Below are 71447 nucleotides of genomic sequence, written 5' to 3'. Positions count from 1 at the left end.
CAGTTTCATTTTGACAGCATGACCTTCAGTTCTCTACAGAACAGAATCAGCCTGATGAGCAGATTCCTCAGAAAATGTTCTGTAAGACATTAAATAATAAACTGAGATCAATAGTTTCCTCAGGGAAGCTTTTAAACTGATCTAATGTAAACTGAATGCTTGTGATAATTAACAGCTCCAGATTGTACTTTAACTGGATTATTAATTTTAACAGAACCCATATGAAACCGATTCCCTTTTTGGTTTATCGTATTATTTCTAGTCCAGTTGTTTTTTTCCTCTCAGTACCTGAATTCATGTTTCTACTCGTTTCTGGTGATCATCCTCCCCAACACTGAAGCCTCTCTGTTTCAGTCAGTCCTTGCCAGATCCTACTGCAGTTCTGTTTGGTAGTTCTGGTGTCATGTCAGGTTTCCAAAGCATCTCTGGCGCTTCCTGTTTCCTTTATGTTTAGTTCTTGTTCCTGTAGGTTTCCTTCAATAAACATAAATCAGCGTTTGGGTTCTCAGAAACAATGAGAACAGCAGCATTTGGTTGGAAAGCCATCATGCTAATTAGGGTAAAAAGTCAGAATGCATAAATAATTCAAAGGTGCTAAATATTAACCATGTATTCTAGTTTATTTATTTTAATGAGAATTATTGCAGCTCCGGTGAAATTCAGTCACAGTAATGAGGCAGGAATCAAACCTTGGAGGTTGTTCCAGGACTACTAGCCTTCATGCATAGGTCGCCTGCTATGCTATGCTAAATATCGGATTTCATTGTTTTTGTTTTTATTTGTGTGAAAAGCGGAGCACAGCGGCAGAGAGGAAGTAATGTGGTTTTCTCTTTTTACTACATTCTTTTTACAACATTTTACTACATTCTCCATGGACCTGGAGTATAACACTGAGATTAAATTACAAACAGGTTTACTCAGTCAAACTGAGTGTGAAAGTATTTTTTTAAATTGAAAAACCATGTTGGTCACATAAAATCCCAATAAAATACTCTGAAGTTTGAGGCTTTAACTTGACAAAATGTCACAAAAGTTCAAAAGGTAAAATAGTTTCTGCAAAGCTCTGAGGAACTTAACTTTTTAAGTAAAAGTTCTTCAACAACTCTATGGCTTCTAGGACAGACAGAAATGTTGTTTTCATTTCAAGAAAGAATCAAATAAAGACCTAATCTTTTGAGTTTTACTTCCTCAAAGAGAAAATAGAAAAATGTAACTTCATAAATCTCTGTCTGTGACTTATCAGTCCCTCCAGTCAGGAGTCAGAAAAATGTGACACGATGTTTTCACTCCAAGTGTTAACGTTAACAGAGCTGTCAGAACATGGCTCCCACGCCTTCTTATCTTTATTAATGGTGTTTGTGGTTTTCTGTTTGACTTTGGGTGACTGATGATGTCACTCTGAAGCAGTTGAAAAATTACAGCTCACCTTCTTGAAAACATTCATTTATTTGGTAGGAGACAGAAGCAGTGCTGTGTCAGTTATCAATGTGCATCTGCGGTTATGGAAGAGCAGATTTTATTTTTCTTTTCTTTAAAAGGTGGAATGATTAACAACTAAACTCAACTTTTTATTTTAAACTTTCTTTGTTTGATCACCCACTTTGAAAAAGTAGCAGCCCTGTCCAACGTGTTCTTCAGAGGGGCGCGACACGAGGACAAATAGAAAACAGAAAACGTAACTGCAAACATTCAGCAACCTGCACCAAGCCTGGGCCGTTTATCAGGTTTATCACCTACAGCTGCAGGAAGGAGATACGTAAAATAAGACCATCACCGCGATTGTTTCAAGTTGGATCTGAAGATGCCAAACTGGCTGTTTGTAAAGTTATGCAGTAAAAAGTTAACAGCAATAATTTGAGTTTGGTCTGTCACAAGAGCAAAAGACTGGGGTTCATATGTTCACTTTGTTATTCATTCATTTATAAAGGTCAATTTCAAACTAAATATTTAGTCAGCAAGTTAAAAAAATTAGCTTCACATTAAATATTTATTTAGCAAGCAAAAGTTTTAGCTTGATGCTAAATACTTAGCAAGCTAAATATTTAGCATCAGCAAAATGTATAATTGGAACATCAAGTTTAGCAACAGCAAAACGTTAACAGAAATAATGGTGATAATGTAGGTGAGCTTGGTGAAACCCTCTGCCTTAAACCATGCAGAGAGGAAGAAGCCATTATTCCACAAGAAGTGCATTTGAATTGTAGTCTACCTGAAGTTGAAGGAAGCCGTTCAGTCCAAACAGCCATCTTGTTCGGCTCCTCACTTCTCTCTTTGCTTGTTTACAGTGTACGCAACTTCCGGTAAGCTTCATGTAGCTTCCTTTACGGCGACCGGGTGCATTAAATAAGTCACGGCCAAACGTTAATGACTGGCTAAGATCAAAAATGATGCTCATTTGGTGACACCAGTTGCTGCACATTTTGGCTCCGCCCATCACACTGGTGTCACATGATCAGAGGAGCGTAACATGATTAGCTAAAAGCTTTTTGACTAAATGAGAAATTTTTGGTGGTAAATTTAAAGTAAAACAAAAATCATAGACATAATAATAATGTCTACAAAAATATATTATGTAGACATAATGTCTACAAAAAGTCTGATTCTAACGAGACTAAAAAATGTGTTTAGATATTTCCATGCAGTAATCCAAGTAATTAACTACAAGTAAAAAACTACAAAATAACACTATAGAATAAGAAATGCATAAAACAACCTTAAAACTTATAAATTTTTAACTTTGTAAGTTTGTAAGAAGCATTTTAAATGAGAAAAGTAAATAATTTAGGTTTTTATAACCTGATATCTTTGATTAATGGCCCTTTCAAAAGGAAATATTTCTAATCTATCAGATATTTGATTGAATTTCATTCTTTTCACAAGGCTGCATTTGTTGTTTAAAAGAACGAACTTGACCCCAAGATTATCCCTGAATATTTCCAGCGTACTAGTTCTAGTTTTTTGTCTTGGATAAAAAAACAAACTAGAAAGTTATGAAAGAAACTTTCTGAAGTTAGAGTCTATAGATAATTCAGAAATGAATTGTATTGTAAAGCTTTCCTTCAAAGATGCAATTAAAACTTAAATGAGTATAAATGAAGGCTAAGGAAATGTAATTATCCCACTAATGGCTTCGGTGATCAGAGAAATAAGCTTTGGCTTCAAAATGTAACACATGGCATATAAAGGGAGGCATCGCTGCTTTATGAGGGGAACTTATTGTCCCAGTCTGACCCTAAAGCTAGAGCTGCGCAGAATGTGGCAGTAAAACATGGACTATCAGACCTGAGGGGGCTGTAAGGGCCAGCAGAACCAGCAGAACCAGCAGAACCAGCAGTCCAGCTCTGCGGTGACAGAACCACATCTCAGTCTGCTGTAACAAAACCGGCTGGATGTGTTTCCCCGTGTCTCTTTCCTCGCTCCATGTTTGTTTTAATCCGTTTTTTCCGTCGCTGTTATCTCCTCAGCAGCTTGTACACTTTGATTCTCTGCAGGCAATCAGCCGCCGGGTCACAGCCGTTCCTCCAGCACACGACCGCCTTTCTCCTCTGTCTTTATACTGGCTTGAGACAGAATTACACCCAGAACCAAACCTGTCTTTTCCTTTCTGAGCTGCGATAGTGTGAGACGTTCCCAGCCTTGTGATTTCCTGACATGAATGCTGATGGCTGCTGTGTGCAGCGACGCTCCTGGTAGGGAAACGACCCAGCATGCACTTCGGCTTTAGTGTTATTAGGACCTCAAACTAAAAAGTGTTGGACACAGGAAAAGCAGCTTTGGCTGGGATACGAGATGGGTTTGGATTCTTCCAGTTTTTATCGTCATGTTACTATAATAACAATGCAAACAAAATGGCTGCTGAAGAAAACAGTTGTTTATTTTGATTTCCTGTTTCCTCCGTTCTGATTTTCAACTGAATCGATTATAAACAGTCAACTTTTGAAATGAGATTGATAGACATCCGTTTCTGCACCACCGTTCCATGTAGGTGTTGTGACACATCACAGTATTCAGCTCATTATTTCTAACTGTGGGCAGAACAAGATAAAGGATCACAAATTTAGTCAGGATTTATCTTCTAGAACCCAGTTTCACAGCAGTCCATCCTCATTAAAAGAGATCAATAAGTTTGGCAGGATTCATCTGCAGAAAAACACAAATAGCCAATAAATTAGGATATTATTGAAAAGTCAGTAATTTATGAAAAAGATTCACTACCTTTAGTTCTGTTAATGTGTTTATTTTCAGCCTGCAGATAATAAAACCAACAATTAAGTTCAGAATATTATTAATTATTCAGTCGATTAATCAAGTAATTGTATAAAAAGATAATAAAAATATAATTTTGCAGATATTTTATTTAATCCCTTAAGATTATTTTATACATTAATAAAAATATAAATGAAATATAAAATTGCAAATAAACAAACAATTTAATTTCTTTTTTAAAAGAGAAAAAAAAACATTTTATTAACAGCATCCCTTTGGTGAACATTTGATCATTTGTATCAAAAGATGCAGTTTTCTAACATCAACATGTGAAAAGCTCGACGTAACACCACTGATGAAAGCTGCTGTTTCAACAAACCCGCCTAAAATATGATTTGATTTGAACTGGAAAATGGTTGATATTTATTGATAACTACACATAAACAAGTCCAATCAACTAAAACCATAACAGTATTTCACATCATGTTGTAAGAACAATAATATCTCACTGTAAGATTTAATTGGTGCTTTTGCACATAAATGACCTTGAAGCAAAAAGAAAGAAGAATCTTGACAAATCAAAGTAAAATAAAAGTTTCTGAACCTATTTTAACAAATAAAAACCATCTTCCTGACTGACTTTATTTTTAACATGGATTGTGAAATGAAATATGACGCGTCTAACATGCAATGCAACTGCATCATAATTTGAAGCTGCAAATATATTATTCTTGGCACTCATGTGCTTATTAGTAGAGAAAGTCTAAGTGTAATGAGGCAAGATGCAAATGAATTTTTTAAAAAGCTATTAACTTCATAATCAACGTTTAATTTAACAAACATGAAACTCAGTGCAGTGAATAAAATCCAGACCTGTGTGTTTTCATTTCTTCTAAAGTTTTGTGCTTTATTTTTTAAGATTACCACTAATGTGGTACATTTGATGGGATCTGCACAGACAGACGTCTTAAAGGTCATTCAGTGAGTTCATCAAACTGAACACAAAATGTGCAGGATTACTACCTAATGAAATGGAAAATTAGTGCATCATTTTGTAACTCTGCTTCATAAGCACTACTTTTGAATTCATAAATTTGTGACTCAGAATAATAGTTGAGTTATTCAACAGAATTTATACTATTTTGAAATATTTTTGTTCCGTGTGACCCATTTCATTTTTTAACCTTCACAGTTTTATTTGAACAACTATCTAAAAATGAAGTGCTGCACTTTTAACTTCAACCATATTGAGACAGGATGAAAAGTTTTATCAGCTAGATCCAGAGCCAGAGTGACTCTTTGGGTCACTTAATGGATTAAAACGATGAAATATTTTCCTGTTTCCATTATATTGTTCTGTTCCTTCATGGAAAAACTTCTGGCTAACCCTGGTAACTCTGGATTAGAACCACCACTGCCCAGTTTGTCTCTAAGGATTGCAGACATAAGCATTGTTTGCAGTTGGGTATCCACAGATGCAGCACTTAGACATTTCCATCCCTGTCTGTACGCACTCAGTAATAATCCATCAAGTTTAATATAAGATAAAATCATACCTCCATATTCTTGACTTTAACTCTGATCTCAGAGGGAAACTGATCTGGCATAATAAGAACTAGATAAAGTTTTATGGAACCATTTAAAAATATATTTAGATGTTTAAAACACAGTGGCCTGACTTTGCCTTCCAATAATTATTTATTGCATTCCTCCTTTTTTATTTGGGCAACCATAATTTAGCATAAAAATCTGGTATTCCAGATTGGAAATCCTTTGCTTCAACCACATTCTGGAAACTCCAAGCAGATGGTTTCAGGTTTCACTGTTTACAGTTTTACATGGTTTCCAACACTCTTTTGTTTCCACAGCAACACTTTGATGAATCAAAACCTTTTAAGTTATCCTCACAGAGCCAGGCGCCAAACAAACAGGAGATAAAACCACATAGAAACCTGCAAAAAACCAAAAATACCACAGAAAATAGATATGTTGGGATGGAAGAGTCGGATGGAAGGAAATGTCCCCATTAAGAATGGAGAGTAATGACTGGTGCATCTTTCTGTTCTTTCCTCTTCTGACACATGGCAGTAACAACAAGAAAGCCAGAGCGCTAAATGAGTGTTTTGTAGCTGCCAGACAGAGAAGTTAAACACTAAATGAGACTTGCAGCAAGGAGAGAGAAAAACTAATAACAGGAGAGACTTAATCGCTGTGTTCCAGGACCAGGTGGTGCTTCAAGCCGAGCAGGGACGGGCAGATGATGGATTTGGTTTTTGCTGTGAGGGATAATAAAACTGAAGCACACATCTCTATCGTCCTATTGGTGTAGAACCGTATCGGCTGTTCAGAACTATTCTTTTCTAAAACCTACAGACTGACCTTCCTTATAATGCTCAACACTTTGTTGTTCCTCCAGCTTTTGAGTTTAACTGGCAGAAGGTGAATCAACAAATTAAAATATTTCTAGAAAGTTTGTTTTTAATTCCTCCATCTGACTTTTAGACTGAAATGGTGCAGTGGACATGAACACAGGAAGAAAAAGTTTAGTTAGTGAAGGTTAAACAGTCAGTTAAAAACATGACTGTTAGGCTCAGTGGTCTCTGACCGCCTGAGGAGTGGGGGCCACAGCTGCTGGTCCAGGTGGAACCCACCTGAGGAGTGGGGGCCACAGCTGGTGGTCCAGGTGGAACCCGCCTGAGGAGTGGGGGCCACAGCTGCTGGTCCAGGTGGAACCCGCCTGAGGTGTGGGGGCCACAGCTGGTGGTCCAGGTGGAACCCGCCTGAGGAGTGGGGGCCACGGCTGCTGGTCCAGGTGGAACCCGCCTGAGGTGTGGGGGCCACAGCTGGTGGTCCAGGTGGAACCCGCCTGAGGTGTGGGGGCCACAGCTGCTGGTCCAGGTGGAACCCGCCTGAGGAGTGGGGGCCACGGCTGCTGGTCCAGGTGGAACCCGCCTGAGGTGTGGGGGCCACAGCTGGTGGTCCAGGTGGAACCCGCCTGAGGTGTGGGGGCCACAGCTGGTGGTCCAGGTGGAACCCGCCTGAGGAGTGGGGGCCACGGCTGGTGGTCCAGGTGGAACCCACCTGAGGAGTGGGGGCCACAGCTGGTGGTCCAGGTGGAACCCGCCTGAGGTGTGGGGGCCACGGCTGGTGGTCCAGGTGGAACCCGCCTGAGGTGTGGGGGCCACGGCTGGTGGTCCAGGTGGAACCCGCCTGAGGTGTGGGGGCCACGGCTGGTGGTCCAGGTGGAACCCGCCTGAGGTGTGGGGGCCACGGCTGGTGGTCCAGGTGGAACCCACCTGAGGTGTGGGGGCCACGGCTGGTGGTCCAGGTGGAACCCGCCTGAGGTGTGGGGGCCACAGCTGGTGGTCCACGTGGAACCCACCTGAGGTGTGGGGGCCACAGCTGGTGGTCCAGGTGGAACCCGCCTCTCTCCTGGTGACAGCTGGAGATCAGTTTTCTGTTTCTGTTTGCATCTCTGCTCCGTCTTCTCAAACCTCCAGTCGGCCGTCACAGATGGCTGCTGATACTGAGCCGGGTTCTGGTTCTGTTGAAGGTTTCGTCCTGTTACAGGGAAGTTTTTCCTCTCCACTGTCCCACATGCATGCTGAGTATGAGGGATTGCTGCAAAGTCAATAACAAATGCAAGCGGTAGAAAGTGTGTGTGGACTCATCTAACAGTGACATGAACAACCTGATGAAGAACAGCAGAAAAACTGACATCAAATCTCCACAGGAAGTCACATCATTATGTGGTAACCTTTGTCACATAGACTCTTTAAATTTAGATTGCATAAAAGTAAGACAGGATTCAGCAACGACAACTGTAGCCTGCCTTTAGCATCTCATTTGTTAACCAACAAACCTTTTACCTTTTATAATATTAACATTTTACATTACCTTTGTTTTATAAACCATGTTTCCTTTTTCTCACAAGTAATGAATAACTTGAGCATCTTACACAGTGGTTGGTGTGTTTTTATCGTGTACTGACCTGAAGACTAGTAAACAGGATCAGAAATGATCCTGCAGGACAGGTGCAGTGACAGTTTTGTACCTACAGAAAAATCAAACTGACCAATAAGATTTAGGCTTTGGCTGCCCTTTGACCCCCACAGACTCACAATGATGTCCTACATACAAGATGTTCTGGCACAAAAGAACTTTTTAATTTCTCCACAATTTTGTTAATAGTAAAGAGGGTTGGATGATAAAAAACACAATAATTTATCTTTTTTTATTTATTATAAGGAAAATCTCACAGCTGTTCAGCTGCAGCTGCAACAATCCAGACTCTCAGTCACTTTGGGGAAATTTAGAATCAGACAGAAAATCTCCAAAAGGGAATCAAACTTAAAACTCTGAACTAAGAACTTCTGATCACATAATAGTAATAAACCATAGCTGCCATGGTAAATTATTATTGATAAATATTGTCAGTTGTCCCTAACATTAATATTATCAGGCAGCATGTAATCATATTTATTATTGTTATAAAGTCTGAGCCAAGAATATTTATCTCTGTATCAAACCAGCAGCCCTTCGTGTTGCTCTGGACCGTGAAGCAGCTCCCAGTCTGAAAAAGGTCGGTGACCCCTGACCTAAAGTTCATACAATATTATCAAAATCAAAACAGAAGAATTTTTCTAAACAAATCTTTGCAGCAGAGTCTGCAAAAAACAAGGTTTAATCAGTCCGACCCAACTTTCAACAAGATTTAGAAATCAATAGTTATAGTTTTTATCTTTTACTTTTTCATGTTGTTGTAAATAAATAACCCCAAAAAATCAACAAATCCCCTCATTTTTTCTGAGTTTATCAAATTTTTTTCTCAAAATTGTCCAAAAACATTTGGTGACCGCTGTCTCAGCCTCACTTGATGTCAAGTTACAGTGCAAGACCGATAGAGTGATTAATAAAAGATCACATTTAACATCATTTATTAGATCAAATATTGTAAAAATTCCTTACAAATATTTCTAAATTAGCATCACAAAATCTGTGATGTTTGCAGAAAACCACAAAAACAATCCTGGACGGACTGATTAGTGTGAAAAGATGTTCAATATTATGTTATTTTAAGAATTATTGAATGCTGAAACACCTATATATTGATATTTTAACAACTGGATTGTTTTTTTATCAATACGATCTGGAGCAACAGGCCCTTTATGAACATTCAGGGTTTTGATCTGGTCAAAATGGAAATGAGTTTGATGCCCTGATATCTGGGATAAAAACGAGTGAATCATGGACTATTTTGAATGTAAACAAGAATAAAAAGTGAGATATTTGGTGGAGGAATGATGTCACACCACCAGTGATGGAAGACTCTGTGATGTCACCATCACAGGCTGTGATGTCATCAACTGCAGAATGTATGCAACACAATTCTGCATATTTTTCATTGCTCGCAGTAACACTGACCAGTTCAGACGTTCGCAAAGCTCTTTAGAGAAGTTTACAGATCAACGATTGTAGTGATTGAATTAGAAAATGTCTCATCAATCACCGAGATTCAACAGTGGGACGATGGGATCCCACTGGAGACGGGGAGGCCAGCAAAACCCCCCAGGCAGGTTCCCTCCTGCACACCCGACTGTCTTCCACGGGGAAATCCAGCGACTCAACTACCTCCTGGAAATGGAGAGAGCTGGAAGGGACCAAAAACTGTCCCACCTGGAGGCCGAACTGGAAGAGACGAAACTCCAGTTAAAGAAACAAAAAGATCTCAAGGAAACTTTCATCAACCAGGCCAAAGAGGCAAAGAGGGAACTTGAGAGATTAGAGAAGTTCAGTGACCCAGCAGTCCTTAACGCTGCGGTCATTGCTTCCAAGGTTCACAGTGACGTGAAGTACATGACGAAAAAGTCCTTGCAGCAAGACTTTGAGGAGTTGAAGGTGGCCCACCTCCTCAGCCGGGAAGCTTTTGTAGCTGAAATTCAGGCTGAGAGAAAGAAAAGTGCGGCGCTGCAAGAACAACTGAACCAACTCCAGACTTCCTTCGAGGAGCTGAGCTCCAAGCATGAAGCCAACGATGCTCTGCTGAGGAAGGAGGCAGAGAGACAAAAGATACATGAAGCGAGGCTTCATGAGGAACAACAACTGCTGGAGAACCTCAAAGCTGAAAAAGACCAAATGTTTCTGGAAATGTCCCTAAAGATCGAGTTCCTGCAAAACAGCGAGCAACTTCTGCAAGAAGAACTGACTCAGCTCAGATATTCATACAGTGAACTGAACTGTCGATATGAAAACGACGTTTCTGAACTGAAGCAAGACGCTGAAAGATATCAGGAGGAGCTGAGACAGGAGAAACACGCCAACATTAAAAGAGAGAAGGAAAATCTGCAGCTCATCAACGATCTGAGAGCAGAGAAGGCGGAGCTCTCCCTAAACATGTCAGAAGAAATCACCATCCGACAGAAGAGGGAGAAACAGATGCTCCAAGAACTGGATCAGGTTCACCTTTCAAACCAGGAGCTAAAATGTAGATATGAAAGAGAGATCATGGACATTCAGCAGGAGGTTGAGACATATGAGCAGAAGTTAAAGGAGGAAAGAAAAGCTCACCTGGAGAAAATGGAGGAGGACAAGGTGAGTCTGGACAAACTGAGAGCAGAGAAGGAGGAGCTCCTCCAGAAAATGTCAGAAGAAATTACAACTCGGCAAACGATGGAGAAGCAGATGGTCCATGAAATGGATCAGATCCACAGTTTCTACCAGGAGCTACAATGCAGATACAAAAAAGACCTTATGGATTTACAGCAGGAGGTCGAAACTTACAAGCAGCAGATCGAGCAGGAAAGAAAAGCTCACCTGGATAAAACAGAGGAGGACAAGATGGTTCTGGATAATCTGACAGCTGAATATACCATCCTCCAGGAAAACAAGACAACAGAAATCAAATTCCTGCAGGACAAAGAAAGGAGCATCCAGGCTGAGCTGGAGGAGGTAAACGGTTTGTACCAAGAGCTGAACTGTCGGTACGAAACCGAATTAACGGCATTAAAACATCAGGCAGATCAATACAAGGAGGAGATCAGATGTGTCAAAAATGACCTGGAAACAGCAAGAAATGATTTACTGCTGGCTGACAGTCTGAGAGCTCAGGAAGAAGATTTCCACCTGAAACATCTCACAGCTTCCCAAGAGATGGAGAAAGACCATCAGAACCAAGAAGAACTGGTCAAAGTGTCGAGTCCAGCGGTTTCTTCTGAGGAGGAACTCTCAGGAGAACATTTATCTGGTTGTTCCACCGATCCAGAAACCTCAGAAGAGACCAAGGTCTCTGGAGAAACTGTCCAGGAGAATTTGGACCAACAAAACCTCCGGGACCAACAAATCTTCCGGGATTTGTTGGTCAAAATCCTGGAGGACCGTAAAAAGAAGAAATCCAAAATTTCATTCTGGAAAAAGGTCCAAAACGCTCTGCGGTGGAAGAAGCCAAAAAACAAACAGAACAGTGAAGAACATCCAGAACAGTGAAGAACATCCAGAAAAAGCCTAAAGTTCTGGATTGTGATATTTAGAGGAGAAAGACGTGCAGGAGTCGAACCGAGGACTGGAATCGAACGTGTGGAGGTTGTAGCCTCCATGAACGGGGCGCCATGACGCTCCATCAAGACCAAATTTAAAAAGTTTTTCCCTGTTGACAAACTAGAAAATAGATCCCTAGAAAATAGATCCTTTCCCTTCCAATTGGAAAAAACGTGGGCAGCACGGTGGTGCAGCGGTTAGCGCTGCGTCTTCACAGAGACCATCTGTGTGGAGTTTGCATGTTCTCCCCGTGTTTGCGTGGGTTTTCTCCGGGTGCTCCGGTTTCCCCCCACATCTCCTAAAACATGTCGGTCAGGTCAGTTGGTCGCTGCAAATCGACCCAAAACACTTTCAGAAACTCCAAACCATAAAGTTCAGTTTTATTGTTAAACTGGTCAGATTAACTGGTCAGTTTTATTGTTAAACTGGTCAGATTAACTGGTCAGTTTTATTGTTAAACTGGTCAGATTAACTGAATTAGCCAAACGTTACGTTTTGCCCTTTTCCCTTCACTGGTTTAGAGCCACAACAACACTGGGCTCAATTTTATAGCAACGTATTGATTTAAGAGTTAAAATTTCTTCTTTTAATAGTAATGATTTCTGTTTATTTTCACTGTACTTTGTGCTTTTAATGGTTTGACCTTTAGTTGACCTTTTCTACACACTTTTTATATTAAATTGCACTGAATTGTAGCTAATTAAACTGTTTAAACCTGTATTTTAAAAAGATTATAAAAAGGATCATGCAGTGGCTGTTTTAGTGTGACTGTGGCTCAGCGGGTAGAGTGGTCGTCTTGTGACCAGAAGGTTGCAAGTTCGATTCCAGCTTCCTCAGCCACATGTTGACCTGCCCCAGGGCGGGGCACTTAGTGACAAGTTGCCCCCGACCTGCATGTGTGTGTAAATGTGTGTGAATGTGACTGTAGTGTGAAGCTCTTTGAGTGTCAACATGACCAGCAAGGATCAACACAAGTTCAGTTCATTCTCCTGTTTTTATTTGATAAATCCTGTTTATGTTTTTATACCAAACATTAAAAGCTGATTTAACAGGTTTGGATTTCTTCAGGTTCCAGGATGTTAATTGAAGATTAGAGTTTAATCTAATCATAATTTAATACTCTGGACCATGAAGAAGCTGAAACTTGTTTTATCTGGTTTGTTTGTTATAAGAAAAAAACGTTTTTATCAGAAATAACAGTTACTGTGAGATCTTTCCGTTAGTCTTTATTTATAAATACAGATTCAAGATAATATAAGAAACTTTAAAAAGTGCAATTTAATATGAAAAACTGTAGAAAAGGTAAAAAGAAGAAGAATCAATGAAAGCATGAAAACAGAGAATTTAATCAGAAATCGATACTTAAATCAATACTTTGTAATAAATATAAAGCTTTTGTGTTGTCAGCTTGTATAAAAGAGAAGGAAAAGGGGCTAAGAAATGCCTAATTCAGTTATTTTTTAACCAGATTTATAGTAAAACTGTAAATGATGTTTTATTTAGGACGTTACTTCTAGGTTTTGTTTGTCAACCTGGTTCAATTCCCAGTCCTGGGGAATCAGCTGCACGTCGTTTCCTTCTCTCTCCTCCCAACTTCCTGTTCAGCCTGTTAAATAACGGCCTAAAAAACTTTATTAGAGCCTAAAAATCTTTTTAAAAAACTAAAAAGATTCATTTCACCTCACAGCTGGACCAAAGGTCAGAATCTGTTTCCTCATCTTAAAAAACAACTTTCTTCCTCTCTCTCATTTTAACAGGTTACTTCATATTTACACACACACACACACACACACACCCACGCACACGCACACGCACACCCACGCACACACACACCCCCTCCATGGGCTGCCACCTTATCGTGGTGGGGGGGTTTGAGTGTCCCAGTGATCCTAGGAGTCTTGCTGTGGGGGCTTCATGCCTCTGGTTGGCCCCCCAGTGCAGACGGGTCCAAGGTGAGGAACCAGACCAAGTGCAGCCCAAAGATCCTGATGATGAAAACGACCATTGGAAACAGTGGTTCTGCTGGCCCCTACATGAGGCCCCACCCTGGAGCCAGGCCTGGGGGGGGTGCACGTTGGGGAGCCCCTGGTGGCCGGGCTTTAACCCACAGAGCCGATGGATTCTGGCTAGAAAGAATCACCTTACAAAAATATCCCATGAAAATCACAAGTGATCACATGTGGTTCACACAAATGTTACATGTGAATGATGTGAATCACATGTGAAAGCACATGAATATGTGTGATTTTGGAACGTTTTGTGGTAAAATCACATGTGATTCACATGTGAATTACATGTGAATCACACATTTCCACCTGTGATCACATGTGATTTTCATGTGGAAATGTGTGATTCACATGTAATTCATGTGAATCACACAAAAGGTGATTCACATGTGATTAAATGTGATTTCCACATTTAATCACATGTGGAAATATGTGATTCACATGTGAATCACATGTGATTTTACCACAAAACGTTCCAAAATCACATGTGATTCACATCATTCACATGTAAAATTTGTGTGAACCACAAGTGATTACATGTGAAAGTCACATGTGATTTTCATGGGATTTTTTTTGTAAGGGCGGACTCACTGCAGTGCATGGTTCTGGTTCTGGAGCCAGTCTCTTTGAAAGGGGTTGGATGTTCTCCCACCCTGGAGTTACCCCTTGTGAGAGGCGCTGGGCAGGAGTGGGCTGACTTGTTGCCCCCCGTCTTGGTGCCTGTATGTTGGGGTGAACAAGAGGAGCCTCTCCCTCTACTGACGGGTTTGGGTCGGGTTCTGACTGTCTACCCAGCCTTTTTACGTCCTTGGAGGGGGTACTGGAGAATCCCCCTCCTGGGAACTGCCTTGTTATACTGGAGGGTTTTTTCTCTGCAAGGTCTCTGGGCTCCTTAGAGAAATCCAGGAGTCATTGATGTTGATACATTTATCCAGGGTTTCCCCAGCGCATTATAATCCCCCTGACCTCCTACATGGTGGCAGGAGTCCAGATTAAACCTCCTACATGGAGGCAGGAGTCCAGATTAAACCTCCTACATGGAGGCAGGAGTCCAGATTAAACCTCCTACATGGAGGCAGGAGTCCAGATTAAACCTCCTACATGGAGGTAGGAGTCCAGATTAAACCCACCATGTTGCTCTGCTGTGCAGCTCCATGTGAACTGCAGGTATAACATGTAGTTGTGCTTGAAGAGGAGCCCTGAGTGAGCGGTGAGAAGGATTTCTCTTTGTGAACCAAGAATTATGTGGCACTTCCCTCTGAACACGCTGCCCAGCGTGGCTCTGTGTCTGCACTGTAAAACAAGGGTCACCAACACGGGGCCCGCGGGCCCCTGGTGGCCCGAGGGGACCTTGTCAGTTGGAGCAAGTTCTAAAAACAGCCATTGTCATTAGGGAGCACTGCCAAAGAAACTATTTAATTTAATCTTTTTACATTGAAGTAGTAACATTTGTTTATATCTAGAGTTTGAAAAAGGGAAATAATAAAAACTTTTAAAATAAATTGTTTTATGTGTAAAACTCTTTCCTACCATTAAAGTTCAGAACTGCGCAGACGCCTGCAGGATTTTATCGGAGGGCAGCAGCGCCTGCAGCTGTACGGCTGCACAGACTCTGTGAACCTCGAGATCTTCCTTTAAGTAAAAAATGAAAAGAATAATTTCTGGAGTTTTTATTATTTAATCTTCTTTACTATTAACAAAATTATGGAGAAAAAAAAATCTTTTGTGCCAAAACATCACAACAGCACAAGATGCGCTACGTACAAGCGTGAGGGTGAGCACCCAGAGCCCAAATCTTATTGGTCACTTTACTTTTGTTTATTTGCTGGCTTGGTGCTTTTTCTGATAAAAATGAATGACAGGAGTTTGAACCTCCCGTAGTTCTCAGAGCGTCGTTTGGATCCTGATGGAGCTTTTTACCGGGTCGGTTCTGGTGGGTTGTTGGTTTAGGAGCTTTTTTGATGTTTCCTGAACTGGAGAGCTGATGGGTCACCTGTCGGCTTACATCTGCTGCTCTTCCTGAGCGTCGCGCTAAGACTGCGGGAGAAACAATTTAATCTAGTTTAATTTAATCTATCCAAAATAGAGTAGAAATTAATCAAACATTGTTGCTTCACCTTCTCGTCCTCTGGACGTCTGACACCACCTGAACCTGCGATCAATACGCTTCTCTTTCCGTGAACCACAAGGGTATATAGGCTCTGCTTCCATGTCTTTATTATTTAGCATCGGCTGAAAAAATAAAACAATGTCCGCTGCTCTTGTGGTTTAGGTTGGTCCTGATTTCTGCGCAGTGGGGAGGTGGCTGTGCTCTTGCAGGTCAGGTGCAGTGACAGTTTTGTGCTACGCTCTGATCAGTTGGACCTTTTTATTATTTTTCGACATCTGCTGGTGTCAGCCAGCGGTGACCCGTCAGCTGTTCAGTTTGTGAAACCACAGAAAGGCTAATAAACCGGCGACCCGCCAGAACCGCGCACTGTAAAAAGCTCAGGTGGGATCTTAGGACTACAGGAGGTTCAAACTCCACTCATTCATGTTTATCTTACAGAAAAACGCCAAAATGTGAAATAAACAAAAGCAAACTGACCAATCAGATTTGGGCTTTGTGCTCCACCTCACCCCTCACAGACTGAGACACATGGAGAGCGTTGCAGTTCACTGGTCCTCCGTTGAACACAGCTCAACACGTGGTGCTGAAGCGGCTAGCTCACTTAGCTTAGGTCAAAACTCGTCAGGACTACTTGCGTCTAGCTCCTCCGGTCCCGTCCCTCCCACGGCGACCAAGCTCCTCCAAGTCTCCCGAATCTCCTCCTTTGTACTTTTGTCCAGTTTTTAACTCATTTGAGTGTTTTTTTCACTTCTTGTCGTCTGACCCTCCATTCTCCACCGTCACGGTTCTGCTGTCCTTCCTCCTCCTCTCTCAACCAAATACGAGTCACACACCGGATGGACTGTCTGAGCTGTTGCTGCTGCTGGCTCCGTTGCTATGGTAATTAATTGTCCGCCATCAAGTGGCAGCAGTGATGACTCATCCAGTCTGTCCCCATACACAACAATGGAGCAGCTGGTGAGGTCCTTAGTGCAAAAATCGTTTTTTGCTTTTTTGTCGCCATGTTAACTCAGAATCCCACCAGAAGTAAAAGCTCCAATGTCGTGATCAAGCCGCACGTTTTGATACCACTTTTGTAGGGGTGCATTCAGCGGTTTGAGCCGCATTAATGGTAATAGGTGCATAACAACAGGTTCCTGCCATTGCATTGGATGGCAGGCCCCAATTATGCAGCTTCAAACCAAGCTGGATGCTATAACAAGAGTAGAAGCCAGAGGATAAAAAAGTTGAAGCCCTTTCCACTCACCACAAACAGGAAACTAGACTTTCTTGGCTACAAATGCAGAGGAAATATAAAAGTTCATCTGATAGCAGCACCATTTTGTTCTGATTTCAGCCCTTTTCAGGAAGAATTCCTCTTAAACAATCGATTCACTTTGTTCGGTGTCTTAGATGGTGATGTGTTCTGCTTGAAGACTCAGTGGAGTTGTAAGTTGAACAGTGTGTTACATTATCCGTTACTAATATGTCTGCAGCATTTGGCTGCCAAGAAATGTGGGTCCATTTCTTGGCCCACTGCAGCCAACCGAGCGGAACCTCCTCTCAGATTAAAACAGGAAATGAGTGGTGAATGTGAATGTCCTGAGTAAAAGCTTCATGTTATTTGTAGATGAACTGATCCTGCCCTGATCACATGTTCATATTAATAAGATGTTTCCACAGCGTCCGGTGAGGTGATACAGTCTGTAACAACAACAACCTGTGCATTTAGATGTGTTTTAGTGATGTTTAGATAAATTGTAAAGAGATAATTAGCATGATAATAATTGAACCTTAACAAAGACTCAGATCTTAGCTGGCTCATTATAATCCATCAGTTATTGCGATCAATATTTAAGATTATCAGAAAACCCAGACTGATCCACTTTAATGCAAATGTCATTAAAGCAGAGTAAGAATGTCAGCTCTTAAACAGAAAACAACTGTGCACCAATAAGAGAAGAAAGGTTAAAGGTCAGTGCTACTGCTAACGCTGGATGATACAGCAGAGAATGAGTACAGAGCTGACATGAAGGAGCCGATCAAACAGAACGAAGAAAAGATAAGAAGAACCAAACTAGAACAGAGACGAAAATGTGATTTAAAGAGCAGAGCAGAGAGGCTGGGGTAAAACACCAAACAACCAGAAGCTGTGAGATCTTTTTAAAATCATCACCTGATGCACAAAATGTAGCAACAACATCGCTGGACATCAGGATGAGGGCTTGCAGACTGAAATATCTTCACAGGATCCAGCGAAGGTTGAGTCCTCAATCGTCAAAATTCACACAAAATCAACAGATGCCTGAATTTCCTTTGTGTCACTGAGTTTATTCCAATTTCTTCCAGTCAATCTTCTGAATCGGCCATTTAGTTCTGGTCAAACTGCAGTAGAGCAGAGATGATAGTCGACCTAAAATGATTTTCACTTGTCCAAACTTTTTGTCCCACTGGCCAGAGGACAGTAAAAAGTATTGACAGCCCGAGAAAAAGAAGAAATAAAATCAATCAAAAAAGTCGCCCAATTTTTGTTGATGCACAAAATGGATGTTATTCATCATGGAGGCAAAACTTAGGAGATTTTTCATGTTTCCTGTTTTGGAAAATGGAAAATGGTTTTTGCTTTCTTTTGGGCTCAACTGAACAAATTTATTTTCAGTTACAGGATTGAGTCACTTTCTTTCAAAACGTTTGTTACATTTAGCCAAGCTTAATAAGTTAAACAAAAACTGATTTAGGTGCAGCGAAGTTGGATTTTAAGTTGAAGTTAAAACAATACAAATACTTTGAACAAATAAAAAGTGCATCAACCACCTGCATCGGGTTTGAACTGTAGTTGAGGGCCACAAAAAGTCAAGCTAAATGGCCCCTGAACTTTGAACACCCTGACCTAAAGCCAATAAATAAAATCCATTGTAGCAAAAGATAATATATTTTTAAAGATGCCTGAAGCCAGGGAGGTATAATTGGTGAAGGATAGATCTCTAAGCCAGATCATGTGTTTTATTATCTTTCACACATTTATTTTATTCAGATTTACTTTTATGATTGTTATGTTTCCAACATTATGTGTCATTTCTTCTTCCTCACCATCTCTTTTTTCACCTGTCCCCTCTTTAGCCTCCCACCCACGTCTCTCTCCCACCATCTCAAATTAATGGAGCATGTAACAGGCGTACTAAAAATAGCCGTGCTACAGTCAGTTCATTTTTTCTTTACGTCTTTTTCTCCTTTCCTCTCCCTAATGTTCCAATTTTTCTCTTTTCTTTCCCTCCCCAAGGAGGGGAATGAGTAACGGCGAGAAGGCTTGTCAGCTCATTTATCAGCCGGGAGCCCATGTGCAGCCCGCTATGCTATCAGGACTAACTGAGGCTCTGAGACCGAGGGCCCGGGACCAGGCCTCTGGCTGTCTGTCATGACTCTTACTTTATGGCCAGTGGGCTTTGGAGGACAGGGAGAAAACAAACAATAAGTTAGTGAATGTGGACGGCTGTAGGCTGCATGCACATCACCTCTTCGTCATGCGAAGGCTGAATTATCAAGGAGACGAGGTTAGAATGACGGAGGGGCACCAGAACCAAAACATTCATCCTGTCTTCTGATAGAAAGAAAGAAAAATATTATTTGGTAGCAAGATGGAGGAAGTGAAAATATTTTAAATTCATCTCTTCTAAAATAGGAAAATAAAAACAAGTTATATGCAGATGAAGCTACTGAAAGATGCTACAATGCTTATTAATCTTCTGAGTCAGGGCTGTCAAACATGAGGCCCCGGGGTCATTTGTGCCCTCCGGATGATCTTCTTTGGCCCTTGACCACAGTTCAGTGGTCAAGGGCCACCAAATAAATTTGGTTTTCAAGTTCAGACTACTGATGATGATGCATGTTGAAAATGTTAGGGTTCAACTTTCATGATTAGTATAATTAACTGACATTCATGAACTCTAAAAGTGATCATAACTGCTGTTCTCACAGGTCAAACACCAAACTGGAAATCAATACCTTCATTCCTGCTGTAACATCACAAGCTTCACTTCACAAGTTTATTCATTTTAATTAAACCATTAATTAAGGTAAGTTATTAAGAACAAATTCTTATTGACAATAATCACCTAACAGAGAGGAAGAACACAAGCAGCACAGTTTATAATAAAACATTAGCAAACTGTTGAAATGATAAAAATGGTGAAAACAATACAGAAACTAGGGCATTAGATAAAATTGACATTGATTTATTAGCTGAAGCTGAAAGTGACAGACCAGCATCACTTCCTGTTGGTCTAGAACATAAAATTCCTACAAAGCATTAAACTTTTAGTTTTGAGGTTTCTCTGCACCACCTCAGATTATTCTTCATGCATAAATAAAAAGCAGCTGTTTTCATATTTTATTTAACCAAACATGCTAATTTGATGTGTTACTGATTAAATATTTTGCTAAAAGGGCTCAGAACCCTGAAGCAGCAACAGCAGCTGAGGTTAATTACTGACGGATGAATCATTACCTCTGTCATCAGCGTGTCTCTGATGCTGCTGCACCGTTTCCATCCACACACAGTGGAGAGCAAACAGTCACACACCAAAGTGTTCGTTTGGCACAGGAATACTTCAGCGCAGCCCAGAATGCTGATCTCCTGTCGCGGTTCAGATGGAGGAAAAGTTTGCGGTTTATTGCTAAAATCTCTGGTGATTGTAACCAAACTGCAAGCAGATACCTATAAACTAGAGAACAAAGCAAACTTTATTTTATTAGTCACATGGTTGCTAGTGGTAATAGGAACACAAACACATTCTAGCTCAGAGTTGATGTCAGTTAGAACAGCAAGGAACCAAACACTTCTGGAAATGGTTTTTACTCAAGATAAAAACCCATTTCCTTTTCCTGTTAACTTCCATTAAAAAGATCTCCTGGCTGCTGATCATAGTCAGTAATGTCACAGATATTTACTCCATTCTGAAGACAAAATAGTCACTTTTCCACTGGGACCTGTGAGCCGCCTCACTGCCTCACCTTCAACATGTTGCCGACATGTTATAACAACACCTACATTTAATAAGACACCATGAATGTTATGATTTGTTTTTCTTCCAGACAGCCAAATTGAAGATCATATTCCATCACCTTGTTGAGCGTCTTTCTTGTATTTTAATGCTCAGATTTGAAAAAATAAGTGACTCAGCATAATTTTTCTAAGGATTTGATGCTGTAATGATATTAATGAAAAGTTCAGATAAAAGTTTTTCTGACTGTAAATCATAAGTATTGTTTCTTAATGATATTTTTTTAATCAACCAAATCCAGTAAATCCAGTTTCTTAGTATTTTTCACAGTAATAAAGTGATTACAGACATTTTTCCAAAGGCTAAAAGTTGATTCTCCAGGCTGTTAGTAATAAAACAGAGTGATGACCTCTAATTTGTAAGATCTCCATTACGTATTTTCTGAGACACAAGCATCTACTCCACAACTGGTGTGAGGTAAAATCTGCTTCACTCGACCGCAGAGCAATTAGAGAATGCAGCTTCGAAGCTTTTCCCCGAGCTTTAATCACGTTACAAAGACCATTATCTGGAGCAGGTAGCAGGGGAAGAGGAAGCACTCAGTCTGAGCGCCTTCACTGAGGAATCAGAAGCCCACAAAGCATCATCTGTTTCCACCCCTGCAATAAGAAACCTGCACATGGTTAGAGAAGACTGGAAAGAAAGACTGGATGAATGAATGAATGAATGAATGGATGAATGGATGAATGGGCGCCACTGATGCACAAAAACAACTGGAACAACTTCTTGTCTGGACAACCTTGAAATTAAAAGTTGTGAAGCAGGTCTTGCAGTGTTGGTGTTCTGAAGTATAGATGGACCTGAAATCAATAAGTAAATCTTTGATTCCAGTATTTTCAATCTAAAAATAAATCAATAGCAAATGAGCTTCCTTTATAAATACACAGCATAAGGTTTTAAAACATGCAGATGGGATTGTGGAGACAATGTGGCGTAGCATTCACCTGAGGAATATATATAAAGTGGTTATGTCCATTAATATCCGGCTTCTGTCACGCAAAATACATTCAGAGTGCAAAATACGAGCAGAATAATCTGGATCATCAGATTCAGTTAGGAGATCAGCTGCTGTTGCTGCAGGGGAGATGAGAGCTGGACTCTTTTTGCTCTGCATCGTTTTCTGTGTTAAAGAACAAGCTAACGGTAGCATGAGCTCCTCTAGTGGCTTCATTTGGGACAGAAGCAGCTGAAGCTCTGAACCAGGAGTACAGCAGTCAGTGAACGCATCACATCCCCCTGCAGTCCGACTGCGGTCACATTTAAACTGTAGGATGATTAAAAAATAAAGAATCTGAATTGATCATGTGACCCACTGAGTCACATGTGTTAAACTCAAGGGCCGGGGGCCAAATCTGGTCCGCCATAAGTTTTCATGTGGCCCTTCAGACTCTGGAGGGCCACATCAACAGAACTCTTAAGATTACAGTTGTGTGCTTAAATATTTAATCAATCAAATAAAAACAGGTTTTACCTTTTATATTATGTGAAAAAAGTTTGATATTTAATTTGTTAAAGTCCCCTTCGAATGCAGAGAAAGGTATTTATTAATATTTTTGCCATTTGTTAATGAATAGTTTTATCAATACATTCTGCCACAGAAGGTCCTTCGGGGATATTTGTGATTTTGATATGAACCAAAAGGAATTTGACACCATGAGGATTGAAACTATTCCTCGAACGATTCGAGTTCCTCAACTATTAAAATTCCTCAAGGAAACTTTATCTGCCTTCATTAAATGATGTTTTATTATGTAGCGCTCCGTGTTTTCTGCCCAGATCATTATCTGTGGTGGGCAGCGCTCTTCCTTTCACCTATGAGTTGTTGTGAAATGCTAACAGCATTGAGGAGAGAGAGAGATCTGATTAATCGTAAAAATATTCTATAGAGTACTACTAAATATTTAGTACTACTTACTAAAATATTTTTTTACAATATGAGGACACAACCTTAAACACAGATACGTAATAAAAATTGACAACCCAAACTCAAAGTCCTTCAGATCATGACTGTAATCCTGGATCAAACGTTCCAGTCTCTTTGTATCTTCTGGTCGTGTGAAGGAGAAACACCTTCATCAGCAGGAGTTTTATTCAGGTCATCCTCTCCTGTGGAGCTGGAATCGTTTCACATCAAATTGACAAAGCCGTTCTCAATTAAAAGTCCAGCCTTATCTGATGTTTTCCTTTCACTGAAAACAGAAACAGTACGGTGTCAAGCTGCAAGTCGGAGAGCTTGGTGATGAACCCAATGAAGAAGTTCATCTGTCTGACTAGAGAAAAAGTTCAGGTTCTTATCATTTCGACCTTCAATTTCCCCTCTAAACACACCTCACTGTGAGGAACAGAGAGGCCCTTAAACTGTCACGAATGGAGGAAATATCAGATTATTTTTAGCCTTTTATGGTCAGGTGTCCCTCAGTGCTATTGTTATGGATTCACAGGGGCTCCTGACTTTTATGAGAGCCGTTATGTGGACGATGTGGCCTTTATCAGTGAAGCTCACAGTGCTTAGATAAGATTTATGTGGCATCCTGATGCCTCAAGATGGAGGATCGGATTTCATATGATTCAAGAAAATGTTTGAGACGCTCAAAAAGATCCACTCAACACGAGAAACAAAGAGGAATAAAAATGCTTTGAAGTAACATTTCTAAATAAATATTTGTGAGTAACATGGGCTAATATCTGAAATTCCTTGATTGGATCTGTAGCAAGAAGATACAAAGAGACTGGAACGTTTGATCCAGGATTACAGTCCTGATCTGAAGGACTTTGAGTTTGGGTTGTGAATTTTTATTGCGTTTCTGTGTTTAGGGTTGTGTCCTCATAAGGCATGTGGAGTGAAACGGCAGGCAGGACGGCGATACGGCAGGCAGGACGGCGATGAGGCAGGCAGGACGGCGATGAGGCAGGCAGGACGGCGATGAGGCAGGCAGGACGGCGATGAGGCAGGCAGGACGGCGATGCGGCAGGCAGGACGGCGATGAGGCAGGCAGGACGGCGATGCGGCAGGCAGGACGGCGATACTGCAGGCAGGACGGCGATGAGGCAGGCAGGACGGCGATGAGGCAGGCAGGACGGCGATGAGGTAGGCAGGACGGCGATACGGCAGGCAGGACGGCGATTCGGCAGGCAGGACGGCGATGCGGCAGGCAGGACGGCGATACTGCAGGCAGGACGGCGATGAGGCAGGCAGGACGGCGATGCGGCAGGCAGGACGGCGATGAGGCAGGCAGGACGGCGATGAGGCAGGCAGGACGGCGATGAGGCAGGCAGGAGGGCGATACGCTGCTGCTCCTCCTCCCTCTGATCTGAATGTCAAACCCAGAACAAGATCTCCTGTCCATCATCCTTTGTCATCTGCAGCCTGGAGAGTCGGGAAGATAGAAGCCAGGCAGCTTATCATGCTGAGCCATGTCTGGGCCATCATCATCATCATCATCATCATCATCATCATCATCATCATCATCATCATCATCATCATCATCATCATCATCATCATCATCATCATCATCATCATCATCATCCTCACAGTTTACACATGGCTGCGTCTGTCATCCGTTTCAGCTTTCACACATTTACAGTTTGAACAATTTCAGGCAAACTGTGACTTCAAAACACCCGACAGCAATTCTGATTTAATCCATGAAGGGACGATGAGCTACACCTTCTGGTTTTTAGATGACCGATCAATAGTTTAAGATTACTTATTGATTAGAACAATGTACGTCTACAAATGTTTAAACATCCCTGCTGAGAATGTGAAGCAACACTGAATAAATATAAATATCCAACCGTTAATTCATGCAGTGGGAAAAAAAACAAGTGATTGTTGCAAATAACTTTCCTATTTTTAATTATCAGATTTAAAGTATTCAGGAGAACAAAAACTAGATTTTTATATTTTTGGTGTGTATTTTTCTATCTGGTGAAGTTTCTTGCAACAAAAAGACTGAATTATCAGTTAAAACATGCAAAACCTATTTACCTTTTCAACATAAAACATGCAATATTTTAATGACGAGCAAATTTATAAAGTTTTTTGTGGAAAAGGGATCTGAAGACTGTTATAGGGCCATAGTATAAAGTCTGTCTCACATTAGACTCAAGAAAAAGGTAAACTTACCTTTTCTGGGTCGATTATTTTCTTTTTTCTAATCAAGCCAGGAATCAACCTTTCAAGAATACACTCACTGTATTTAGTCAGGTTAAAGAAATTATTTCCTCCAAGTTGTTCTGGGCCTAAAAGTCACTAAATGATTATCATCTTGTTTACTTTGAAATTAATAGAAGCAAAAACATGGTTAATAAAACATATACTTTATATAACTTCACATTTTCTCTTGTAGATATTTATCAAAAATGATGAATGGTTCAGACAGCCTGTGTGTGACATTGTGTTTCCTCCAGTCTCTCACTGGTTCCTGGTTCCTCTGCAGAATGACCCGCGCTGCTTAAAGTTCACCCTCATCATCCTCATCTTGTTTCCAGTTGGACACGGAGCTTAAATGATAATTAATGAAGATAATTATGATTGTGTTGGTTAATGGAGACGCAGCTCAATCAACCTGTCAGGAGAACAGAGGTTCTGCAGAGGTGAGGGAGGAATGAATGTGAATGTTTTCTCCAGAATGAAAGAGTTTGCAGCCCTTCTGTTGGCAGAATGTCAGCTGCTGATCACAGTCAGGTGGACGTCAGTGATTCTTCAGCATAACTGATTAATAGCTGTTCTTGTTCAAGTGCAAACATAACACCAAGCCCAAGATGATTAAAACAAATTAAACAGGAAAACAGAAGATTCAGCCAAAAGACATTTATCCCTCCACCTCATTTCTTCCTCCACAGAGGATGAGTAGTGCAGGAAGCCGTTTGTAATGTTTCAGTTAAAAACTAAATTCAACTATCTGAGTTATTTAGGTGTTCATTTTCAAAGTCATATTTTCACCATGTTATTAATTGATAACGTTTCAAACTAAATATTTAGTTTGTCCTGCCGTCATGTTCTGTCAGGAGGAATGACCCAAACTGTGATTTTTAACATAAAAAATCAAGTTCTCTCCCTCATTATTTGGTAATCTAGCAAATATAATGAATGAGAAAGTTCTCAAAGCTCATTGTAATTGATTCATTCCTTAATCTCTCTTGTTTGTTCTCAGGTTTGTAGAACATGAATGCTCTCTCAGGTTAGCGTGGCTCTGACAGCAGCACAGTGTGGGTTTCTCATCCCTCTGGATGAAACCAGAGAGCACTAATGGAGTAATGGACCACACTCTGACGTTTTACAGTTCACTCAGTGTGCAGTCCCAGGAAAAAGAAAGTACACCCCGTCAGTCCCTTTATGCTGCGATGGAGAATGAAAGCTGACACTTTGCTCCCCAAGCTGGATAAGAAACGTTTGCCACGGGGCGTTTTATCTGATGTCTGCAGACATTTGGAGTCTGGAGCTTCGCCACATATCACTGTTCTTCCTCACAACTCTCCGGATAGATTCCTTATTGATCAGATATGTGCTGTGTGGCTCATGGATCCTAAGATGAAAGGAAGCAAACTAATCATGTGAAAAATTCACATCAACGTTGTTCACATCACCTTCCTTCATGATTTAAGATTGTTGAAATGGAATATGAACGATATGAACAAGTTTTCTCAAACACTTACAAGGAAAACGCCTGAGTTAGAACAAATCTGTGATTGGAAAATTACAGTCAAAAATTAACAGCAATAATTTGGGTTATTTAGATTGGCATAGAAGAAAGAAATTGGTGTTTATTTTTCAAAATCATATTTTAACCATGTAATTCATCAATGTCAGTTTCAAACAGGCACTTTGTCTTTAGTCTGTTCTTACTTAAAGCTGGAGCAAAATGTTTAAAACCATGAGGAGAGGTGATGGAGGCAACTTACTCCAACCTGATGGAGCTTTAGACTGAAATATACAAAGTCCAGTTTCTTTTCAACTTTATTCCCAGCAGCAAAAATTATAACCGTCTGTAACAACCTTCAATATGTCAGTTTTAATTATTCAGTGTTCTAATCCAAGTGCCTCAAATGGCCCCTGAGCCTCAGTTTGGACACCCTGGTTCAGAGGATTTCTAACCAAACTGGGATGATGAAACTGAAAGAGTTGGAATAAAAAATCTGCTGAAGATTTTATTTGAACTGTCTGTAAATCTGAGAAATAAGCCGTTTATAATTTATAAAATAAACAATCATGTTTTCACCGTTATGTTACTGTAGGAGGAGAAGCAACCATGTCCAGTCCAGAACCATTAAACAGACTCAGCCTTTCATGTGTCAGTCGTCTTATTATTACATGAAAAGCTGAAGGTCTAAGTGATGACCCATCCTCACCTCTCTTCTCAACAATAAGGTTCAATCAGCTCTGAACAGAACGAAACCTTCTCTTTTTTAAAAAAGATTTTTAAAATCCCACATTTACAGCAGAATGTCTGACAGGCTGCTGAACCGAACACTGCAGGGAGAATCGTTACTGAGCTCAGTTTGGGTTTCTGCTCTGGAGCCACAAATCAAAGAGCTGCCAAATCTTTCATGTTCCACATTCTGAAGATGAAAAGTTTAAAACAGATATAATATGGAAACAAACAGGAGGAGCTCCGTCTTTATCTGAAAATACAGACAGGAGACCAGGAGACACATGAGTGAGACAGGATGAAAGAACCAGGAGAACCAGGGGAACCGGGAGAACTGGGAGAACTGGGAGAACCAGGGGAACCGGGAGAACCAGGGAAACCGGGAGAACCAGGAGAACTGGGAGAACCGGGAGAACCAGGAGAACCGGGAGAACCAGGGGAACCGGGAGAACCAGGAGAACCGGGAGAACCAGGGAAACTGGGAGAACCAGGAGAACTGGGAGAACCGGGAGAACCAGGGGAACCGGGAGAACCAGGAGAACCAGGAAGACCAGGAAGGCCAGGAGAACTGGGAGATCAGGAGAACCGGGAGAACCGGGAGAACTGGGAAACTTTAATAAGCAGATGACCATAAATTAAAAACCATCATCTTCTAGCAGCTGATTGACCTGCATTGTCTAAATTTGGTCACTTTAAACGCTGCTGGATGCAGACGGAGAAATTTCTAAGCTATGAGAAGAATCCCCAACGTTTTGTCACGTAAAACAGAAAAATGATAGTTGATAATCAAAGGTTGATTTTCCATCCTGAAGGGTTTGGTCTCGTTTCAGACAGCAGGACAACATGGACTCTCTGTAAACGACCTCTGAGGAGAGAAGTCTGATGGGTTGCTGCGTTTTCCTGCATCTTCTGCAGGCTTCCTCCTAACTCAGAGGGAACATCATGAGTTATTATTAAACCCACTGTATTAAAATTTAAAATGAAAAACTGAACTTTATGATAAAGTGCACTCTGACAGCTCAGCTCTTCTGCATTTCTGAGAAACAAAACAGACGTTAGAACATTTTTCCTGACAGAGTAAAGCACGCTGTGTTCCAACCTCTGCGGCGATCCGGAGCCAGGCTGGCGAGGCGGCACGGTGTGGGCGACAGAACCGATGGCCACCGTTCTATCTTGGTGCCTCTTGGATATCTGCTACCCTCTCTGATGAATAATGGAAGAAGCGGTGAGCGGTGTGGGCGGCAGAGAGGGATGGCCTCTCCTCAAAATAGACATCAGTGCAAAAATGCAAAATATCTTACAGATGAGATGGATGTGACCAGATCTGGAGAGCATTCAGCTTCAGAAGCAGAACTCTGCAAACAAGTTGTCTTAACATGGATCTGTCGTGTCAAATCCTTTCATACAGCAAATAAAAACATTTCCACCCCTGGACTCAACACTCTGTGTTCCTGTAGTTCATGGAGCAACATCTGGTAGAAGGGGATCAGGCCAGGGGAGAGTAAACTGGAACTGCACAATAGGTTGCAAAAATCCAGCTCTGCAAATCACCCTGACCATACCACACTCATCACAAAGCATGGTGGTGGCAGCAGCATGCTGTGGGGAAGCTTTACTTCAGCAGGAACAGCAAAGATGGATGGAGCTAAATCCTGGATGAAAACCTGGAGGTCCTGTTTCCAGAACAACCACCAGATCATGTGTTAGAATGGCCTAGTCAAAGCCCAGATCTTAAAATCATGAATCTGTGACAAGACCTGAAAATCACAGTCTGAGGAATACCTTCAGTTCCAAGTAGAAAGTTCTTCTACTTTCATTCCTGAAAGATCGTTCTGCAATGGAAGAACACAGAAATGAATGCCACACTTTTCAGATTTTGTTTTGTAAAACATTTGAGATGATAGATAGATAGATAGATAGATAGATAGATAGATAGATAGATAGATAGATAGATAGATAGATAGATAGATAGATAGATAGATAGATAGATAGATAGATAGATAGATAGATAGATAGATAGATAGATGATCAGAGACTCTCCCGCTAACTTCGGAACCCAGAAAAGTCTCTCTCTCTTTCTTTCTCTCCCTCTCTTCCTCTCTCTCTCTCTCTCTCTCTCTCTCTCTCTCTCTCTCTCTCTCTCTCTCTCTCTCTCTCTCTCTCTCTCTCTCTCTCTCTCTCTCTCTCTCTCTCTCTCTCTCTCTCTCTCTCTCTCTCTCTCTCTCTCTCTCTCTCTCTCTCTCTCTCTCTCAGCAGAGCTGAGACTATTTTTAGAAACAACGTTGCGGTGGAGGAATCATTTAAACTGAGGATAAAACATCGGCTTGGAGCGGATCTGCTGCTTTTTGTCTGGTATCTTCCGTCTCCAGTCTGCGCTCCTGCGGTCATGGGACAAGATGCTGCCGCTCCGCCGAGGCGCTCCTTCCTCTGCTAACTTTTGCGCCATGGAAACCGCCGCACTTTGTAGAACCGGTGGCACCTTTGCGCTCTCTGGGACTTCACTGACTTTTCTTTTTGTCTTTTTCAGAATGTTAGAATATGTTGAGATGTTTGCAGCTTGGAAGATCGCTGGGAACAGGTAGAGAGCGCTGGGAATCGCTCTCTACCTGTGAGAAACTAAGCTCTCTAAGAGTTGCGACCTGAAGGTTTTTCTTTCTACTTTCAAGTGCACATTTTCGCGGGCTCTTATGGGAATTAGACACTCGTCTCGCTGCATGCTCCTCAGGAGAAAAATGGCGGAGTCTGAGAGCGGTGAGGTAAGTGTAAAAAAAAAAAAGGAATTTGATTTTCCTGGGAAGTAACTCGGATTGTAAAAATCCCAGCAGGGAGTTAAAGGCGTGAAGAGCCATCCGCGGTGGATGTTGCAGCACCGACTGACTGTCCGGGGGTCAGGCTGTCGGTCTGTCTGTCTGTCTGTCTGTCCAGGCGTCCTGCGGAGCTTCAGACATTAAAGAAATAATTACATCGCTTCAAAATTCAGATGCGGTAGAAATGAGAGACAGCAGATCAGGAGCATCCAGCCTGCCAAACATCAGCATCATCACGCATTAAAACAACGTGAAGGTTTGAGCAGCTCAGGACATTAACAGGACGGGTTGGACCTCCAGAACATTCAACAGAACCGTCCGGCTTCAGTCAGTCCGCTGGGAGTTGCGTGCGCTGTCCAGGGTACTGCGGTACTCTGCGGTGGAGGAGCAGTTTGATTAATGGAGAGCAGAATTTCTTCTTCTCTGGATGAGTTTGGTTAAAGATGTGACCTTCAGCAGCGCTGAGTGTTAGAGGTTACAGCCTCGTGTTGCTGCGTTTCTGCATTTTTCATCACTAAAAGTTCAGTTTCACAGATTAGAGATTCTTTCTGTGCAGGAATGATTTTTGATTTCAGAGAACCAAAGAACCAAACAGGGCAATAAAAATATAATAATAATAATAATAATAATAATAATAATAATAATAATAATAATAATAATAATAATAATAATAATAATATCAGCAACTTTTATAGTTCAAAGAGCCAAAAAATATATAATTTTACAAAAGGCAACTTTTCATTTTTGATGAATAATTCATAAAGGAAGTTTATTGTTAAAGATATAACGTTGTTTTTAAGATTTTAATATACATCAAAACATGAGACATTTGCAAAGGGAGGGTGGATACATTTTATGTGTCTTGGAAAATTATATATATATAAAAGAGTTATGTTTTACAAATGCATGTTATTCTTATTACAGCTACATTAAAAGAAAATGTTTTTAATAATCTCAGTCAAAGTTATGAAAGGCCATTGTGGAAAGTTCAAAGAGCCACTAGCAGCTCCGGAACCACAGGTTGACAAACCCTGTGAGAGGTTAACAAGAAGTAGAGCAAATTATTAAGTGGAAGGAAAATGATACACTTCTTACAGACAAACATCTTAAAATGATCAAATCTGGAAAATCTCACAAAGATCTGTTCAATCAAACATCTAAAAATAGAAACAGTGTTACAGATGGTGTAGATCACAATGTGTTTAAAAGGCCTAGTCAAAGTCCAGTCAATCTGAAAGACTGTTAATTTCTCTCCTTTCAGACAGAAGAATGGGAAAAAAGAAACGTTATATTTCCCTTCAGATTCTCAGCTCCTGATTTTCTGTGTTGTTAAATTTCATCAAAGCATGTTGAGCTTTTTGGTTGTAAAGTGACAAAATGAGGAAAATGTGAAGCCGTCTGATCACCTCTGAGCTTTATGTAGAAAACTGATTGAAATCTGATCTAAAGCCAGACTGATCCACAGATCATCATCATTTACCGTGTCAGAATGTCTGTGGTTTTAAATTAGACCAACTTTAACAGGCAGAATGAGGTTCTGTGTTGTGTAAGAGAAGAACGGACAGAACTGCCCTTCTCAGATAACCAGCCTCACCTCTCTGCAGCGCTGAGTCAGAAATAGAAGCATAAATGTGTTTATCTGTTCTGAGGGTCAAAGGCAGATTGTTCCACCTTCCTCTGTCTGTTTCTACAGCTGCTCTCCTCTGGCTCCACTCAACGGATCGCACCATAAAGCCTCAAAACTACCAGACTCATTAGATCCTCTGACTCAGCAGATTCATTTTAATGAGTAGTGACTCTTATCTGGTTATCAGTCTTTTTGTTTTCCTTGGATGTCAGAGTTTAATCTGAAACAGCACGGCCTATGACAAACCTTTCTGATCCAACATCCTATGGGTTGATTTAAATAGATTGATCACTTTGCATCAGGCTTCAACCAGGACTGACATGAAAATCTGAATCCAGATCTAATCCCAGGATTTCTCCTGATGAACAGCTGTTCACCCTCAACCTCAACTCAAACTGTAACCTCTCAGACCAATTTTAGTTCTAAAGCAGCTGTCCACGTCTACAGTTTCACACATTTAATTCATAACTGCTGTCCTTGATTAAAACATGTCTGTTGCTGTGGATCTGATCAGAGTGGCTGCTGTACGCTGATGTAAGGCTGCGTCCACACAGCCGGTCCTGATGCTCAACTCTGATTTTGTTGAAATCAGATTATTTTTTTTAATGGTTGTTCATACTAATGAATGATGTAACCACAATCAGACTTCTGTGATTAACAATCCCAACGCAACCCTCATGCACAGAAGAGGAAAGTAGATGCCACTCAGCAGCACTCCGTTTACTCCAGTAAAGATGGCCGCCGTCTCTAGGTGGATTGTAAAGTTGCTGAGAGCAACAGCAAGGTCAGCAGATGGTCATCAGATGGTCAGCAGACGAAGGAAGCTGATAAAGCTAACAGCTAACAGCAGGGGCCTTTAGTGGAGCTTCAGCTTCTGATCCGGTTCTGTTTGGATGTGGAGTTGGACCAGGAGTGGTCGGTTGAGATGCGATGCGTTCACTGACTCAGACGGCTTTCATCACTTCAGCATTATCATTTCAGCCGTAGTTTATGTCCAGATTGACCGTCTAGCTTCTGCTGCTGGAGAATTATGATGGAAAAGTTGGATAAAATGCAACATGATGCTTCAAACACAATTTAGTTCCACATGTGGAAGTGGAACAGGTCATTTTGGGGGAAAAACCCCATTGGACATTTTGCTGCTGGAGGGACTGGTGCACTTCATAAAATAGATGGCATCATGAAGGAAGAACAGTCTGTGAAAATGTTGAAGCAATATCTAAAAATCATCATCCAGGGATGTAAAGACCAGGTTGGACTCAGCATGGAGCCAAAATGGCTTCTGGACAATAAAGTCCACGTCTGGAGAGGCCAGCATGCCGACCTGAGCTCAGGACCAGAGAAAGTTTGTAGGCGGAGCTTAAAGGAGCCAACAAGCCTGACCCAAATAGAGCAAACTACTGAGAGAAGAAAACCAAAACCAGCCAACTCAGAGTTCAGAGGTGATTCTACCAGTAAGGCAGAAAGTTCTACATTTGGAAAATATTGAAGAAAACTCTCTCATTATTCAGGTGTTCAGTAAAAAAGATCATTTAGATAATTCCATCTTTATAGCTTTCCTGTTTTTATGCTGCTGGAAGAACGACTCAGAAAATACTTTAGCTTAAGATGGAACAACTCCAAAGATCAGAGGAAGTAGGTGGAAAATGTTTTCCTTCCTTTGAAAAGGAGATTTAAGTTCCTCTGCTGAGAGGCTGAAGCCTCACTGTTAGTCATGTAAACTCCATCTTGCCAAATATATGTTTTGGGTTTTTTTCATGTATTTTTAGACGCCTGGAAGTTGGAATGAGAACAAACAGCAGAGGAGCTTTCTGGGTTGTTCTGGGATGCGTTGTCTCTGTTTGTCCAGATTTGTCCTTAAAGCAGCTCCTCCTGTCCGGCTGCCAGTCGCAGCATCGTGGCTGCAGAACGTTCTGCCTGCTGCTGCAGACTGACGCACTTCAGGAAAGCTGCTCCTGTTTTCTCTCAGTACTTGATGAACTCATCAAAAGGTTGTCTGTTGTTCTCCGTCTTGAAGAAACGTTTGTCTTCTTCTCTTGTTTTTTGAAGCAGCCTCAGTCCCAGCCGGGACCCGTCCGCATTATTCCGTCTCAGTCAGCGCAGCCGACCTCGCTGCCCAAGCCTGTGCCTTCTGTCCAGCCTGCGTCTCGGCCCGCTCTGCCTCCTCACACCCCCCACGCCGCCGGCCTGCCCAGCTGCCCCGGCCGGGGCAAGATGGCCAAGTTCCTCAACCCAGACGAGATGACGTCACGGGACTACTACTTTGACTCTTACGCCCACTTTGGGATTCATGAGGTAAAACGTGGTTAATCAGTTAATTCATGATTCGTCTAGGAACTGAACACTGTTTCATGTTTGCATCAACTTGGGTTATTCATGAAATGTTTTTGATGTTGTTGCCTTTAAGTATGACAAAAAGGCAAAAACAGAAGAACTCTTCCTTGGCCTGTAGAAGCTGTAACAGAGATGAGCTGTTTCACTAAAAACCACTCAGCGTTTCTTCCACCAGTGGATCTTCATACTGTAAATACGTAGAAAAGAAAATTCACAAATCGGTTGAATTTATGGACACGTTTAAGGCAGTAGCAGCTTTATCCAGCAAGCAGAGAGCAGCACATGCAGACTCAAACGTGACCATCCAGTCCACAGACGTGGTTCTGGCTGCAGCCACAGATGCATTAGAGCGCCGTTTCTAAACCAACAAATCTGATGTAGTTAATGGTGTTACTGGAAGAGTGCAGAATGATTCAGCTCCAAAATCAGTTTTCTATAATAATGGAAATTTAAATATCTTCATGTGTTCAGAATAAACATTCACTCTACTAATTCCTAATGTAGTATCAAATAAGGAAATATTTGATGGCTTTTATATTTAACTTTGCAGTTTTTCCATAATATATGCAACACAACGCACTTTTCAGATTACTGTTCCTCTCATTTTTTTCTTTTGCATCTAAATTACATTATTTACTATTATTGTGCATGAAATATTTCTGATGCAAACAGATCTATCAGAAACCAATACAGTACACTTTGCAGAAATTCATGCATCATATGTAGTTTATTAGTGGGAAACTGCAGACAAATTATTTAAACTCCAGTTATTTAATTAGCCGCTCTGGATTTGTATATAGATTGTGAATAAAGCCTAAACTTGTGTTTCCACATTTAAACCTCAAAAATACAGTGAGAGCAAAAGTTTTGTGTCATTTTCCCCTTCAATGCCTTAAAATATTATTATTGAACCAAAGTTTCTGTTTGCTTTATTTTAGTCCAGTTTCTGTTTAACTGCAGCAGCTGCACATTAAAGCTTTCAAATGTCTTATTATAGATATACAGAAACCAAATCTGAAATCAAGAAATGCAAACAAAAATACTTTAAAGCTGCTTTGCATGCTCAATAATACATAATGTTTCTGCAGATACGACCTTTTCATTCCTTATTTAGGAGTAGTTATGTCTCTCTGCTGCGTTGCAGAGTTACATAAATCCATAACTGTGTGATTTCTTCGTAAGGCCAGTCTCCACACTGCTTCTGCTCCTCCTCTTTAATGTTCACAAGCTTTTAACTCAGACCTTTCTGTCATGGAGGGCGTTAGAGATGGCTGAGGTTGTGATAGCTCAGCCTCTTCAAAAGGCCACAAATCTTAACCTTTCCTCTAACAAGCTGCAGCACCTCAGACAGTCTGAGCTGAGATCCATACAAACTTCTACATTTGATGAAAAAGGATAAAAAAGCAGAATTCTTTCTAAAACAGATAAAGCAGCCAAACTTTGTGCATTATAATCACGTATTTATCTCTGTCTGTGCTCATATCTTCTTCTTTCAGCTCAGATCCTTTCCTCAAATTAAAACCAGGAAGTTGTGAAGGGAATAAAAATAAAAAAATGTTCCCATTGTGACCTGTGAGATGAATATTTTATATTTCAGGAATGTAGGTCAGGCATATTTCTGTCACTTTAGCATGTCGGCACTGTTAGAAACACAAAGGCTGAACCTGCTGGCTCACAGCGCATCCAGACATTAAATATGGATTTAAATGAAGCACACAGCTGAGAGGAAACAGGGAGATTAGCTGAAAGCTGTGCATTATTCCTCACTGCTCCACTGTAGATATGGCAGCAAACAGCCAATCAGAGCCAAGCGTTCCCTCTTAAAGGTTTGGAAACATTCCTGATCCTGACAGTTTGGTTCAATTCAGGAAATGCTGAAGGATGAGGTGAGGACGCTCACCTACAGGAACTCCATGTACCACAACAAGCACATCTTCAAGGACAAAGTGGTTCTGGATGTGGGGAGTGGGACGGGGATCCTGTCCATGTTCGCCGCCAAGGCCGGAGCGAAACACGTCTACGGGGTAAGAGGCGAGTTTCCAGTTCTGTTCAGATTCAGTTTCCTGAACCAGGAAACATCAAACCTGCTGATTCTGAGGCAGGAAGTTGGAGCTTTGATCTTTAATCACTTTTCAGCTGTTTATACAGTAAAATTTTGAGTTTTTGCAAGAAAAAATATTTTCTATTTTATTTCTGTCTATAAAATGAAAAAGTGATTTAGTTCATACTTTGATTTGAGGAAGAAGATGAAGAGTTTTCAGACCATTTGCATGAAGGAACATAAAAATTAGGAAAATAATTCTGACCTTTCCTCCTTTTTGAATCCGGTTGTTTTCAGTTGAACCTGCTGTGTCAGAATTTGTTGCACATTTGAAACATTCCTCTGATCTGCAGCTGATTGTCTCTGCTGTTCTGTTCTGTTCTGTTCTGGAGCAGAAGTAATTTGGACCCAAGGCCTGTCTGAGAATAACCGCAGCATGCTCTCCCCTGGCTGGAGATGATCATGTGGAGCTTATTTTTGACTCCATTTCTATCCACCAGCTTCAGGGTAGATGTGATTAATTTGGGTTTTTCTGAGCTGCTGGTTGACATTCTGCTGTTTGTGTGACTTTACCTCCAGCCTGCTCTTTGTTTGCCTTCTCATTCAGCTGTCTCTTTGGGTTTCTCATCTCTCCGTCTCCGTCCTTGTCGTTCACCCCCAGTTGATGCACTTTGATGCTTTTCACATCTGCGCTGCCCCTCCTCCAGGTTTATGGAAAGTTCAGACTTCAGAGATGAGTTCAGCTTTAACTGAGAGGATGTAGACTTTACCGCTACGCTGTCTGCATGTCGATGCATTAGATCTGTAATGATGTTGACATGTTTTAACTGCATCAGTTCTGTGAATCAGTCAGTTCAGCTCTGAGAGCAGAGGCACAGAAATGACACTTCTAACATTTTAAAAAGGACTCTGCCAGTCGAGTCTTTATAAAATCTCAGGAATAAAAGGTTTTTAATGTGTAGCAATTCCTAAAAACCTATTTAATTATTGTTCTTCCTTGATAACCCTCAAACCTGTTCTCCTCAATCAGTTATTGACACCGACAGAACCGCTGCATAAGCAGACTTCAAAATAAGGGCATGAATTTAAATGTCTAATTGAAGACTTTTTAACAGTCATTGACCAAAACATCAAATTTCATTCACCTGAAAGTTCATAAAACAGCCAAGAAAATGAGTGTTTTAGGATTTATCTGGAAGAATTTACTAGGGAAGCTAAGTGTGCAAAATCCTTTCAAAGTTAACAAAAATGCTGAAATGCTAAACAAAATTTAGCTTTGCTATTAGCACACCTGCAGACGTTGTATTGCTGCTGTATTGAAGATATGCTCTATGAAATGAAATCTGTAAATTTTCCACAAATAATTCAAAGTCATGTTCAAAAGAGATGAATCCATAAATACTGATGTGTGACTCCTGGATTTGTCAGGTTTTTTCTTTTCTCTTTAAGTCTCTGAGAAAAACAAGAATTTGGAACAAAAGGAAACTTTAAAGTATTAAGTTGAGCAATTACACAGAAACTAACAAACTAATTGTTGTTTATGCTGAAACACAGCAAGCACAACGTTCACCTTGATGAACTTTATTCAGACGAGTCAAAGGTCAGCAGAAGGGAACAGAATTAGAAAGGCGCTGAGCGGCGCTGAGCGGAGCCTCCAGGACCGACCGCAGTGACGGTGAGTCTTCATGGCACTCAGTGGATGTGTGAAAGAAACAACGCCTCAGTTTCTCCAACCAAGTGTGATCCTAATGGATTCATGGCGGATGGCGCCGCTGCACTGAATCAGAGAGAAACAAGGAATTACTCACAAGGTTTCTGGCATTCTTGGGTTTATCACAGAAACACACACACACAGCTAGAAGCACACACACACACACACACACACACCGAGCATGCCACATGCATTCCTAATTATTAATGCAGCTGTAGTTTATTTCGCTCCAGAAGCTTGCTGCTTCAGGAATGCCGTCCTGATCTCCGCTCACTCAGAGGAAAACTGATGACCTCTGATCCGAGTTTCATCTTCATTTAATGCAGTCAGGTGGAGAATAAGATCAGAACCAGCCCAGGATGGAATATCTAACATCTCCATTCCTCAGTTTGCTGCATGTGAAGCGTCAGACCTCACACCTCCATGAGCGTACGCCGTGCAGCCGAACACTTTTCATTTGGCATCCGGTCGCCTCAAATGAGTCCCAACTCGACTTCTTCATTTTATGGACCAGAACTTCTATGGTCCACTTCAGAATCTTTTGGGTGAACATGACCAGAAATATTGGGTCTTCTTGTATTTCACTAATAAAAATCCCTGACGTAAATAGAGCAGATGATAAAACAACTAATCTGAAAAATATGTTTGGCTTTTTTTCATCTCAAGAACTGATTAATAGCATTTTACCAGAACTTTTAGGTTACACACTTTTGTTGTTACACACTGTTGAGTGTGTAACAACACACTCAAAAATTAACAAATAATTTGGGTTATTTAGCCCATTTTTATAAATAATCCAAATTATTGCTGTTACTTTTTGACTGTATAACTTTATAAATGGCACCACACATTATGATGGCACCTCTTTATATGGCATTCAGGTGAATGATTGGCAGGATGAAAATAAAAACAAATATTAATAAAATATGATTAAACTATAATAATAAGTCAAGCAAAGTGTTCACAAATAAAAAAGAAATCAAAACCACTGAACAGTTGGGATACAGACAATATTCAGTGAAAGAAGCTTCAGAAGATTAAAATCATTGATGTCAGAATGAATAAAATAAATTGAGAAGAGGAAATAGTCAATATTAAGTATTTGTCTAGTTGCAGTTGCTCTGACTTTAATGTTCCTTAATGAGCCTCGGCAGCACTACAGTCACCGCGACAGTAACTTCTCCCCCGTTAAGCGTTTCTCCCTCTGTAGTGTTTTACCTCTCCTCTACTTTCAGCCTGACTGCAGGGCATTTCCTGCAAAGCTAAACCAGCCGCAGTGCACAATGTCAGAAATAATCCCTTACCTGCTGCTGTCAGGCTCTGCATGTTTTAAAACGTAACTTTAGCAAGACCGCAAAAAAAATAAAAAAATAAAAAAATAAATCCTTTGGATGGGTTTTTAAATATTTGTAGATGGTTGGAAGCTTTTTTCCCCCAGCTCAGTAGACTGCAGTAGTTTCCTATTTTACATAATAAAGACAAGTTTCAGGAGGAAATGATCTCCTGTTAGAAGACAAACTCCTCACTAACTGAGCTCAGTTTCATTAATTTTATGCAAACCAACAATCGTTCCATCAAAAACCCAAACAGAGTGAACATGCCATGGTGGCGTTTTGAATGGGACCAAAATGCAGACAGGAAGTCACCAGGGTCACGATGGTGAGAACTTTAATAAAAAACAGAAAGCAAACTTTCACAAAAAATAAAGACACTTTTAAAGCATCCCAGTTTAAAAGCTCAGCTGATTTAACCCAAAATGTTCCCATAAAAGCTTCTAGCAGTATTATACGTTTTCCAGGCACATAGTGCCATTTTATAATAAGATTGCTATGTTACTGTCAGATGTTATAAAAATGTTCTGTTGGCTTTAAACATTCAACTTTCTGTTTCTACCAGATCGAGTGTTCCAGTATATCAGAGTACTCAGAGCGGATCATCAAGTCCAACCACCTGGACAGCGGTAAGCGTTTCCTGACATGCTCTAAACTGTTTCTGGGTCGTAGAAAATTCCTCATTTTCCTAAATTTAAACCCATAATAACCAAAAAATTACATCTGAAAAAGGTGAGTTTGTGACGTCATAACATTTCCAACATGGAGGAGTGTCAGTTGAGCTCGAGCAGAAGTTCACGCCTCACTGTGTTATGTTTGTTGAATTTTACACAGAACATCAATAGATTTTAAACTGTTCACTGTAGAGCTACAGCAATGCATTCTGGGTACAGAATAAATGCCATTTCCTGGGTCACAGGTGGAAAACGAGAGGAAAGGAAACACAACTGCCGTGTAAACACTCCAAAATGTCGGCATGGATAGAAAAGTTTACTTTCATATTCATAACCATTGATAAACAAAACTTCATCACACTTTATTCAACTCAAGCTTAACAAAACAGCCAAGTAAATTAGTGCTTCAGAATTTATCCCCAAAAATAATTTAGGTAAACTACCAATGCTAACCAACGTTAGCCAGAATGCTAAAGCACGCAACAAAAATGTAGCTCTGCTATTAGCGGATTAGCAGAAGTGTGACCAGCACTGGCCACTAAAAAACTGCTTTAAGTAAAGTCAAGTTTCTACACATGCACCTGAAAATCTAACAGTGTTGTTCTTAGAAAAGACAAAGACATGAAGATTAATGGATCAATTCATCAGTCACTGTCATAAAAATTAGTTCAACAAAAAGAGGGAAGGGAATCATAGAAATGTGATGCAGAAGAATAGAAAGTATGAAATAAAAGTGACTTCATTAATAAGATCAGACCTCCATGTTACTCTGTCGTTACTCCGTTGTGTTAGTTTGTTCAGAGAAGCTTTCAAATGTCATAAATTCATGCAGTTAATCCTTGAAGTCCTGCAAAACAAAAAAACCCAAAAAACTAATTCCCTGCAAAGCCACTAGCAACACACCAGCTGAATAATCGCTCCTGTCAGCAAATGTCTTATCTGTCCACTTATGAATAGTGAATTCACTGCAGTCATTTAGAGAAGCAGCGTTAGCCGTGTGGAGGAGCAGGAAGCAATCAGAGCAGAGCTCGCCTCATTCTGCCAGTCGCTTGTATCAACACAGACAGAAACAGTAACTCTTCACAAAATCAGAGCAAACACACCAAGTCAATTATTTTTCAGAACAGCAAAGATCCAAATCTCCACCGTCGCCTCCAACTGGGTCAGATTCCATCAGAGCTCTTCTCCCGTCTTTTCCATTAATTCTCATTCTGCACCCAGACACCTGCTACCAAACACCACCGGCTCCCTGTACTCCCTCCGTGTGTTTCAGTTATCACCATATTCAAAGGAAAGGTGGAGGAGGTGGAGCTTCCTGTGGAGAAGGTCGACATCATCATATCTGAGTGGATGGGCTACAGTCTGTTCTACGAATCCATGCTCAACACCGTCATCTTCGCAAGGGACAAGTGGCTGGTAGGGCATCCAGATCGCCTACGTTAAAAATGCCTCTTGGTTTGATACATCAGGCTGTAAGCGACCAGATTCCATAATCTCAATTGGTCTTTAAATAAAAATAATATTTTGAAAGAATGGATTTATTGTCATGTAAAGGTGAAAAGCAGTTTGATTGGATTCAGCTCGATCGCAACAGAGAATGATTTTATAAGTTCTCTATTCCATCGCAGTATGAAAGGGGAGGTAAAAATGTACATTAATAATTTAAAAGTTATTTTTCTTCCAGTGTATTTTTTCCTCTGTTCTGTCACACAGAAGGCTGGTGGACTGATGTTTCCGGACCGAGCCTCCCTCTACGTGTTGGCCATCGAAGACAGGCAGTACAAAGACTTCAAAATACATTGTAAGAGCATCGCTCCGGCTGCTCTGCAGTCTAATGTTTTCCCTCCTCATGTTTCCTGAGAACCATTTGGCAGTTTTGACTCTAAAAACAATCAGATGATGGATGGACAACTATAAGAGCAGTTTGGGTTTGGCTCTCCTGCAGAAGCTTCCCTCGGGCTCAAGCCTGGGGGGCCATAACTGACATCATGGATCAGCAAACCCCTCCATCCCGTCCCAAACCGCCCAGGAGGATTGTGGGTGAGTTTATTAGAAGACCCAACCAGCACAAGCAGCTGACTGGCCTCACGTCTGCTCATGAAGTTCAGACTCTTCGCTGCAATCCGCCGTGATTCTGGGATGTAGATCGTCACACTCTGATGTACTCCAACTCTTTTCCCCGGGCGATGCGCCCAAAAGACCTTTACGCTGACTAAGAAGTGGTGTTTGGAGGATTTCTGTATTCCAGGAGCCTCCGGTGATCAATGCTGCTCCAAACTCTCTCAGATAAGTAGACAGCAAGAAATGCAAATATAGTAAATCATGAAATCCCTCTGGGCTGCTCCGACCTGTTCATCATCGCCAGCTCTCTTCTGCACTCGGGTTTTCTCTTCTTTTGGGTCATGAAGGAGTTGCTTGCTCACATGTCACCATAAGGGCTTGTATGAATAATTTATGGGATAACTTAGCTCAGCCAACAAGGATTTGCGACACAAGATTGAAGTCAGACTTTAATCAGACCCTTGATAACAGAGTGTTGCCCAACAAAACGGGACTTTTAGTGCGACACTCTGGAAAGCAGTCCAAACTGTTTGGAGGTGTATCCAAAGAGTCGTAGATCACACGACTCTGGCCGTCTCCTCCCGTCTCCCGTTGTTTCCCAGATGCAGCCGGGCTCTGCGCTGCGGTTTTCCTTGAGCAACAAAACGACTTCATGTGTTTGTAATAAAAGTTGAAGACAACAAGTGAAACCAGGTTGTGGAAATAACTCCATGATGTCGTCATCTTCACCAGGGTGGGAGAACGTGTACGGCTTTGACATGAGCTGCATCCGAAACGTGGCCATGAAGGAGCCGCTGGTGGACGTGGTGGACCCCAAGCAGGTGGTGACCAACTCCTGCCTGGTCAAGGTTAGTCTGGGAATAAAAGAGGCTTCATGAAGGCTGATTCCTGCTAGGCAGTAACGCAGTGGTGAGCACACTACCACTGATGCGTTAGCAGAGCTAGGTTTTCGATTAGCGCTTTAGCCAACATTGAAAACATTTAGCGCTCTCAGCTTCTGCAAATTATTTTCCAGAAGGAAAAAATGCTGAATTAAACTAATTGTGCAAAGCAGAGTGGGTCAAAACTCCTTCACAGTGATTAAAAAGATTCACCAGTTGAAACATTTGATGGAAGCTGCTGCAGCATTTTACAAGTTTTCACTGTTTATTTTCTGCTGTCGTATAAAAATGCTGAAATGATTTGAAAAGTGATTCTGGTGTTAGTTTTGTTTGGTACAAAGTTTGTTTTATGATTAGAACCCAGCATAAAACCCTGAAGCATTTCTTTAGTTTGTTACTAAACTACATGAATTATTGAAACTCCTGGATCTCTCATTTCACTTTGGCTGCAAAAACAAACAAAGCTGGATTCTCCAGAAATATAACATTATTAAATATCTGTTTATATCCCACAAATACATAACAAGTGTTGTTTGTGATATGAATCAGTGATTTTTATAAACCTTTCTGTATTGCTCTAAACTCTCAGTTCCACTCCAGGCAGTAAACGCAGCTAATAAATAACATTTTCAGCTGATAAACATCCTGCCAGGCGTTGTGTTTGACCTTGGCGTGCGGCGCCCTCTCACTGTGAAATCCTCTCATCGTGCTGCTGCTCCCTGCATGACGATCGCAGCCCGTCTCGTTCTCATCGCCATGGAGACCTTCTCATTACCGACACTGATTACAGCTGTCTGAACTCACCCAGACCTTAATCAGTCTGGGAACAGAAATGTTTTAGTCTTCTTAGGTTTTTAATTGGATGTTAATCCGGACTTTGACTAGGCCATTCTACTACATAAATCTGCCATTGCATCTCTGCCTGTGTGTTTCTCAGATCTTCTGCAGCATTTAGCAGATTTTCTTCCAGGATTGTCTTGGACTTGACTCCATTCCCATCCCCACAGCATGATGCTGCCACCACCATGTCCCCTGTGGGTGTCTTTATTCTATAATGTTCTCCAACTGAAAATAGTTAACTTTTATTTCACCAGGTAAAACATTGCTATATACAATGTAAGCCTGGGAGTGCTAAAGCAACCTTAAAGTGGGCAACATTACCTGCATACATAAATGGATTTTATTTTGGCGTACCTGATTAAATGGGGTTTGAATGCATGGCAATTTTCAGATTTCTATTTACAAATCTCTTGAAAACCAGGTTTTTCTTTTCATTCCACGTCACACTTCTTTCAGGTTTTGTGTTCAGTTGCATAAAATCCCAATAAAAGCATAAAATCTTTGGTTGTAATAAGAAAACTGGAAAAGTCCAAGATTAGAGTCTCAGTGTCTTTCTGAAGGTCACTGCCCTGAGAATCTCTGGTGTTTCAGGAAGTGGACATCTACACAGTGAAACCTGACGACCTCTCATTCACCTCAGCCTTCTGCTTACAAATCCAGAGGAACGACTACATCCATGCTCTGGTCACCTACTTTAACATCGAGTTCACCAAGTGTCACAAGAAGACTGGATTCTCCACAGGTAGGAGATCGCTCTGTGCAGGACTGAACTGTAGAGCTGCAGAGATCCAGTCACATCTCACCTCACTGACTGATGAATCAACATGAAACTATGGACGAGTCATTTTACTCTCTGAAATCCAGAATCATTTATGAAAACAGAATTCAAGAAGTGGCCAGATTTGGTCCAGTTACAGGAGAACTTTGGTCAGACTGGAGCAGATTCAGGTTTTTATTGGACCTGGTTTGGAGCAGCGGAGAAAAGATCATTTTTCTCCTTATTGATACGTTTACTCACAGAGAAACACAAAGATCGATTTTATTGAAGTTCATGCTGTTAAGGATCAACATCCAAACATTTTTAGTTGGAATTAATTAGTCAAAACTGGTGTGTGGCTGACCTCTAGTGGTGGAGGTGGAGAAGACAGTTTGATTAGATCTTTGGCAGATGATGGTTTGGATTTTCATGAGGTAACATTCACTAAAAATGACAAAGAATCAACTAATGTTTTCAAATGTACAATAATAAATTAAGATTTCAGCTGTTTTTCATTTTTTATGGAATAATTGCACTGAATTTCCTCAACAGAATGACACTAAACTAAACAACATATCAGAAAACAAATCATCCATCCTAAACTTTAAAAGTTCAAATACATTTGTGACACTTTAAAAATATAAACAATATTTATCAAACATTGTTTTCTTTCTCTAAATGTTCTGTAATATTAATGGGTTTAAATCAGTTTTATTTTGCTGAACTGAGAGCCAAAATCTCTTCTGGTCTCTAAGTTTGATGGATTTCTCTGCAGTTTTGCTGGAAATAATCACAGATCTTCTTTTTCTAAACTAAAAGGAAAAGAGAATCTTTTCCTTTTCCTGAGAGACTTTTCATCTCAACACAAAGAATTACTCAGACTCAGCTCTTCCTTCCTGTCTCACTACTTTTCTATTGATTTTCTGTAAAAGATGTTTATCAAACAAGGTTTCCAATGTCAGACCTGAAGACTCACCAGCCAAGAAACTTTAAGATAAAGATCTGAGTTTACACACAGAGAGTCAAACTGGATTCTCTGGAAGCAAAATGCATCAGACTTTTGACACCAGAGGAGAAAAACAACCCAAAGGTCAAAGACTCCGTCTCACGGAAACGCCGAATCATCAACTGCATTAGCATAAGAAGCAGAGCTGAGTTGCCCAAAACACCCAGAGCTGAGCCTGTCCAGCTGCCTGACAGCTCCTTTCATCTCTGAGCTGAGAAAGAAAACGGCCATGAAGCCGAAACAAGCAGGAAAACTGAAAGAAACTCGATTTTGGAGGCTCTGAAGGTCAGAGCCTCCCTGAAGTCTTCAGTGACCGTCGGGTGAACGCTCACCGTGTGTTCTGGCGCAGCAGAGTCCAGGGCTGGCTGTCTCTAGTGAGTCTCCGGACGGCAGCAGAGTCCAGAGAAACTGATCAGAGATCTGTAGAACCGAACCCAGCCGAGTTCACCGTCAAACCAGAAACAGAACATCTGAAAACAATCAGAGATTAAAAAACACACATGGGATTAATTAAACAGAACCAAGGCAGCTTTTTCTCTCACTTCATTATCATGTGCTGCTTTGTGTCGGTCTGTCAAACTAAATCCTCACCAATCCACTGAAGTGTTTTGGTTTTAAGGCGACAGGTTGTGAAAAAAGATTAAAGGGTGTAAATACGTCTGCAAGCCATTTCCCAGAATATTTTTCAGGAAGATTAAAAGTCAAATAAAAATAATTGTAAGGGAAGTAAAAGGATAAAGTTAAAATTGCACATATAGAAGGCGTCAGTTTTAGGAATCAGCTTTAAGCAGAAGTTTGTTACTGAATGTGAGAAAGTTAGAGACTTTGGTTGGTTTTATGTCACAGTTTCCATCCAAGTACAAATAATATTCAATCTGCTGTCCGTTTGAGTTTTCCTTCCATTGAAGGGAAATTTCTGGTAAATGATTTCTGTTCATGTTTGTTAGCATAAAGTCACCTTCGATTGCTCCTTTGTTCAGATCATGCATTCAGGATGGGTGTGTGGGCGGGGCCAACGCAGCACTTCCTGTTCCTGTATAGGTTCATGATGTCATCAATAGCATCTCTGGGGTCAAATGAAGGGTTTTCTATATTTATTGTCTGTAAAGTAACTTCTGGAGCTGCACTCTGTGGAGTTTTGTGTAGATGAATTTATAAACTAGATGAATAATTTGATTCCTGCTTTTTTGTTGACATTTTATTTCTCAGTTTATAATATTCCATAAAAATAATTAGATATTCCATAAAAATAATTAGATTTTCCATCTGGGAGCTTAAAATGGAAAAATCTTCTAAATAAAGGTGGCAGAAAATATTTGTTAATGTCTGTTAATAAAATCCAGCAAAAAGAAGCTCAGTGGATTCAAACTTTATCACCTTATTTTACAATTCTTTATATCATTTATAAACATTCACTCATCAATAAAAGATCACCTGATGCAGATGAAATAAAAACTCTGTTTTTAGATGAACATTGCAGATGTGTGTTTGTTTGTGTGTGTTGCAGCTCCAGATGCTGCATACACACACTGGAAGCAAACCGTTTTCTACCTGGAGGATTATCTAACCGTGAGGAGAGGAGAAGAAATCGTTGGCAGCATCACAATGAAGCCCAATGAGAAAAACATAGTGAGTGTTGAGTTGAAAGGATCTCATGATCATATTGTATAATAATAACGCACGCCTTATTTAACAGATACTGAGGCTGTTTGCACAGCCAGCAGGTTGTTTGCTGAAGCAGCTGCACTGCGGCTCCTTCAGCAAACAGCAGATTTTACTGTTGACCTTCAGTGTCCTCTCCACCTTTAAGGAACAGACAGACACTGTTTGCTTTCTCCCGCTGCCTGACATCAACGCTCCGTTTATCAAACCCCCGACGCCCCGCTGTTTGGTCAAAGTGATAAACCTAATTGTTCTGCCTCCGTCCTGAATTCCTTTGTGCCCTCTGCTGTGTGTTTGATCAGTGGTTGTGTGAAAAACCTGCCCTTTTTGTCTCTCCATCCTCACTCACAGCGTGACTTGGACTTCACTTTTGAACTGGATTTCAAAGGGCAGCTGTGTGAGGCTGCCATCTCCCACGACTACAAGATGCGTTAGATTGGACAGCGGCGTCCTGCAGAGCGCAACATGGAGGACGGAGACGCAGATTCCTGAGGACAGACGGACGCACAGTGGGACCGGCATCATCATGTCCTATGATGATGATGATGATAAAAGTGAGACTTTGTAAGGAGAGCAGGAAATCATTTTTGCAGACTGTTAAAATTATTCTGAATGTAAAACAAACAGGTCAGTAATACTTTCTAGCACTGATGAATGTTATTGATAATTGTGTTCATGTGAGATGGAGTCCTGTACCTGTAGAATATGGTCTGGATTTGCTCATTTCAAAACAGTGAGTGTAAAAAGTATTCACACCCTGGATGTTTTACCCTTTTTATATTAATTTTACAAAACAATCATGAGCAACAAAATTAGATTTTTTTGATAAAAAAAACTTTATTGTTAACGTGAAAAATTATTTCTACAATGACAAAAACATAACATCAGTGTTCTGCACTGCTAACCAAAAAATGAGTGCTAACCCTAAAGCACTAACTATCTCTGCTAACGCTAAAGCGCTAAACCACCACAGTATTTAGCAGAAGCTAATGAATACTGAAGTTCTAAATTCAGTGAAATTTTTGAAACCCATGCTCTAGATTTTTACCCCCGATCAGGAGGGAGACTCAATGTACACAAGAGATCATTCAGTGAGGCGTCCCAGTGAAATCCAGGACTTTTATGACCCAACTCCACATGGAGTTGGGTCATAAACTGACCCAACTCCATGTTGGTCATAAACATGGAGTCATAAACTGACTCCTGACCCACAGGAGTTCCTGTGGGTCAGGAAGGACGCCTTCGTCAGTGATGTGGACGGCTGTCAAGAAAATGGCTTGGAGGATGTGCAGACAAACGTCAGGGTGGGAGATGAAATGGTGGATTTGCCTGAATCTGTGATTCAGTCAGATGCTGAGAATGGTGAGGTTGATGTTTCTGAAGATACAACTTCTGATGTTCAGTCTGTTTCTGAGCAGGAATCCACACAGGAGATTAACTCTTGGCCACCACCATTCCAGCTTCCCTTTTATGGAGACTCAGGCTGTGGAGAGTGAGACACCCAACCTGTTACATTTATTTAATCGAACGTTTATAAAAACAGTAAATTAGCCTGTTAGAATTAATCTGGAAACAATAAGCTGGAGAAGCTAAGTACACTAAACGATTTCCAAGTTAGCAAAAACATGTTTTAAGATTAGCATAAGTTTTCCCTTTTGATGTCAAAGTTTTCCATTTGACATCAAAGAGTTTCTTCTTGTCAAAAAAAGAGAAAAAATTTGATGATCAGAATTAATTTTTAAAGCAATAAGAAGAGTAAAACATCCAAACAGGTGAATCATTTTTTTCAGCCACTGTTGACGTTTTCCTCCATGTGCTGTTTTGGGTTTACAGTGAACTACATCATTAGATTTAGGTACGACTGTCATGTTATGCACTGTAGCGACTGACTGAATTAAAACCGTTTACATTTGTGAAAGTCTAGCAATAGTGAGTAACATATCTGTAGGTGAAAAGTGCAGCCAAGGAAGAGCAAACACAGAAAATGTGGTTGTTCTGTTTCCTGTTCCTGTCTTTGTGATCAAGCCCACGTTGTGCCGCAAATAGAACTTTGTGGTTTCTAGTTTGAGCTGTGAAGTTCTCCAGTTTCTGACATTTCTCAGTCTCACAGTGGGGGGCAAGTATTGAATGCCAGTTTTTCCACATTAAACATGTATTGAATGGGTCCAGACAGGAAACACTTACCAGGTGTTGTAATGTAATAAGACAGGGAGTAAATACGTTTGATGACTTTTTCTGTAGGTTTCAAATGGAGCATTTTATTTGTAATTCCTTCTTTTACCACATCCATGTGTTGACAATCTGTCCCACACCATGATACTGCCACCTCCAGACTTCACGGCTGTTCTTTCAGTTGATGCGCAGCACCACTTCTCTTCCACACATGGTGTGTTCAGAGTTCAGTTTGGACCTTTTCTAACCACACTGTGTTCTTTCTCTCAGTATTCCACTTTTTAAATTTTAAAGGTGCTTAAACTTGCTGTTTCTTTGGCAGTGGTGGATTGAGTGCATTGAGGACATTGTGGTTGAATGCACTGCTTATTGTTGTCATGGTGAATGCTAATTTCAGGCCTTTCTGAAGTCTCCTCCGGTCTCTGGTTTTCGGTTAACCCTGTCAGAAGTCGTAGGAGGAGCACCATGTCAACATTTTGTAACTATAAGGTCAGAAATCTCATGAGAAAACTAAAATCATTCACTCATTAATTGCGTCTTGTGCAATACTTTCATAGTCTGATTTTCCCATGAACTAAAAAATCTTATTTTGCACCAATAGGGATAAGATTGCTTTCCAAAAACTGATTTCTTGGCTTTCTGTTCCTTTTTGCTGCTTCAACTTTATAACTCAGAGACTAATTTGTCTTGACTTCAGTGTGTGTGTGGATTACAGGTGTTGCTACAAACATCTGGTTCAAATTCCATGTTAGTAACCCCATAAGAAATAAAACATGCTCAGTACTCATTTATCCTGGTGTAAATGCCTCGTCACATTAATCCAAACCTTAAACTTTGATTTGATTTTATTTCCTTGTTTAGAATTAGCTTCAGTTAAAACAACCAATATTTTGACGCGATGCAACAAAAAAAAGGAAAAAAGAAAAAATCTAAACCATTTGTAGTATTTCACAAATCCTAATCTGCATTTCACCTCAGCTCTTAAGGTCATTGCCAAGATTTCAACAAGCTTTTTCATTTAATTAATCGGTTGATCTAAATTATTTGAAAGAGGAAAGTTGTTGCTTGGTCAACCAGATGTCAGACAGTGAGTTTTTTTTATGGGTTACGTGGCTCTTCACCCAGGACGCCATCACCTTGAGAAGCCAGGAAGACGTTTTCCAGGTGTTTTCTTGCCCAGGTGATGGGAAACTGAAGCCTCCCTGTTTTATCCAGGCTCTGCTACAGAAATTAAATAATCTGTCAAATTACAGCTTTTAAAAAGTGTTTATATTTTAAAAAGGTTAACATGCTAAATGGATCAGGGAAGGATTATGGTGAACTATATGAAGTGATTCATATGGGAAAACTGGCATGAAAAGAAACAGTTTGAGTCCTAATTTGCTGTTTTTTGGGTTATACCAATAACCTGGTTTGTCAACTGAACTTTTGCCATTTATGTTTTGGATTTTGTCATGTGACCCGACGCTGGAATAAACTTATTCACTTTGTAACGTAAATCTAGTTTGTTTTATGACATAGTGAGCCGCAGTCCACCGATTAATTTCACAAACATCTTCATTAACATTTTCATATATACATTAAATTAACAACTCTTGAAGTAGTGAAACATTAATGACAAAAATAAAGTTTAGACAAAATTTTAAACATACAAATTACAGAACATTTTCATAAAACACTTGGCATCTATAATCGATCCAATCTGTTCTTAAAAGTTACAACGAAATAAATTAAATATTCTAAACTGTAATTTTTGATCAAAAGTAAATTTCTACCCATCAACAACAATCAGTAAAGGAGACATTAAATATGTTAAACCTGGAACAAAAACATGTGCAATTAAAGTATTTCTGTGCACTGATGAAGAAAAGTCACAAACCAGACATGGAGAAACTTCACTGAACTTGGATCAGCTAAAACTCAAACAACCAAAGTTTTAAAGGTATAAAGTTTCATGCAAACTTACTTAAATTATGGTGCTTTGCTGTTATGCATCATTTTAAACATGATATAGAGGAAGTGAGACACATTTAGTACATCTCATGTTGATCTATATCAACATGCTCTTCATAAGGGAAATAAATATGTAGAACAGATAATTGGACTATTCAAGTTAGGGTGAATATACAACTAAAACAAATGTACTAAATATTCCAGCTAGTTGTACATTTAACCCACAACATCATAATGGTACTTAATTTATTCAGCCTCTATTTACTCTGTGTTCTCACTGGCCCATGTGATTTAACTAGGACATTTAGTAACTTGGTTAAAGGGTAGTGCTACGTTGTGTTGAGTGTTTTCTGTTTTAGCAGCAGGATCTCCTCTTCGAGGGGCTGCTGATCAGCTGGACCGTTTTCTCCTTCTGCTGGTCTTCTTGTTCCTTCAGGATTCTAAAATAAAAGATGATCAGTTCCAACAGGCACTCAGACGGTTTCACCTGAAATCAAACCTGTGATTTCAGGACCACCACGTTTTCACATCTACTCCAACGGTTCAAGATGATATTTCTGCATTACATAAAGTTTTATGAAAGTTAAATAATTTGAGTTTGAGAGCCTGATTGTAATATTAGAAATAAAACCAGTAATTACAAATCAGAATTTACTCAAAAAAAAAAAAAAAAAAAAAAAAAAGTAAAATACTACAAATAGTCAAAACAAATCTTTTACAAAAACATGAAAGCATTCAGAGGTGGTACACTTCTGCTAATGCGCCACCAGCTGAACTCTGTGGCAAATTTTGAAAACATTGTCATATTTAAGAAGGAGTTTTATTTTTGCACAAACTGCTGACCTGGCTAGATGCACCATGGACTCGGCCACGTTGGCTCCAGAACACGCACTGCATTCAAAGAAGGTCATCTGGCAGTCCTTCAACCAAACAGGAAAATAGGATTACATAAAAGGCAGTAGAGCAGATAAAATGCATTTCCAAGTATAACCCTGATTCTGACGTCAAATAAAAACTTAATACTTGTAGGAATTATTTAAAATTAAGACCTTGGCGAGCCTTTCGCCCACTTCCTTCTGAACTTCCCTCTCTGCCTCTTTGTCCGTTTTGTTTCCTAAGAGCATGATGGGTATTTCCCCACCGGTGCCCTCCTGAAAAGCAGTAGAGGTAATGAGCCTGGAACAGGTAGCTGGTTTTACAGGACTGGTTCATATTAGAGTCATTTCTCAAGAAAACAGACTTTTACTCTGTGGATCCGTTACCTTGATGCTCGTCAGCCACTGTCTGACTGCAGTGAAACTCTGCTCAGCAGTTACATCATACATCACAATCACACCATCAGCTTTGCGAAAGAACTGCTTGGTGATGCTGCGATACCTGCAGGAGGAACAGGAAGTGGACTATAAGTGGACTTTTGGTCACTTCCTCCTATCATCACGGTGCTTTAAGCTGCATAAAAACCCAAAGAAAGCTGAGAACTTCCATCCAAGAGATCAGAACTTCTCTAAATTTCCACACTTTCCTAATGGAGCTCACCTTTCCTGTCCTGCTGTATCCCACAACTGCAGCGCCACCTGGCTGTTGTCCACAGTTATTGTCTTCACACTGTAGTCTATGCCTGTATACACACACACACACACACACACACACACACAAGTTAAAAAGTGATAGAATTCATTGTAATGTTCATCTTCCTTATTTCAGTGCAATATGACCATTTTGTGATTCACTGAAATATTAAAAATGGCTCCCAAGACACCAGATGAGCCACTGCTGTCCAAACTGAACCAGAGATGACAGAAATGTTTTCATTGAATTGTGTGCATTACTTTTAACAATTAATGAGGGAAAAAGGAAAGAAAAACTGAAGCAGAACCTCAGAATTTCAATCAATTTTCTGCAAGCCACATTTTTGGTCTAACATCTAATTTCATAAAACAGAATGACATCAGAAGTTATTTGAAGCATAACCCTCACGTGAAATCATAACTCCACCAATACCACAGAGGGCGGAGTCAAGAGACACCGAGGGGTGTGGCCGGGTTCTCATTGAGTCATAACCAACATCAGTTCAGACGAACAAACGACTTTCCTGTTTTAGTTTTCATTGACTGACAGGAAGTGAAAAGTGTTGACGCTGCGTACCGACAGTGGCGCAGGTTCCCGGGTGGAAGCGGTCGTCACAGAATCTTTGGAGGAGCGAGGTTTTTCCCACGCTGGAGTTTCCCACCAGGATGACCTTGAAGAGGCGATCAGGAGCCGAGAGAACACTTTCCTCCTGGGAACCATTAAAGGAAACGTTGGGCCCAGTAAACCTGCTGGTTTACCTTAATCCAGCTTAGCTACATGTGGCGACGCTTACATTGATGGTGGTTTCCTTGCCAACCGGCTGGCCTCTTGGAGATGACGGGATCTGCCGTTCCTCAGACTGCTGCTCAGGGATCGGCGATGACCTGCGGTGAGGTTCCCTCATCACATCCACTCCGTCTTCATCATCCAACTGAGTCTCCAGTTCAGCACAGTTCTGCAGTGCGTTCTGAGCCAGGCTGGTGTTCAGTAAATAGGGGAGGTGGTCTTCTTCTATGGAGATAATCCTCTGGAAACGACTCCTTGCTTCAGCTGGGCAGGACGGCTGGTAGAAGCCGTTAAGGTTCTGCCTCAGGGCGGGGGAGGTCGGCTCCTCCTCATCCTCATCCTCACTGCAGAAACACCAAACATGAAGCTGCTGCTGCGGCTAACCCAGAGCGTTAGCTTCACTTCTGTCAGGTTTACCTTTTAAACACATCTGTGTTTGCTTGCTTCACTCCGTCTATAAAAGATTGGTGCTTCAAGCTTTTCTTGGTTCCTTTCGGTTTCTGCAAAGTGAAATTTGCTTTTCAATTTTAATACATGATTCTGGAATAAAAGATTTGAAAAACAGAAAATGCATGCAGAGAATCTCTGAACACAACACACCTGAAAGGACATGTCTCTTTCATCCCGCAAATTTTTGTTCATTTCTCTGAAAAAGAGACAGATGAAAACTAACGGCTGTTTTAGGGGTTAATGCTTAAAGGTAGAAATGTGTCGCCACCTTTTTACATTACTGATCACCTCAAACATCACCTACAACCTGGGCTCATTCAGGGGCCCACTCATGTCTCCAGACCAATCACATGTTGTGACTGAAAAGCAGAATAAATAAAGCTCTTGGTTTTACATGCAGAAAGCATAAAGAGCATTTCATCTCTTCATTCAACGTTTCTTTTATTTCAGTAAGTCTTCCTGCTGCAGAAGGTAAAATCACGATTGTTTTTCTGCACATGTGAAACAGTAGCACAAAATGAAGCTGGCTCTCCACTGAATGCTTAATATGTTGGAAAATATCAGTTAATATTGAAATTAAGTGCATTTGCAACCCAGATGTTTTATATATGCAGTACTTCTGAAAAATGGATACAAAATATATTCAAACATTTCAGTAATAACTAGGACTATGCAGACTCTGGTGAAAAGTCACCCACCATTTACCTGTAACCAAGTTTAGGTTTAGAATATTGGAAATTCGTTCTCTAGATGTTTGGAAGATCTTTAAAATGACAAAAGGAACAGATTCAGTCTGGATGAAGAGTTTGACATCCAGTGTTGAACTCTGTCCCAATTCATATAATCCTTATAAAACTGAGGCAAATCAAAAGCGACACAAACTTCATAAACGTGACGAGACTTTCATGCTCAAGTCCTGGCCCTGTTAAGAACACGAGTTAATTTAGATGAAGTACATTGATAAATTAAGGCATTTAACTAACTTTTTTTTTATTAGTTTTTGGTATGAACATAAATCTGAAGCACCAGCAACAGATGGAGGATGAAGGTTCATCTCTGCTTCAAACCCATCTGACTGGACGATGGAAAAGACTGTTGTGTTAAAATGAGTTCACCCATTAGAGAAGCTATGGTAGCCTAGCATAGCATCTCAATGCTAAACATGTAGCAGCTAACGCCACGGCGTAGCGTCCGCAGTGCACATTTCTAAAGAAGCTCCATGAATCAGAGAAATTCTGGAAAGATGAACAGAGAAACATTTTTGCTCCAATCTGATGATGGAAGAATCTGAATATCTGATTAAGAACTAGAAATATATTTGTTGTTGAGTTCATATTTCTATTTAACAAGTTAGCTGCAAATAGGGCTTCTAAATTGAAAATGTTACTTATTTTGTCATAAAACATAATTACAGACGCTGCAATTAACTAGATTAAAAATTTTAAACCGAGTCCCACCACTAGTGTCAACATGCATACGATCAGAAACAGTTAAAAAGTGATTCATGGAGTCAAACCTCAAAAGGTCCAGCTGTTTGTGAAGACTGGCTCGCTCTCGCTGCAGTCCTTCACTAAGTCTGTAGATCTCCCTGTGTTCAAAAATAGTCCGTTTGTTCTGTAGTTTTCCTTCAAATTCAAATATGAGCCAGAGTACAGAAAGCAAAAAATAAAAGTAGAAACAAGGTTCTACCAAGTAATGTTAAAAGCAGCCAGACGTTAATGTTTGCTCACATCTCCTTCTCCTCGTGAAGTCGTGCTGATTGCTCCTGCAGCAGACCCAGCTGCTCCTGCGCCAGCGTCAGCTCCTGACTGACCAGCTCCAGCTCTCGGGCCAAATCCTCGTTCGTCTGCTTCAGCTTCGCGTTTTCCACTTTGGTCTCATGTTGTTCACTGTGGAGTTCCTGACACTGACACTCCAACTGGACAGAAAATGGTTCAACTTTTAAAATTAAAGATATTTTTAATATGAATTTGCTCTTCTCATCTTTCAATGCAAAAAATTATTGCATGCAGAATCTCAATTTACTCCTTTTCCGTCAGAATTTCTGTTTTGCGTTGATGAAACTATTGAAATGTGAATTAAAGGAGCCGTTTTAGGAATTTAGCTCCAGTAAATATAGTTTTACTAAAAACTGGAGAATAAAATTTATTTATGTTTATGGGCTCAGATGCAACCATTTCAATCAGTGTTGAGATGCTGAATGTCATCATTCTGTTTTTATTTCTTCATGTTATCCTGCGACTGATTCTTCCTGCTCAACAGTTTGTGGTTAGATTTTCTCTTATGAATGAAAGGTTCTGATCTGCAGTCTGAATGTTTCACCGACCCGTCTCTGTTTCTGGAAGAGCTGCTCCAGCTCCTTCTCCTTGCTGGACAGCTGCAGCTCCAGGGCTTTACTTCGGGACAGATATCGATCGTAGTCCTGCAGCAGTTTTTAAAAAGAAATTTAATGGAAATAACAAAACCTTGACCAAATACAAAAAGTTCAGGAAAATAATTGTCCAGTTTCTACCTGCAGAAGTATTTTGTCTTTTTCATTTTTTATCTGCTGCTCCATTTCTTCATACAGGTGCTGGATCTCATCGTCATGTGTTGCTGTTTTCCTAAACGGATCAAATTCATTAATATGCAACATAAGAAAATGAGCTTGTAGTTAAAGTAAAATTTGTGGGTTTTTTAAACATGTGACAGAAACTATGACTTTTTGGTGAGGTTGATGGCGTCTCGGACCTTTTGAGGGCACTTTCCATGTCTCTCTTCTCCTGGTTGGCGTCTCTGATCTGCGCCGTCACTCTGGCCAGGAAATGCTCAAAGTTTGACAGAAGTTGAGGCTCATCGCGGCGCAGCTGGACCCACAGGCTGCGCACTTCTGCAGGGCTGACGACAGAGTTCAGACATTTTTACTCCACTGATTTTTAGTCAAACTCGCGTCTGTACTTTGACTAGGCCATGAATCAGCTTCAGACTCCCTCTAAAGGAAGATGAACAGGATGAGGCTTTGGCTGTTTCTGAAGAACCAAATGAAAATGTTTGTCACAAAAACGAAGAGGGGAAAAAAGATTTTAGTTTTGTAATTGTCTCGGAAATTAGTTTAAAAAAAAAACTAAACATTGGATTCTTAAGTTTTGTTTTCTTGAAATGGGGAAAAAATGGGTGAACTAGAAACAAATTGAAAACCTATTCAAGTGTTTGAAAAAATGCATTTCATTATTGCAGTAAATAAACTTATTGAAAGACAAAAACATCAAAGTCAGACTAAAATTTTAATAAAAAGGTAAAATACACTAAATTGTGAGAAATTCCAGTTTGGTTGCATCCAATAACACCAAGCTGAAAACTTTGGTCTAATTTGAATTTAAAATACTTTAATCGAAAATGTTTTTGTGGGATTCTCTGAACAGAGTAACAATTTTATTAGGAATGTCACAAAAATCCACTAAGCTTCATTTAATGTCCAACCAAATGAAGATCAGCCTGTGCTGCACAAACTGAAATGATCAAAAATGTCGACCCTGCTCCCATCATGCTGCAGAGTCAATAAGTTCCTTAAAAGCAGCATCCAGATCTTAAGAGATGAACTACATCTTACAAAAGATTCAATCTTTTAGTTGGACATAGAAAGGGTAGATGGGGGGGAAAAAAAAAAGCCATGAAAAAATGTTTTCTAAGTTTTAAAATGATTGAATTTAGATGAAGTTTTTTTAAAGCTCGTTCATTTTCTGCAGGTCTCCTGCTCTTTAGGACCGTCTGACAGGCAGCACAGAAAACGCTGAGTGGAAACTTCAGACCTGAACCTGAACTCACTGTTCCAGGAGGCTGCCGGCCCCCAGGCTCTCCATGAGCATCGCAAAGTGCTTTTCCTCGTCATCCTCAGCCGCGTCTGGACCCTCCTTCCACCAGGACTGGTACAGAACCTCCGGCATGCTTTTACTCAGGTTCTTCTCAGTCATGATGTCATCGACAGAAATCCTACGGCCAAACAAAAACGCACCTACAAAAACATAAAATAGAGGTCATAAACCACAAGCAGGTCAGATGCAGGTTGGAGTCATGTTTAGTTTTGGAAACTTACTGAAACCAGAGGAGAACTCTTCCAGCGTGAGGAATCCGTTTCCATCAGAATCGAGCGAATCGAAAACGTTCTCCAGCTCGTCTGAACTCAGAGGAAGCTCACCATTCAGCCTCTGTCAGAAAACACAAAAAACCATCAGGTTAACAAAATCCAAGGACACTAATGTCACTGTAACTATAACAACTGGCATGCGAGTGTTTTATGTGGAGCAGCAACTATTAGTAAAGGAGAAAGACGCTCATTTTCATCCTCTCATCTCAGTAAACCAGATTGTGTTAACCAGGTTAAATGTGACCAACCAGACCAGCTGAAGAGAATCAGACAAAAACAAAAAAAAAAACATTTTAAACTGTTGCTACAAAATGAATTTGTAAATTAAAAACCATTTATGTGGAGGAAAATCTTTGACATTTGCAGCTTATTTTAAACCATCAGGTTGAGAGGAAGACATAATGTGAATCTCCTGTGAGCCAACAGATCCAGGCTTTGAACAACCAGCTGTTCTGGAGAGTTGGAGACACGTCACTTTCACAAACAGCAGACCAGTGAAGCCGTCCAGCTGGAGATCCTGGTCAGAACCAACAAACTGATTCAACTGCAAACAAACTACATGGAGCCAAGACAAAGCCTCCGATTCCTCTGCTTTAGTTTTTATCCTAAATGTTTCAGATAATCAAACCATCAACAGCCCACAAACAGATCAGAGTTTTCCTAACTAACCTTCTTGTTGGATCAAATTCACCCACCATAATTTTGGAGTGTAATGTAACTAAGACCAAAATCGTGTCGGACCTGCAGAGTAAGGAAAACAATTTAGGAGAACTTGTCTGACAACATGAAGTAGGATAAATGTTCACCAAGAAGAACATCAGGTTCTGATGTGAAGAAGTTCAGGAACACATGAGAAAATCTGACATCAGGGTGGAAACGGTCACCAAACGGTCACCCCGTCCGGATCCAAACGGTCACCCCGTCCGGATCCAAACGGTCACCCCGTCCGGATCCAAACGGTCACCCCGTCCGGATCCAAACGGTCACCCCGTCCGGATCCAAACGGTCACCCCGTCCGGATCCAAACGGTCACCCGTCCAGAGAAGCTGAGAAAAAACACGGAGAACACGGAACAGTGGAGAACGTTCCAGAAGAAGCCAACCCAGCAGAACTACTCCAACAACTCATCCAGAAGGTCCATAACATCCGACAGCGGTTTCATTCGGAGACGGAAATTAAACTCTGGATTCCCAGTCAAGGGAACAAAAACAAAAAACCCTGAAGTCAGACTTTCCATTCATAAAGTACAGTTTTATTATTATTATTTCATAATGGTGAATTACAGTGTCAATATGGCCGCTACTTTGATCAACTGTGGTAGGAATCTGTTTACTTTACAAGACACACATGTAAGAGTGTTTAAACAACGTTGCATGCAGCGTCTGCAACTCTGAGCAAATTAAAACCTCCGTTTGCTTCTTTTGGTCCAGACCAGAGAACGTTCCTGCTGGGAATTCTCCCCATGTTAACCGGAACGCCGTTAACTCAAATAAGGTAAATGAAACGCAGCTTAAAACTCTGCAGGCCTCCCTGCCACAGTTAGGGTCAGAGGTCATGATATAAAAAAAGAAATAAATAAATAAAAAAACCAAAACAAGCAGAAATGGCTTTCATGGGAGTTCATCTCAGATTTACAAAAATAAATATCTGTAGACTGATGGAACAAAAGTCCAACTTTTTAGAAGGTGGGTATCCATCTGAAACTAGACGTTCAGAATCAGAATTAAACCAACAGTCAAACTTGGCCACATTGCCGAATTAAACCAGTTGAGCTACTTTAGACTGAATCATAATTCCTCCACAAAGATGTGAAAAACGTTACAGCCGTTACAGACAGATGATGAGAACCACAGCCGCTCATTTGCTTTAGGTAGTAATTAGTTTTCCACAAAGAGCCAGGCTGGACGGCCATTTCCCCTTCATCTCTTAAAAACAGCTCTGTATATTTACTCAGCTTATCTGTGACAGAAAGATTTGTTTAACATTTCACAAATAAAGTATAAATCATTTAAACAGCATCTAATAACAGTTTGGTTGAACTGCATTTAGCAGAATTGCCCCTAATTATCAGATCATCACCAAACACAGCAGATCAAAGCTCCTCCTGAGTATTTATGATCCACAGCAGCAGATCATTGAAGTGGCTCATCAAAGCATCTGATGGACCAGAGAATCTGCACAATAATGCAGGTGGAGAGGCTGTGTGACAAAGAGCCTCCGTCTCTTTTGTGTTGCTTTGAGTGAGCTGCACAGTAACATCACGCTCCTGTTTGGTATCAGTAATGAGCGCTCTGGCCGACCCTGCATTCTGTTCAATGGTGGGACAACAAAGCCATAAATGATTCTTTATTCTGAGGGATGAAAAGGTTCTACGAAAACAGCAACACTAAACAAATCAGGAGTTTTTCCAGTTTCATTTAATTACAAATTTCCTTTCAAATCTCTTCTGCTCTTATGTCCTAAAGTGAAATTCAAACTTTTAAACAATCAGGTTTTATCTGGTTACAGTTAATCAAATGTATCCATTTATTTAAGAATAAAGAGCAACAAGAATTTGGGTGTAATCTCCAAACTCACCTGCATGTCCCGGCGGGTGATGAATCCCTTGTTCTCCGTGTCGCACATCTGGAAGAACTCGTGAGTTTTCTCCAGGATAGTGTTCTGTCCCACATCTGAACTCCGGCTCCTCCTCGAGTCGTCCTCCTCTGCACTCGTTTGGCCGCTGCCTCCTCGTGCTTGGAGCGTTGTCCGGGCCGCGCTGATGTCAGGACAGGGCGAAGTGAAAGCTGCCATGGTGTCAGCGAGTGTTTTCTGTGAGCCGGCTGCAGACAGAGGGCTGCAGGAAGCGCAGCTTCAGGCTGCTGTGGAACCGAGGCTTTCAGCAATGTCACCGATTGTCATCTCTTAGCAACCACCTCTTTAATTAGTAGATGAAACCTATGAGGAACACAGAAGGAGGGTCTTTAGTTACAACCTCTGGTCCAGGAAATACAACAGGAGGAATTTATTCAATCACAAAAATAGAGTTCTGCACAAACATTCACAATCTTTTAAAAACACAATGCAAGGCAAAACCAGAAACCTAAAAATAAAAACCTTGTAATAGTACACTGCATACCGTTACCATGAACAACAACAACAGCGTTTAAAATCCTTAAAGTTAAAAATAAAAGAAAAAAACCCTGAAAAGTGTGGCGTGCAGGTGAATTTAGCCATCAAATGCTTACAAGCAGCAGTGGACACTGCTAGCCTGATGCGCTAATCAAACATTAGCTCTGCCAACACCGAGTGCCATACAACACAGTATTTAGCAGAAGCTAATGTGTGTTAGCCGACACCCACCATGTGTCAAGAGCTGAGTTTTCACTGCTGAGGTTCACAAAACTGTTAATATTCCAGAACTTTCCTAAACGCATCATCATCATCATTCTACCACTTCCTGTCTGTCATCTTTGGCTTTTTCACCAAATGATTGATTTTTCTCAATCATTTAAATTTTTCTCACGACTCTTGTGGTGCAGAGTTGTGAGACCAATTCTCACAAAATTCCCATTTTGTGAAATTCACCAATTTTTGATTAAAGAAAACCCCAAACTCATCCTAGTGTAAAAAATCTATCAAAAAGTCTTTAATTTTTTGTAACTCCATTTTGTGCCAAATGGCCAGTAGAGTCTCAGCTGTTAACATCCTACATCACAGACCTCTCTGTGCACCTTGAGCTTCAGAAAGTGATTCTTTAGAACAGATCTTTCTCTCCTGGTTTTAATTTTTTATTACTTTTGAGATTTGCTGACTGCGTTGCCAATTTTTCCTAATTGACCACAGCAGGCGTTCGGTCAGAAAGCACACAGGAAGTCACCTGTAGTGACCTTTGCTCCTTGTATTCTCTTCGACGATGTTCCCCACTGAGACTAATGACTTCTGACAGGTAAACTTTTGCTTTATTGACTGGCTGATGTAACTCAGACTGGGAGCACTGGTTTGGAAGACTGCCTCCCACTTGCACTTCTTCAGTATTCTTGATTAATTTATGAGTGATGATCCATATTAATATAGAGATGATGAACAAGAAGACAAAAAAAACATACATGTAGAGAGACTGACAGCAGAAAATTTGCTTTAGGAATTAGACAAATAATCCAATTTAAAAAAATTTAAATCAGGTTGAATTTCAGTTAATTTGGAATTTAAATCCAGTTCCTCCAAACTCTAATCCCAATCCACACTGGAGCATCTTTCATATTCCACAATGTAAATGTATTCCACCAGATTTGACTAAAAGATAAACAGTTCACGTATTTTTTAAGATATTTGACTTTTTTGAATTTGTTTTGAAGTTGAACCAAAATATTTTGCAAGCATGAGGAGCCTCATGAGGAAACGACAAGTCAGAGTGATCAAGACAGATATAAGGGAACCGAGTTTAAACGGTTATGATGGAGGACTTTTTACCTCCGTTCACGATGCATTCACTGGAAATGGGAATTTTTCAAACCTAAAAAAAAAGAAGGTAAGGACAACATAATAAAAGGCTCTAGATAAATGTATTAAACCATGTCACTAAATCGGTAATAAAAAAAAAATTAATCAGAGGAATAGTGTGAAAATCTAAGCGTTAAGATACCTAAACTTAAAACCAACTTATTGGATTTCCAGTCAGACCAGAAGACTGAAAAATATTAATCATATTTACCAGCCATAGCAGAAAAGTTAACTTTAATTTTTGGTTAAGTTTGCTGAAATTGGTGGAGTGGAAAACAAGGACTGCTTACATCAGGATCCATATTTTCTGACTGGCAACTAAAATGTAGTTGATGTCCAGGATTTCTGTTTGAATGAACGTGAAAATGTTTTTCCCCTCTGACTTTAGCCTGGCCGTCATGCTGCTGTTTCATTTCAGGAGCAATGTGTGCTTTGCATGCAGACCTTATCAGCTGTAGGTCTCGACATGCAACAGCTGTTAGACCTGCAGCAGTTAGCAGCGCAAAGGTCCGGACCGCAGTCACAAACTGAGTCCCAACCACAGCCAGGCTCTGCGAAACCTCTCGGTCCAAACCACAAAACAACACGATCTGCAAAAGCCGCTGTGATGAATTACCTACATGTGAACAGTAATCACCCACCGGATCATGAAATCTCATGAAAATAAATTCAAGTTTTTGTCTCAAACTGCGTCAGGGTTACATGGAAGCAGGTGTTTAATCAGACACACCTGAGCTGCTTGTTTTCTCAACTCACCTGAAACTTTCTCCGCCTCATCTCCACATCGTCCTGTAGGAATTAATCCATCTGAGAAAAAGAAATGCATTTTAGAAAACAGAAATCACCAAATCAATAAACGTACAGCTCCTTCAATATCAGACCGAACTTCGGCAGCAGAAAGGAAGAGTTACAGAATCAGCTGTATATATAATAGAAGTAACTAACATCGAAAAGCTGCAATAAATGAGCGCACGTTTTCTTAAAGGAAACGAGCAACAGACAGAAATAAACCAGTAAACCTGTTCCAATAAGATAAAACAAGCTCTTCCTCCCTGTTATTTAGAAACTTCCTCTAACAAACGCAACCTCACTCACGCTCTCAAATAAACTTAAAGTGTGTGAAACGCACTTCCTTGTAACTTCTCTCAGACGCCAAGGTGTTTCGCTTCACCTAAAAACGTTAAAGTTCCCCCAGCCGGCTGGAAAACAAAGTTTGGCGCTCAGAAGAAGTGAAATTAAACGTCTCACCGCCGAGCAGACAGCTGGACCGAGGCTGTGAGGCGTTCACTGCAGACAGGTGATGTCGCAGCTCCGAGACTGAAGGAATTTCACTGCCCTGTCTTAGTGACTAAGCGCGTGGGGGAGGGAGGGGCTTCGTCATCCGCTGTTACCTTGGCAACGCCAACACGGAAGTTAAAGTTCTGAAGACACGTGTTGTGGAGGAAAACCTTAAACACTACGGTTTTTGTCTTTTCTTTCGGAAGCATGAGGAAATAACCGAGACTGTTTACAGGAGACAGAATGCGCTCCGTCAGGTTCTGTTTACCGCCGAGAATCTGTAAAGTTTATTTACATAAACGTGAGGCAACCAATATTTACAGAGAAATTTAATAAATGACAATATTACTGAAAAGTGAAACACATTGTGTATATTAGGTAGACAATGATTGATGTTTTACTCTGACAAACGAGGTTCATCCGGACGTAATTCATTAAATATGATCGCAATGATATTAATAATGATGATTATTTTTAATAATATTATTATTTAAAAGGTACCTTCAAGAGCACAGAAAGTCAACATACAAGAATAAATAAAAAATAAAATAAAATAAAACAGAAAAAATAAATAAATAAGGCCAAAAAGAAATTGGTACATGTTGATAGCTACAGCTAATCTTTTTTTGCAACATTTAATTGAATTGTCCTAATTAACATTTTTTTTTGTGAAAATTTTTTTATCATTTAGATTTTTAACAATGTTAACATTCAAATGTGGAGTAGAAAGCAGCTGTTTTAACAAAATGAAAAGGGAACAGGAGAGAGGATCAATGTTTAGCTAAACAACCCAAAGTTTTACGTCAAAAAGGGCAAAATGTGACCAAAGAACGGCTCACATATAGATCTGGTGATTAATAACTGGATAAAAACTAATATCCACATGGATTTAAAATGTTTAATGATCTTTTGGGAGCCAGATTTTCCAGGTTAGTAAGAACAGCAGGTCAGTATGTGAATGTATTTGTGAATGTGTTCTTTTTGTTTTTGAATATATCTGATAAATATATTGCTATGTTAGAATTCAAACTCATCATATTTATCTCCACAGCCATTGGAGTCTTCATCCTGATGTTCTTTTTGAACTTCAGCCAGCCGTCTTCACCACATCTGGATACAGAGACGTATTGATTTCCTGTCATGTAATTGGCTTTTGAGGTCAGTGATTTATTGATTTATTTGGGCTCATGACTAATTCTTGTCCTTTAGAACGAGCCTCCCACACACTGCTGGGCTCTGCGCCATAAAGTTGAGGACAACATGGTAAAACTTCAGGAAGTCTGCGGCAGGTTTTGGATGTGATGTGCTGTCAGGGGGCCCATCTGGGCACCGACTCCTTTGGAAACTTTCTGGAGACGCCCCTGCTCATTTAGGCATTCTACTTGACATGGCATAATTTCAGGATGTGGTACTGAAATGGATAAACACACCTGGGCAGAATTGTTGGCACCCCTAGTGAACAAAATGTTCACTGATATAACCTGACATGGACAAAATTAATACGCCATAAAAAGTTACTGATGATTATTTTCTGATTGTAGCATCACTCCTGACCAGGAATCAAAATTCAAAGCATCATCTGATTTTCTTTGTCTGGGTGTGAAAACAGATGGATGTTTGTTTCTTTTCTGCGTGCAGTTGTAATACCAAGATAACCCAGATGAGGGCAGTAGAGGATGAATTTTAAAATGACACAAAGAGAAAATCATCTTTGCTGCATATTTTTCTTTGTAAACCAGGAGACCGTTCAATTGCTACCTGTTATAGAAGTCAATTATTTAACATGCTATGTTGAAGCAGATGGCTAAATGAAAGGAAACGAGACTTTTTATGACTTGAAAACATTTCATGTTTCACCCAAAAAGCTTATTTTCTTATGATCATAGGTTATGATGTCTATGATGAGAGCAGAGGGAGAGCATTGGCTGAGAAGTGAAATATCTTCAAGAAACAAGAGGGAAAACAGAGTCTAGTTGCCTTCAGTTCAGGCCCACAGACTCTCTTTTATGTTTCAACAAATGCTGCATGAGTCTTCTCTCGTTCTTATAAATCATATTGAGTAAAAGTGTGAGAATGGACCATTAGCCGTGCAGGTGTGAGGCGTGTCCCCATGCAGGATACGTTTGCCACACGTTTCATGGATCTGGGTGGATGTTCCACATGTTGTGAGCTTATGAGTCTTTGCTTTGATTTTCTCTCCTTCAAAGTGTTTTTGAAACGCAGAAAACAGATGAACGAACCGCATCGCTTCCGTTGGAGCCAGATGTGTTTACACCGCCAGACACTCTGGGATTATTAACGCTATGATGGCAATAAATCCTAATCCTGTGTTAGCAGTAAAACACACATTTATTTTACATGTTATTAGCTAAACGTCTCTCCCCCAATCCTTTGGAGGAAAAGTAAAAACGTAGCTCTGCAGCTGCAGCGCTGCTGGGAACAGCTGACATCACATCTGGTTGGATGGATGATGGAGGATGTGGTTGTGGCTCCTGAAGTCATCTGTGTATTCATCTTACTTTTCTCTCTGTGGTTCTGGGATTACGCTGATCAGATTTATGCTAGGCTAAAAGCATTTCTGTCAGTTCTCAAACCAAACATAAAAACTTCTTCTCCAAGATCATCTCAGGTTGAACTATACACTGACTGACTTCAGATTCAATGACCTTTAAGAACCTGTAGGGGGCAGCCTTCTTCAACGCAACTTGGTGAGTGAATTACACCCCAGAGAGTTGATTTCTACAATCACAAACCTGACACAACTGGGCCTCATATGCAATAAAACATTATTGCACAGCAGAAACTATAGTTTTAATGAGTAGTTTCGGCTCTTACAGTTTATTATCTGCACATATTTGCAAACCAAAGAAAAATAAGCTCCATATTCATTCCTGGTATTTTGTGTGGAAGGAAGTTGTTTGCAGTGGAGTAAATAACTTAGTACTGTGGGAGAGTAAATATGGACCATGGTGGAAATGTTGATTTGTTTTTAATGTGTCGTTGTCTGGGAGCTATAGCTAACTTAATTTGCAGTTACAGGAAAACCCCCAGTTGGTATTTGTCTCTTCCTCATGTGTTTCTGCTTTCATTTGTTACGTCCATGTATTTCTGTGTAGCAGTGGCGGGTTACTTTCCAAGAAAGAGAAGATGTTTGGCGTGAAGTTATGTGGCATCCTGCCAGCTGTGTGTGTTGGACTCACACATGCAGACCCAACAGGAAGACGGGAGAGTTTGTTCTTACCTGCTCCACTGCATGATGGATTCAGACACGCTGAGAGGCAAAGTCACATGTTCTGCATCACCAGAAACGTTATTTTAGATTTTATAGTTATTAAGGTAACTGCAGCCTCTCAGCTTCTCCCCAGGGATTTCTACACATTCTTAAAATAACTTTTTACCTTTAACATAAGAACCAAATGCAGCAAGACAGGAAACTCTTTTCTTTTCCTTAAAATGGTTTCTTCAGATGTTTATAATGACAACAGGTGATCTTCCTATTATCTAATTGTAGATTTGTACATTATAGCTGCTAAAGTAAATCAAAAATGATTCTTTGTTCAGATTATATGTCCTAATATTATGACAGAGAAAATGAGTTGCACTGATTACACTTTCATCAGTGGGTAAGTTATATTATACAGACAGAGAGAGAGAGGAATCATCATCATCATCATCATCATCATCATCATCATCATCATCATCATCATCATCATCATCATCATCATCATCATCATCATCATCATCATCAGGACAGCGTTAAACGGCCCTCAGCAGTAACTGTGTCATGAAGGAACCAGGTGAAAATAATGATGATTTAATGATGACCAAACGGTACAATAATCCAAACTGTCCAAAAACCTGTCAAGGTTCAGCACTGGCAGCTCAGGCTATACAGCAGACAACGGACTGGGACACTGAGACACAGAGGACATTAAATCAGGGAAGGAGACACACCTGGGAACAATCAAGAGGAGACGGGACAACAGAGAGACTCAGAGACAGAAACTCGAAATAAATACAGAGAAAAACAGATTGTGACAAACTGAGCACTCAAACGTTTTTATTAATGTTAGCAGTTTAACAAGCTTTGCAAAGTTCTCACATCCAGAACTGCACAGACATGATGAATGAAATTAAATATGACTTTCATGCTAACCACTAAAAATAGTTTTAGCTAATAAAAGAATCATTGCTGCCATATTTGAATGTGTCCCATCAGATTTGTTTCCACTGACTTTGGTAACCTGTGCATGTTTTATTTGACCCAGGCTTTCACGTGTCAAATTTTACAACCCATAGTAGTTAACTTTGGGCCCAAAGGAGGGAAAAAGGACCATTTTCAAGCCTGCAAAAGTTGAGGATAAATGCTACTTACAAAAGTAAATTGCAGGTGTTATTTCAATCGTGCCAGAAATCCATTTTGGGGATAAACTTCGAGTTTGAGTGGAAGAAACAGGAACTTCTGGAGGTGAAAACAAAGAAAATCACTTTTCACGTGTTGTGCTTTAAATGAATACAAAAAAACAAGATTTCTGTGCTGTTTGTAAAGAAAACAGCTGGATTTGATCATGTTTAGGCTAAAAGAAGGTTTCATTTGCTTAGAGGAGGATTTAGCAGTGACTGGCTGGAGGAGGACGGGGACGAGGGGAAGGAAGTGCAGCCCTCATGGTTGGTCCTGGAGAAGAAGCTCCTGAAGGACAGTGATGCTCCAGGAGAGTCAACGACCTTAAGGAAGCTGTGAGGAGGTTTACTCTGAACTCAGAGTAAACTGTGAGTTCAGGTTTACTCTGAACTCACAGTTTACTCTGAACTCAGAGTTTACTCTGAACTCACAGTTTACTCTGAACTCAGAGTACACCTGTGAGTTCAGGTTTACTCTGAACTCACATTTGGTCTCAAGAAGTTTTAGGAGATTTTCCATCTGAAACCTGAATGTTGGAGTGAAATCGTTTCGTTTGTTCCTGCTGTGACTCCACACCACAAACTGCACCAGCAAACCTCATCATTTATCCTCATCAACATCCTCGATAACCTTATTTATCCTCATGTGTGGGACTCAGTCTACTTATAACTCAAACAGATGTGCATTTTCTAAATTTAAGCTAATTAATTAATTAAACCCAGTTGTGTGTACATCAGTTAGACTATAGTTGAGTCCCCAAAGAATATCATTGATTCCTCAGTAGTTGTTCATTCTTTTATAATATGAAATTTTCTTTTGTACGTTTCTGTTGTGACAAGTTTTAAATTCCATTCATAATGAATGGAAACTGCAGAAACCCTGAAAATTGATATTTTTAGATGCAGAGGAAAAATTATCCAACCTCATCTGAAGAGATTTATGCGGGTCGAGGCAGGGAGCGACTGGACCTCCTACTGACGGTCACTGGGCCGGAGGGTACCGCGCTCCGACTGGGTGGTACCACTTGTCAGACGTCTGCTCTGACCAGAAGTCAACACGGCGGCCGGGCCAGCTTTGGGTTTGGCCTGGTGCCCTGAAGGTCATCAGTCACAGCGAGCAGCAGGGGAAAGAAGGAACGATCCAAAACCTCAACCAGCGGGGAACACGGAGAACCCGTTTTCCTGAAACCATCCTGAGGCTGGATTTAATAACTGGGTGTGGAAAGATCCTCATCCAGGAATCAAAGATGATCTGGGCTATAATTTACCTCAAGGTTGATGAAGATTCCAGCAAAAGTTAATTTATAGATATTGCAGCAGTCCAGTTAATCCAGTGTGAAACTCATTCAGCTCTAAAACTGACAAATTTCTCTATTTTCCAGAAAACCTCATTTGTGTTTTAAGTTTTGTCCACTTTGCTCCAACTGAGTCAGCAGATCCACTGCTGGCTTCAGATATTAACCGTCCATGTTGGACCAGTTCTTCCTTTGGGTTGTCTTGGCAAGAGGAACATATTTACTCATGCAGATATTCATGTTTTTCTGAGTTTGATCATGAAGCTCCAGATCACAAAATGTGAGCAAATGGACTGATGTGAGAAATGGCAGATGGCGGCACATTTTCCCTCGTTAGATCTGGGTTGCTGATTTGTCCCAGATTGGGATTAAAGGGGGATTATTTTTTGTAAATCTTTATACACAAAAAGTTACAAATTCATGAAATGTTCTCTGACTGCTTTCATTGCTAACATCATGGTTTAAATTTCATTCACAAGCAGAATAATTGCATAAATGACTGAGGTCTATTTTCATCAGCCACTAAAGATTTGACAAAAATTTGGTAAAACAGCTTTTCACTATGGAAGCCCGTTTCCACCACTCTGTTTAAAAAAAGTATATATATATATATATATATATATATATATATATATATATATATATATATATATATCTCATTATAATGAGATGATTTATTTTATTTTTTTAACAGAGTGGCTGAAACAGGCTTCCATATTTCACAGTTCGAGGATAAAACGACAAATTTAGTTGTACAAATTCTTTCAGCACCAAGAACATTTACTGCTGAATAGTAATGAATGGAAAAATGAAGAACGTTTACATGCAGTCACAGTTCTGTGGTTCTTAACAGGGAGAAAAGAACTGCCACAAGTAATCTTTTATTGGTTGTTTCCACACATAAAAAGCTCCTTTAATGATGTTTGTACTGTCCCTGAAACACAATCATTTATTCCAAATTGAGCTTTGACTAATTTAACCAAAGAACAACAGAGATCCAGCTAACTACTGGTGGAAATGCAAGCAAGTGACCTGGAAACAATTAAAGCAGTTTGGTCAAACAGAAGGTCAGTCAGCTCATTATCAGGGCGACGATCACTTTCTGCTCACTTTGGTGGTGGAAGAAAAAAGCATCAGATGCCTTTAATTCAGCCATAAAATGGAAGGAAGGAAGGATTTTAAATTTCACAAGTGTCTGCTTTAAAGGCTTTTTGAAGGTAACACAGAGCGACTGCAGAGCGACTGCAGAGACTGCAGAGCGACTGCAGAGACTGCAGAGCGACTGCAGAGACTGCAGAGCGACTGCAGAGACTGCAGAGCGACTGCAGAGCGACTGCAGAGCCTGAAGAGCGACTGCAGAGACTGCAGAGCGACTGCAGAGCCTGAAGAGCGACTGCAGAGACTGCAGAGCGACTGCAGAGACTGCAGAGCGACTGCAGAGAGACTGCAGAGACTGCAGAGCGACTGCAGAGCCTGAAGAGCGACTGCAGAGACTGCAGAGCGACTGCAGAGACTGCAGAGCGACTGCAGAGCGACTGCAGAGCGACTGCAGAGCGACTGCAGGGCGACTGCAGAGCGACTGCAGAGGGTTTGGTCTCTCAATGCTTCACCTTTCAACGAAAAGGAGTTCAGTCATGAAGAATGAGGGATGCTCCATTTAATATTCAGTTCTTTAATAAGAAATGTTCTCACAATGAAAACTGATCACATTTCTTAATTATTCCAGGAAAGGAAATCACGTTTTTAACACGCAAGCAACAAATTAGCCTTGTTTTACACTATAACAGGGATCTGCAACGTTTTACTGTCAGTTCAGTGAATTAAAGCTACTTACAGAGGAAAACATTACAGGATCTTTTGGAAAGAAAGTCTCTCTACTCTCCTTCTCATGTTCATAAAATCATCCTTTTAATTTAGTTTTTAGACTTTAGAATAAGGAAA

General features: G+C 40.5%; 2 protein-coding genes and 2 long non-coding RNA genes across 9 annotated transcripts in view; 1 reads left to right on the top strand and 3 right to left on the bottom strand.

Moving 5' to 3' along the window:
* Positions 1-2342, bottom strand: part of LOC122835591 — a 2510-nt gene extending 168 nt beyond the window's left edge. The window contains exons 1-3 of the long non-coding RNA XR_006371330.1: positions 2210-2342; positions 289-474; positions 1-79 (exon numbers count right to left, since the gene is read on the bottom strand). The exon at positions 1-79 is cut by the window's left edge and continues 168 nt beyond it. This is a non-coding gene — a long non-coding RNA (uncharacterized LOC122835591). The remainder of the gene's footprint in view (positions 80-288; positions 475-2209) is intronic.
* A 27235-nt stretch (positions 2343-29577) lies between these two features.
* On the top strand, positions 29578-48099 carry LOC122835426 (protein arginine N-methyltransferase 8-B). Of its 3 annotated transcripts, none has more exons than XM_044124500.1 (10): positions 29578-30021; positions 33752-33994; positions 35902-36057; positions 39682-39745; positions 41064-41206; positions 41504-41591; positions 42584-42699; positions 44164-44314; positions 46843-46964; positions 47349-48099. In XM_044124500.1, the coding sequence occupies exons 1-10, from the start codon at positions 29953-29955 to the stop codon at positions 47430-47432; spliced, it is 1236 nt and encodes a 411-aa protein (XP_043980435.1). In that variant the 5' UTR covers positions 29578-29952; the 3' UTR covers positions 47433-48099. The 3 variants fall into 3 exon arrangements, with proteins under 3 accessions (XP_043980435.1, XP_043980434.1, XP_043980433.1); XM_044124499.1 differs by having other exon boundaries at positions 33749-33994; XM_044124498.1 differs by lacking the exon at positions 29578-30021 and having other exon boundaries at positions 33485-33994.
* Positions 30912-46825, bottom strand: LOC122835427. Its single transcript, XR_006371308.1, has 5 exons — positions 46294-46825; positions 45668-45805; positions 37645-37851; positions 36648-36876; positions 30912-34220 (listed from the first exon to the last, which is right to left on the bottom strand). It is a non-coding gene; the product is annotated as an uncharacterized LOC122835427 (long non-coding RNA).
* Positions 48100-49996: 1897 nt separating the features above from the next.
* cracr2aa (calcium release activated channel regulator 2Aa) lies at positions 49997-63869 on the bottom strand. Of its 4 annotated transcripts, none has more exons than XM_044124493.1 (19): positions 63781-63869; positions 63289-63339; positions 60628-60987; positions 58000-58111; positions 57732-57918; positions 56658-56804; positions 56440-56530; positions 56254-56349; positions 55658-55845; positions 55444-55515; positions 54078-54123; positions 53895-53977; positions 53485-53821; positions 53268-53400; positions 52659-52740; positions 52385-52499; positions 52172-52273; positions 51966-52042; positions 49997-51562 (listed from the first exon to the last, which is right to left on the bottom strand). In XM_044124493.1, the coding sequence occupies exons 3-19, from the start codon at positions 60841-60843 to the stop codon at positions 51478-51480; spliced, it is 2169 nt and encodes a 722-aa protein (XP_043980428.1). In that variant the 5' UTR covers positions 60844-60987; positions 63289-63339; positions 63781-63869; the 3' UTR covers positions 49997-51477. The 4 variants fall into 4 exon arrangements, with proteins under 4 accessions (XP_043980428.1, XP_043980432.1, XP_043980429.1 ...); XM_044124497.1 differs by having other exon boundaries at positions 53485-53815; XM_044124494.1 differs by having other exon boundaries at positions 63662-63829.
* Between the last annotated feature and the right edge of the window lie 7578 nt (positions 63870-71447).

Source organism: Gambusia affinis, linkage group LG08 (genome assembly GCF_019740435.1).
Source record: "Gambusia affinis linkage group LG08, SWU_Gaff_1.0, whole genome shotgun sequence".
Taxonomy (NCBI): Eukaryota; Metazoa; Chordata; class Actinopteri; order Cyprinodontiformes; family Poeciliidae; genus Gambusia; species Gambusia affinis.
The sequence above is the reverse complement of the archived record's forward strand: the minus strand, read 5'-3'. Positions and strand labels throughout refer to the sequence as shown.

What these genes read in the sequence shown, in the direction of transcription:
- cracr2aa (XM_044124493.1), bottom strand. Translation starts at nt 60,843, where the DNA reads ATGGCAGCTTTCACTTCGCCCTGTCCTGACATCAGCGCGGCCCGGACA. An exon ending in AGAGTTCTCCTCTGGTTTCA is followed by an intron (nt 57,919 to 57,999) that starts GTAAGTTTCCAA and finishes ATGTTTTTGTAG; the next exon opens with GTGCGTTTTTGTTTGGCCGT. An exon ending in GCCGGCAGCCTCCTGGAACA is followed by an intron (nt 56,805 to 57,731) that starts GTGAGTTCAGGT and finishes CTCTGTCGTCAG; the next exon opens with CCCTGCAGAAGTGCGCAGCC.
- LOC122835426 (XM_044124498.1), top strand. Translation starts at nt 33,485, where the DNA reads ATGAGAACAAACAGCAGAGGAGCTTTCTGGGTTGTTCTGGGATGCGTT. An exon ending in CCCACTTTGGGATTCATGAG is followed by an intron (nt 33,995 to 35,901) that starts GTAAAACGTGGT and finishes GGTTCAATTCAG; the next exon opens with GAAATGCTGAAGGATGAGGT. An exon ending in TCGCAAGGGACAAGTGGCTG is followed by an intron (nt 41,207 to 41,503) that starts GTAGGGCATCCA and finishes TCTGTCACACAG; the next exon opens with AAGGCTGGTGGACTGATGTT.